Source organism: Prionailurus bengalensis, chromosome A2 (assembly GCF_016509475.1).
Source record: "Prionailurus bengalensis isolate Pbe53 chromosome A2, Fcat_Pben_1.1_paternal_pri, whole genome shotgun sequence".
NCBI lineage: Eukaryota > Metazoa > Chordata > Mammalia > Carnivora > Felidae > Prionailurus > Prionailurus bengalensis.
The window spans coordinates 8,668,096-8,734,801 of NC_057348.1; the positions used below are offsets into that span (position 1 = coordinate 8,668,096).

The 66,706-nt window shown below is 56.2% G+C and overlaps 5 protein-coding genes across 16 annotated transcripts in view; 1 reads left to right on the forward strand and 4 right to left on the reverse strand.

The window, feature by feature from the left end:
* Nucleotides 1–505: 505 nt before the first annotated feature.
* ZNF653 (zinc finger protein 653) lies at nt 506–16,965 on the reverse strand. 2 transcript variants are annotated; one of them, XM_043586620.1, is made up of 9 exons: nt 16,652–16,965; nt 10,526–10,569; nt 8,538–8,753; nt 3,511–4,125; nt 3,199–3,370; nt 2,986–3,097; nt 1,789–1,903; nt 1,164–1,263; nt 506–920 (listed from the first exon to the last, which is right to left on the reverse strand). In XM_043586620.1, the coding sequence occupies exons 1-9, from the start codon at nt 16,948–16,950 to the stop codon at nt 743–745; spliced, it is 1,851 nt and encodes a 616-aa protein (XP_043442555.1). In that variant the 5' UTR covers nt 16,951–16,965; the 3' UTR covers nt 506–742. The 2 variants fall into 2 exon arrangements, with proteins under 2 accessions (XP_043442555.1, XP_043442556.1); XM_043586621.1 differs by lacking the exons at nt 506–920; nt 1,164–1,263 and having other exon boundaries at nt 1,873–2,835.
* A 476-nt stretch (nt 16,966–17,441) lies between these two features.
* Nucleotides 17,442–33,198, reverse strand: ECSIT (ECSIT signaling integrator). Of its 4 annotated transcripts, none has more exons than XM_043586622.1 (9): nt 33,081–33,198; nt 32,732–32,868; nt 26,975–27,094; nt 23,129–23,546; nt 22,518–22,741; nt 18,898–18,955; nt 18,633–18,781; nt 18,327–18,432; nt 17,442–17,783 (listed from the first exon to the last, which is right to left on the reverse strand). In XM_043586622.1, the coding sequence occupies exons 3-9, from the start codon at nt 27,068–27,070 to the stop codon at nt 17,533–17,535; spliced, it is 1,302 nt and encodes a 433-aa protein (XP_043442557.1). In that variant the 5' UTR covers nt 27,071–27,094; nt 32,732–32,868; nt 33,081–33,198; the 3' UTR covers nt 17,442–17,532. The 4 variants fall into 4 exon arrangements, with proteins under 4 accessions (XP_043442557.1, XP_043442559.1, XP_043442558.1 ...); XM_043586624.1 differs by having other exon boundaries at nt 32,728–32,868; XM_043586623.1 differs by having other exon boundaries at nt 33,077–33,151.
* Nucleotides 33,199–43,782: 10,584 nt separating this feature from the next.
* CNN1 (calponin 1) lies at nt 43,783–50,393 on the forward strand. The gene is made up of 7 exons (XM_043586626.1): nt 43,783–43,983; nt 46,039–46,160; nt 48,284–48,350; nt 48,453–48,590; nt 48,771–48,881; nt 49,350–49,496; nt 49,597–50,393. The coding sequence occupies exons 1-7, from the start codon at nt 43,789–43,791 to the stop codon at nt 49,840–49,842; spliced, it is 1,026 nt and encodes a 341-aa protein (XP_043442561.1). The 5' UTR covers nt 43,783–43,788; the 3' UTR covers nt 49,843–50,393.
* Nucleotides 50,394–53,501: 3,108 nt separating this feature from the next.
* On the reverse strand, nt 53,502–58,215 carry ELOF1 (elongation factor 1). Of its 6 annotated transcripts, none has more exons than XM_043586628.1 (5): nt 58,085–58,159; nt 57,382–57,430; nt 54,662–54,795; nt 54,438–54,508; nt 53,502–54,124 (listed from the first exon to the last, which is right to left on the reverse strand). In XM_043586628.1, exons 3-5 carry the CDS (start codon nt 54,775–54,777, stop codon nt 54,060–54,062), a joined length of 252 nt encoding a protein of 83 aa, XP_043442563.1. In that variant the 5' UTR covers nt 54,778–54,795; nt 57,382–57,430; nt 58,085–58,159; the 3' UTR covers nt 53,502–54,059. The 6 variants fall into 6 exon arrangements, with proteins under 6 accessions (XP_043442563.1, XP_043442564.1, XP_043442567.1 ...); XM_043586629.1 differs by having other exon boundaries at nt 58,081–58,098; XM_043586632.1 differs by lacking the exon at nt 57,382–57,430 and having other exon boundaries at nt 53,502–54,129; nt 58,085–58,215.
* Nucleotides 58,216–63,957: 5,742 nt separating this feature from the next.
* Nucleotides 63,958–66,706, reverse strand: part of ACP5 (acid phosphatase 5, tartrate resistant) — a 7,225-nt gene continuing 4,476 nt past the window's right edge. For all 3 annotated transcript variants that reach the window (XM_043586635.1, XM_043586633.1, XM_043586634.1), the window contains exons 2-6: nt 66,203–66,290; nt 65,711–65,971; nt 65,374–65,501; nt 64,882–65,227; nt 63,958–64,494 (exon numbers count right to left, since the gene is read on the reverse strand). In XM_043586635.1, the coding sequence (XP_043442570.1) occupies nt 64,222–64,494; nt 64,882–65,227; nt 65,374–65,501; nt 65,711–65,971 (1,008 nt within the window). In that variant the 5' untranslated portion in view covers nt 66,203–66,290 and the 3' untranslated portion in view covers nt 63,958–64,221. The remainder of the gene's footprint in view (nt 64,495–64,881; nt 65,228–65,373; nt 65,502–65,710; nt 65,972–66,202; nt 66,291–66,706) is intronic.

A 66,706-nucleotide genomic window follows, 5' to 3' on the forward strand; every position in this document is an offset into this window, starting at 1 on the left:
CCTTCGGCCTGGGATTTGCCTCCTCCAGCTCTCTTCAGGGATGGAACCTCTTTGTCATTCTGGACTATGCTCAAATGCCACCATCTCAGGGAGGTCCTCTCTGACCACCGACTTAAACAGCGCCTCCAGAAACTAACATATCACCCTATCTCCTGCACGGCACTTGTCAACAGCTGTAGATGTCTTACATAGGTGTTTACTGAACATCTCCCCAACCGGTCCCTGAGCTCTCGGAGGGTGGGGAATTAGTATTCCATGAGGGATTAGGAGTGGGCATCAAGATCCTGAGTCCCAGGAGATGTCCGGTGGCCTCCCGTTTCCCAACCTCCCACCCTCTGACCCCGTGAGACGGAGTGTTCGGGGTTTCCAGGCCCAGATAGCCGAGGCAGTGCAGAGGCTGTCAGGAAAGGGGCATCACCGCCTGCCTTAGCCTCGCTCAGGAAGGGACCAGGTTGGAGACAGAGGGGCCCAGCTCCCCAAATCATCCAGGCCTAGGGGAAGGGCATCTCCTTTCTCGCTCTTTAATCTCGCTCTGCTCTCTTGACACAGTTCTGGCAGTGCAACCCCAGGCGCCACCTCCAGAGATAGGGCGGGGTTGGAGGGGGCCCAGCCCCAGGGCAGAGCAGGGGCGCCTCCTTCCGGCCCGCGGTCCGGGAGGCCCCCGCGGCTGTCTGGGCCCCATCAAGCCCAGGCGTGGTGTCCGAGTGGACGAATAAATAGGGGCGGTCAGTGGTTGGATGGGTCAGGCTGGCTTGTGGTCCGGGTGGCTTTTGAGCGTGTGGAACTTGACGCTGTCCAGCTTCTCGAAGCGCTTCCCGCAGCGCTCGCACGTGAAGTTGTACTGCACCTCGGCCGTGTGCTTCTTCATGTGCCAGTTGAGCGACGCGCGCTGCCGGCACTGGTAGCCGCAGATCTCGCACCTGCGGGGGGGGGGGGGGGCCGGGGCGAGCGACGCCGGGTCGGGGTCAGACTGGGGCGGAGCCGCCTTTGGAGGCGGGCCCCAAGTTACGAGGACCGAGCCGGCCCCAGAAAGAGGAGGTGCCATCCGGGATGCGAGCGCACGTGGAACTGGGCAAGGCAACCCGAGGGGTAGACCCGCCCTCTGCCGGCCCGGGCCCAGACCCCCTCCCTCCCAGCGCCCTCGCAGGAAGCCCGTCACTCACTGCAGGGGCGTCTCCCCGGTGTGGGTGCGCCGGTGCACCTCCAGGTGGTTCTTCCTCTTGAAGGACTTGCCGCAGGTTTCGCAGGTGAACTCACGGACACCTGGGGGAGAGGCGGGGCTGAGCGCGCCGCCGTTGGGGGCGGGGGCTAAAGGGCGCCGCCCAAACCGGGTAGAGCGTGGTCTCCCGGACGTAGGGGCGCGAGCGACCCAAACCCCACAGCTTCTGAGAGCCAACGCTTGACTATAGAAACGAGGGCGGCTAATACGGAGGGCAGCTTACAGCCCAAGGTGATGCTTAGAATGTGCGGGGTAAGGCCACGGGCAGAGCTGGAAATGTGAACTCGACTCCCTGGGAGGCACCGTGTGCAAACTGCCAAGCCTAAGCGGGTCTGAACTTGACCCCAATATTTGAACTTTGGGGCGACTTCACACACAAATCCAAAGTTCCTGCCGCTCGAAAAATCTGAAACCATGCCCTCCCACTGGACAGAGGCAACACAGCTCCCCACTGAGTCCGCAGCCCACACCGTGGGTGGCAGTCCTGTGCCTGGGGACTCCTGACCCCACCCTAAACCTGAGGCCCAGGACCCCATGCCCCGTGCTGCCAGCCCCACCCCGGGCCTGACCTGAATGGATGATCATGTGCCGCCGCAGGTGGTTGGATAAATAGAACTTCTTGCCGCAGCCAGGGTGTGGACACACTTTGGTCTTCCCTTTCCGGTGCACAAGATTGACATGGTTCTGCAGGCAAGAGGGGTGGAGCGGGGCTGTGGGTGCCAGGGGCCACCTCCAGGGCTCCCCAGGGTGGGGACAGAGAAGGGGAGCTGGGAGGCAGGCTGGGGCCAGCCCCCCTGGAGGAAGATGGGTGCCCCTGCCCTTGGGAGGGACTCCCAGCTCTGAGCAGGGACCCCCGAGCACAACTGGAATCTACCGCCACTTCACTGTGCACCTGCTGCAGCCAGGGCCTGGGCTGGGGCATCAGTCAGCCTTGTCATAACCCTGTGCTGGGGCCCCGCCCTTTGCCCACTTTGTGGATGGGGGATGAGGCTCCAGAGGCTTCCAGTTTGGCGTGGGTCTCACAGGTGGGCAGGGGAAGGGCTGGACTGGATTCCAGGGTGAACTCCCACAGTAGGCTTTGCCATGGAGCTCTGCTGTCTCCACGGCCTGGAGCAGGCAGCCACCTCGCTCTCCCCGCCCCCCACCCCGAGTCATTCATTCCTTTGTTCTTTTATTCTTTAACTCACCCCTGCGGCACCCCTGCAGCTCCAAGTGCCCGGCACCACCGGGCCTGGCACCTGGTGGGTGCTCGATACATGCTTAATGAAAACGAAACTCGGCAAATGCAAAGGGCCACTGGTGCCGCCTCCTGCCACCAGTGGGAACGTGACGAGACCCTGGCTCTGCCCTTGGGACGTCCTGTCCAGGCTCCAGAGGACAAACTACAGGCGTGTCCTGGTGGTGCGGTCATCCGGGGCTCAAAGGCCCCACCCGCCCTGGGGGACTAGGGTGGGCTTCCTGGGGGAGGGGCATCCTGAGCCGAGAAGGTGGCCTGGGTAAAGGCAGGAGGAGTTGAGAGGCTGGTTGAGAAGGCAGGACAAGTCACTGGAGAGCAGGAGGGGAAGGCGGCGAGGTGACGCCTGGTGCCCTGTGGCTGAGGCAGGGTCGGTGAGAAGCTGCTGAGAGACAGCCGCGTGGGAGGCAGGCCAGTGGCACCTGGCGGGGCCAAGCGGCGCCCTCCACGAGCCACACTGCCCGGACGCCAGCACACAGGCGGCGGGAAACAGAGGCGGGCCCAGCTCGGCCAGCTCGGGTGGCGGCCTCACCTGGAAACTGCTGAGGGCCACATAGACCTGGCTGCAGCCCTCGTAGGGGCAGTGGAACATCTCTAGCAGGCCGTCGGCATCCATCACCCGAGTGCGCTTGCTCCGCCGCCTCCTGGAGGGGAAGGGGCCCATGGCATCAGGGCTCCCACGCCAGGCAGGCTGTGGGCCCGTCGGCTGCTCCTCGTCCCAGCCCCCAGCTGCCCGGGCACCCACTTCTCGGGCTCCTTGGGGATCTCATAGATGATGGCCGACATGTCACTGCCGTCCAGCTCCTCCCCATCTGCCTCGGCTTCGGGCTCTGCGCTCTCGGGCGCTGCCGCCGCCAGCTCTGGGGCCACGGGCTCCTCCTTCTCCTCCTCCTTGAGCACATACAGGTCCTCCTTCTCTACGGGGGGAGGTGGACACAGGGCGGGTGTCCGTGGAGGGCCTGCGTGGCGGAGGAGTGGGCTCCGGGGCCACTCCTCCCCACTCCCCCCACCTCCCAGAGACCGCGGCAGCCCCCCTGGACCGGCGCGGCCCCCAGACCTTTCTTGGTCTCGATGCCTGCCACGGCGGCAGGGTCCATGGTGCTGGGCTGGCTGCCCTCGGGCTCCGTCTGGGTGTAGGCTGCTACGCCCTCCATCACGGCACAGGGCACTTCGTCCCCCAGGCCCCCGCCGGGGGCACCGCTGCCTGCTGCCACGTTGAGGTGGATGCCCTCGGCCGTGAGGGCGTCGTAGCCGGGGCCTGCGATGATGATCACCTGCGAGCCGGGCACCATGCCTGGCACGGGACAGCTGGCCACCACCTCGCCCAGCGCCTCCTGGGGCACGTTCTCAAAGAGGGTGCCGGGGCCCGGGCCCACTTGCACGGGCACCGGCACACACACCACCGTCTCCAGGGCTTCGGGCCCACTGCCCGCCGGGTTGGGGCACAGCGGGGCGCCCTGCTCCGCCAGGCTCTCCACGTGGTGGACGTCGAAGGGGATGTGCACGCCCTCCTGAGTGATGAGCCCGCTGCTGCCCGCCGGGCTGGAGGGGGTCACCGCCGCCGCCGCCACGGCCGCTCCCTTGGCCGGCGGGCCCTCGGGGGGCTCCTCCGAGTCAGAACCGGAGCCGGAACTAGAAGGGTCGGAGCTGCTGGCCGCCAGGCCATTGCCCACTGTGGCGACAGAGGAAAGGAGACAGTTACGGTAGCAACAGTGGCAGCAGCGGAGGCGTATGCTGAGTGCTTACGACGGGCTGGGCACGGTCACCCCCTCAGTGCCACAAACATCGGTCACTTCTCAGTCCCCCCCCCCCCCCCCCCCCCCGCTCCCCCACCTCTGCTCCTCAGAGACACTCCCCTCCCTCGGCCTCCAGACCCGAATGCTGGCTTCCTGGCCCCTCCCTGGGGGTTCCTGCCCAGCCTCTTCAGCTCCCGCAGGCCTGGGAGGTTCCGCGCTTCGCTCGCCCCAGGGTTTCAGCCAGCCTGATGGTGTTAAACTGACCTCATCCTGACACCAACTCGTTTTGGGTTCTGACACTTATCTACCTGGAGAGAGTGTCGGATCCCACAGGCTAAGGGCTCAGGTCCCACAAGACTGCTCGCCCCCACTGCAGACGCCGGCTGCAGGCCGAAGGCCATTGTAATTCTGGCCATAAATGGCGGGTTTCTACGACAGCCTCTTCGGGTTCGATAATTTGCTAGAACAATTCATAGAACTCAGGCCAGTGCTTTACTTACTGACTACAGTTTTTTGGTTTTGGGGTGGTTTTTTTTTTTTCTTTTTTTTTTTTTTTTGAGAAAGAGAGTGTGTGCTTGAGCGGGGGAGGGGCAGAGGGCGAGGGAGAGAGAGAATCTTACTTCATGCTCAGTGCAGAACCCGATGCGGGGCTCCCTCCCACTACCGTGAGATCATGACCTGAGCCGAAATCAAGAGTCGGACGCTTAACCGACTGAGCTGCCCAAGTGCCCCAACTGACGACTACACTTTTATCATAAAAGATGCAACACAGCAAACAGTCAGATGGAAGAGAAGCGTAGGGTGAGGTGCAGGGGCTGCTGGGGTGGGAGCTATCATGCTCTCTCTGGACCTGCCACCCTCCTAGAACCTCAAGGTGTTTACCAACCCGCAAGCTCCCTGGATCTTGTTACTTAAGAGTTTTTGTAACCCAGTCTCCAGCCCCAGTCTGCTGCCTGGGAGTCAGGGGTGGGGCTGAGAGTCCCCCCTCTAATCATGTGTTTGGTCTTTCTGGTGACCAGTCCCCATCCTGAAGCTCTCTAGGGGACCCTGCCTGAGTCACCTCATTAGCATAGACTCAGGCGTGATCCAAAGGGGCTCCTTATGAAAAGGGCTCTTCACAAACAATGAAAAATATTCCCATCACTCAGGCAATTCCAAGGGCTGTAGGAGTTCTGTGCCAGGAACCGGGGACCTATTTTCATTATACTGCCGCCACCCATACCCCGATGCCTCCATGTGGACAGCTGCCGCCTGGACCTCCTGTGGGGGCTGGGGGCTCTTCCATCCCGCCGCCTCCTCTGCTGCCCCCCAGTGTAGGTCATGTATTTAGGGACCCTAGGCAGTCTCCTGCCTCAGGGCCTTTGCATTTGCTCTTTGCTCTGCCTGAACACTCTTCTCTCAGACACCTGCGTGGGCTCCCTCTCCCCCACCTCCATCAGACCCTTTAAGAAAATGGTATTTATTCAGGAAGGCCTCTGACCACCTTGTCTTAAATATCACTTTTTTCTCTCCTTTATTTTTCCCCAAAATATCACCTTCCACCGTACTCCAGATTTTATTTTTTTAATAAAAAAAATTTTTTTAACATCTATTTATGTTTGAGAGGGAAAGAGACAGTGCAAACGGGAGAGAAGCAGAGAGAGAGAGGGAGACACAGAATAGGAAGCAGGCTCCAGGCTCCGAGCTGTCAGCACCGAGTCCAATGTGGGGCTCAAACCCACAAGCCGTGAGATCGTGACCTGAGCCGAAGTCGGACGCTTAACCGACTGAGCCACCCAGGAACCTCCACTGTACTCTAGATTTTAATGGTCTATCTTGTTTACTGTCTGCTTCCCCTCTAGATCGTAAGCTCCATAACCACTGGGGTCCCTGTGCACAGGCCCCAGTGCCCAGAAGGCCGCCTAGCACACACTGAGCACATGTTTGTAGAAATGAATGAATCTCAAACCGACACCGTGATGAAGGCCAAGGCGACCGACATCTCACCCAGGTATTTCGTGCTAAAGCCCACACACAGGGAGACTGGGGACAGAAAAAGCCAATTGTTGGGGCATCTGGGTGGCTCAGTCGGTTAAGCGTCCAACTCTTGGTTTCGGCCCAGGTCATGATCTCACGGCTTCATGGGTCGACTTCGAGAGTCACGGGTCACGGCTTCGAGAGTTCGAGTCCCACATCAGGCTCTGTGCTGACAGCACGGACCCTGCTTGGGATTCTCTCGATTTCCCTGTCTCACTGCCCCTCCCCCACTCATGCTGTCTCTGTCTCTCTCAAAATAAATAGACTTAAAAAAAAAAAAAAAAGAGAGAGAGAGCGAGAGAAAGAAAAACTCAATAGCTGACCCTGACGTTCCACACTCCCGCAGAGTCGGGCACACTGTCCGGGGACCACGTGTCCTACACTCCCAGGGGGTCAGACGGAGCACGCAGGCTCTGGAGCCAGACTTCGGGGGTGGGATCTTGGCGCCCACCCCTCCAGCTGTGTGGATGTGGGGGCCTTATGGAACCTGTGTGGGCCTGGGGATAACTCGGCACCTACTCTAGGGGCTGTTTGGGGTATTTAGTGAGTAAATATATGTAAAGGGCCTAGGACAGTACCAGGCTCAGAGTAAGCACCCTATCAATGTTTCTATTATCATTCTTATCATAACGCCCCATCCCTGACTCACGGCCCTGGGATAGCAGGGGTGGGGTAGGGGGATTGGCCCCTCCTTGTAACACCCTGTAATCTACAGGGTGAGCTGAGCTCCCTGGCCCCACCCTAAAGCGAGGGGCAGTCACCTAGTCAGTTGGGGGCTCGGCCAGGGTGTGTGCCTGCATCCCCAACTGCAGTGTCCAGCTGTGAAGGCCAGACTGGACCTCTCCCCACTTGACCATGACCTTGGTCACAGAAGTGGCTGTGCACCCCCTGGCTTCTCCAAGTCCTGCAGGAGGTCCTCTTACTGAGAAGTGGCAGGGCCACCCCAGGCAGGGAGCTGATAAGGGTGCTGCTGAGGGAACAGGGCTGGGACAGGGACACAGCCCCCCTCCCTTCACAGCGCCCCCCTCCCCCGCAGCCATGGCAGGCCCGGCCAAGGATCCCCGCACTCATTCCTGAGAGCCAGATCCACCAGCCACCGGTGTCAGAGTTGGGTGGGGGCGCAAGGGGGCTCCTCTGGGTGCCATCCCCGTCCCGGCGGACCCATCACCAGGGAGGTCGGTCACATTAGTCCCAGGGCCTTGGTGTCCTCAACTGCCAAGTGGGGCTAACGAAGAGCTGTAGGGAGGACTGAGCGTGGTCGGGGGCGGGACCCGGAGTGGGGAGACGATGGCCGAGGGGCCGGCCGCGTGGCGGGGTCTGGCGGACGCACACGGGACAGCCGTTGGCCAGGGTGCCCACCTGGAACACCTCTCGCCCACGGCTTCCCCTTGGCCAGCTGGGATGCCACCTGCTCCGAGATTCCTGCCAGCACGGGCTCAGCCCCGGTGACTGACCTCACCCTCCACCCTGGCAGGGCGCCTGGCGGTGAGCCCCGTGCTCCTGAGCCCGAGGCTGAAGCCGAGCTCGAGGCAGGCGGGCAGCTCCTCACCACCCACCAGGGCCAACTGGGCCTTCGTAACTGAGTCCCTCCCACTCCCACTGTCAGCTCAGGACGTGTGACCCACAGAGCATGGCAAGAGAGGGTGGGACAGTGAGAGACGCGCAGGGCAGTGGGGGGAGAAACAGATGGGGGGGGAAGGGAGTCGGGGAGACAGGGAGAGACTGGGGGGGGCAGGGAAAAGGCAGGAAACAGAAGGGAGAGGAGGAAACAGAAAAGATGGGCAACAGAGGGAGGGGGAACAAGAGAGAGCTCAAGAGCCGAGAATGGGGAGGGAGGAGGAGAACCGGGCAGACAGGCGGCGAGAAGAGGAGGCTGGGAGAGACCGCCCAGGACCGAAAGAGAAAGGGCCACAGACAACAGAGGAGGAGGGAGAGGCCGGGCGAGCACCCAGGCCTGAGGCCCGGCACCCACCCCTCCCTCCAGCCGCTGAGCCAGGTGTCCCGCACCCCAGCCCGGGCCCTGCCTGCCACCGGCCTTGAGCACGGGTGGGCCAAGCCCTCGCAGGTGTCCCCTGGAAGACGGGGGCCGCCTCCCCGCTCCAGAAGGACAGGAAGAGTGCAGACCAGCCTGCCGGGGCCGGGCTCCGTCCCTGAAGCCGGCGCCCGTGCCTTTCTCGTCACTGTGAGGCTTCCGGTGCTGGCCTGAGGCTGACAAGACCCACGAGAGGGCCGGGGGTCCGGGGTGACCCCCCCATAAGGAGCCGTGGAGCCCTCACACCCTGGAGGCCGGCGGGCGCCCCCCCCACCCCCCCCACCCCCGCCCCAGACCCACCTTTGTCGCTGTCGGCGTCTGAATCACTGAGTGGCTTCAGGGGCGAGTGCAGGTCTTGGAAGTAGCGGTGGCCGGCCTCGCACTGCCACACGGCTGTGGTGTACAGGCCGAAGGTGGGGTCCAGCTCGGCCAGGTGCGGCTCGTACGGGCAGCGGTGCTTGTGGTCCTCGTACCAGATCACCACGTTCTTCAGGCAGTTCACGTTGCGTCGCCTCCCTGCGCACGCGTGGCAGGGCCCCGGGGTCAGGGGTGGCGCTTGTCCCTCCGAGGGCCTCGGAACACCCCGGCCTTACGGCACCCGGTGGGGGCGGGGCTGAGACACCTTCCCGAGCCCCGTCCGGGCCCGTCCCCGGGTTCACAGATGGAGAAACGGGCTCCGGGAGGTGCCACACCCTCTGCTGGTAACAGAGGCGGGCCAGGCTGTCCTCACCGAATAAGCGAAATCACATAAACGATGGAGCCTGGCACGTAGTAGGTGCGCAGTAGTTATTAGCTGCCTGTTGTTAACAGAATCATCCTCATCAGCGTCTTTGGCCTGGCCCAGCAGAGCCCCTCTGCCCTGGTCTCCCTGCTCCCACATTTGTCTACTTCGCCCGCGGCGGACAGAAGGCCCCTGCTGCAAGCACTTGGAGTCAGGCCATGCCCCTCCTCTGCCCAGAACCCACCAGGGCTCCCCCTGGCTGGGGGTAAAAGCCAAGTCCTCCCCCCACCCGCCAGGCCCCGAATGTTCTGCCCCATCGCCTCCCGTCCTTCCCCTTGATCACTTTATTCCAGCCTCATGGCCTCCTCCCTGTTCCTGAAACGAGCAGGGTACGGTCCTGCCTCAGGGCCTTTGCACAGACTGTGTCTTCTTCTTCCAGATAACTGCCTTGCCCTCCCCCTCTCAGGTCTTTCCCTCGGTCTGCCACCCCTTCCCCACGGTCCTTCCAGCTGACCTGACTTGCTGCCCTTTCTCTCCAGGTAGCACCTAGATACCGTCTGTGGTTATCTGTTTCCGTGTTTCTGTCTTCCCTAATAGAATGTCAGCTCCCCAAGGGCAGGGACGCTATCTGTGTTGTTCCTCCTGTATCCCCAATGCCTACGTAGGGCCTGGTGCATAGTAGATGCTCAGCAAATGTTTGCTGGATGAGTAAATGCTTCAAGGAGGTGGGCCCAGGGGGAGCTAGACCGTGCGATTCAAATCCTGACTGCCACATCAGAGCTAGGTGGCTCCAGGCAAGCGACTTGGCTTCTCTGACCCTCACCTGCCCTTTCTGGGTCAGGGAGAATAATGGTCCCCATTTCTCAAGGACTACCAGAGAGGAGGGAGTGAAGACGTCGGCAGGGCACAGAACAGGGCTGGACACACTATGAATGCCCAAGAAATGGTACCTGTGATATGTGTAATGGTGCCTGTCCTGCAGCCGATGGGGAGGAAAGTGTCCTCCCCGTCTTCCAAGCTGGGACATGAGGAGGCGGCCCAGAAGGGTCCTTGGGCCTAGGGGGGTTGCCTGGGGCCTCCCACCCAGTGACGACCACGGGCAAATAGGGACACCACCAGCAGCAGCCTCTCCAGTCATCTCCCTTCCCACACTTTGGGATAGGGAGGTCACACACTTAGCTTGGCCCATGCCTCTGACAACTGTAACCGCTTTCCAGTGGTGACTTAGCCTTTTGTGTGGGAGCTGGGGATGGCGGAGGCACCCCCACTGGGCACAGCACACGTTCCAGTCCCCTCTGGGACCTTTCCTGCCCCCACCCCTCCCCCCTCCGCAGGCCTGGCTGTGTCCCTGGGCCCGCAGTGCCCCTACCTCCCTGCCATGGCCCCACTGGGCCTGTCCCCTGCCTTCCCATGAGACCATGGGCTACGTGGGGGCACGGCTGGGTCTGTCCTGTCCCGCACAGCCCCTGGCCCGTGGTGCCTGAGCATGAGTGAGGGAACGCACAACAAAGCCTCTTACTCCCAACACCCATCCCATCCCCCCGGCCCCGGCTGAAGCCCTACTTACTTTTCTTCCGCTTTGGCTTTTTGGGGACCTGCTCCCAAGGCTTCCTGTAAGAGAGAGAGGCAGGGGGAGTAAGCACAGGGCCTGTTCTATTTCCCAGGGGTCTCCACTCTCTCCTCCATGGACACCAGCCCTTAAAGGTGGTCTAGCATCACCACGCATTTCACCACGTGGGAGAATGAGGCTCAGAGGAGTGAGGCTGCCTGCCCAGGGGCCCATGGCCGGGGAGCGGAGAAGTCAGAAAAGGGGTACAGAAAGCATGGCACGCGGAATTCTCAGCTGGCCCCACGACTCCCATGCCCGGGGGCACACGCCCTGCAGAATCCTCTGCCCATGAGCGGGCGGCCTGAGTATATGATGGGATACCACCCCCTGGGGCGAGGTGACTTGGAATGAATCAGGAGGAAGCTTTCCCAGGTGGGCCTGACCTAATCAGGGGAACCTTTAAATGGGCCCCGCTGCAGTCAGAGACTGTAGGCTGAGAATATGGCAGGTCCAGGAGGGGCCAGGACCTGAGAACAGCCTCTGGGAGCTGAGAGCAGTCCCGGTCAACAGCCAGCAAGACCGTGGGGACCTCGGCTGTGCAACCCAGGAGGAAATTAAGTCAACCAACGCTCTGAGGGTGTCTGCAAGCGGCTCTTTCCTTAGCTGAGCGTCTAGATGAAGACGCAGCTGGCTGAAACCCTGATTTGGGCCTTGTGAGACCCTGAGCAGAGGATCCAGCTAAAACATGCTGGGCTCCTGACCCACAGAAATGTGACATCATTTGTGATTTTAAGCAACTAAGTCTGTGGTCGTTTGTCACACAACAATAGAAATTTGCGGAGTCGGCCTCAGAACCTGCACTGCCCCATCCGGGGCCCTGCGGATCCTGCCCGCCCCCCCCAACCCCAGGCAGGCTGAGAGCCCTGGGGAGACTGCCAGACCCAGCCAGGAGGGCTGGTACTGCTAGGGACCCTGCCCCCGACCCTCACTGCCCGCTGTATGTAGGCCCCAGCCCAAGGTGCTGCCCCCTCTATCAGTCCAGCCCCGGGGAGCCAGCTCAGGTCCAGACGCCCTGGCCATCACGCCCACCCGCCTCTGGGGCCTTCCCCACTTTGGCTGGGGCCCAGCACCCTAACTGCTGTGTGCCCCAGTGACCAAGGCGTCAGGGAGCCCTGGGCAAGGCCGGGCCCAAACCCACCCCCCCTGCCCCAAGGCCTCCCACACCAGGAAGGCCGCCAAGACTGCCAGGTGGGATCCTGACCCCCTATAGGCTGCTTGGCCGTGGCCCAGCACTGGGTCTACGTGTGCTGAGGGCGGGTGCTTTGGAGTAATCTCCCCTGGACCCACTAGGGGCCTTCACCCGCCTTCCTGACACCACGCTTCTGGGTCTGCCCACACACTCTGGCTACTTCCTCATCCTCCCTTCTCTACACTGCAGGGGGAGGCCCCGAGACCCTGCGTGACCTTGCCTCCCCGTGCCTCAGTTTCCCCATCTGTAGCATGGGATCGTAACAGTACCTGCCTCGTGGGGCTGGCATGAGGTTACGCGCACTGGAAGAGCCTGGTGTAGCCCCTCGGACTGGGTAACCGCTCAGCATAGCGATGGTCTCACCGTGACCATCAGCGTTATCACAGCGTCTGGCCCTGGAGCGCCAGCCTCCCTGCCACGGCCCAGACCCTGCTCTCACCGCAAATGTCCTGACAGCCAGTCCAAAGTCTCTTGTCAGCTTCCCCACCCGCCCCATCTGACCCCGTCCAGCCTGATGACAATTCTCAGTCCCCACACCCCACGTCTGGTCCGAGGACAGCTCCCCAGGCTTTGCCCTTGTCCCAGCCTCTGCACCCCCCCGCCCCGCCCCATCCCAGATGCCCTCCACCCCCTCCCATGACTCTCCCCTCCCTTCCCCTCCCCTGCCCTCCAAGGGGGCAGGCCGGCCACCCAGATCCTCACCCAAACCCAAGTCCAAATGCCCACGGCCCCCTCCCCGCACTCACAGCCTCGCCGTGACTGGGGTGCTGGGAACGCCACTTAGTGGTGGGGACAGGCTCGGGTGTCAGTCAGATCTGAGTCCGAGTCTCATCTCTGCTGTCGACTAGCTGTGTGACCGCGAGTGGGTCTCGTCCCCTCTGAGCCTCAGTGTCCCCACCTGCGAAGTGGGGAAAACAGAGGTGCCTCTCACACTGAGCCGCTGTGGGGATTCAATGGGGCCAGACTATGTTCCTTCTCCCCCAAACTGCCGTCCCTCCCTTTGCCCGCTCCTCCGTGTTCTACTGCCTACGCGACGCCCTGTAGAGGCCACCTGCGCGTGAGGACAGTTGTGCCCAGTAGCTCTCCTCCGCTCTCCTCTGCCATTTGCTTTCACACTTGACCCCTCATCCCCACCCGTGTCCAAACACACCACCAGTTCCACCCCGGACTTAAATAATCTTGAGCCCCCTCTCTGCCAACTTCTGCCCATTCCCCTGCCCCCCGCTTCGGAGCCGTCTATGTGCGTGCAGTCTTCCTGTCTTCTCCCCCATCTCCCTTGAACCCCTCCGTTCAGGGTTTTCTCCCCCAAGCCACAAACTGCCCCGTTCCAGCCGCCTGCGGATCCTTCCAGGGGCCTCCAGCACGCTGCCCCGCCGGGTCCTCCACGCGCCTCCAGGCCTCTGCTCCTCCCCCGTGACCCTGACTTCTCTAAGCGCAGACAGCGAAAGCGGGGCTCAGACCTGCGTGTCTCCCCACTCGCCCTTGGCAACCTCTGTCACCAGGCCATCACGGCGCTGTGGGTCCCAAATCCGGATCTCCCACCCGGCCCTCTCCTGACCGCACCCCCACCACCAGCCCTCCCTGACACTACGTGCAGGGGTCCCCAGACATCTCACACGGGAGCCGTCCTATGGTCCCGTGACCTGCCCTCTCTCAGTTAACGGCACCTGCAACTTTCCAGGTGCTCGGGTCCAAACCTGGGGCATCTCGCGTCTCCGCACCTATCGGCAAACCCTGTTGGCTCTAATTCTAACCACTTCCCTCCACCACTGCATGGCCCCGCCTGGGCCCGGCCCTGTCAGGACTCACCCGGACCAAGGTGGTCGCCTCGACATAGGAACACAGCCTCAACGTGGGGGTCAGCGGGATTCTTTGGATTGTCTTGTTAACAGTTTAAGATGTAAAAGGAGAAATTCCCACACATACAAAGCTAGAGAGAAGACTGAACCTCCTCGAGCCCCTCACCAGCCAAGGTCCGAGGACCCTCGACGGCAGCCAATTCTCAGCCAACCTCGCATTTCACCCAATCCTCCTGCCCCACAGCCCCTAGGGAGTGCCTCTGTTAAATTTTTTTTTTTTCAACATTTATTTATTTTGGGGACAGAGAGAGACAGAGCATGAACGGGGGAGGGGCAGAGAGAGAGGGAAACACAGAATCGGAAGCAGGCTCCAGGCTCCGAGCCATCAGCCCAGAGCCTGACGCGGGGCTCGAACTTGCAGACCGCAAGATCGTGACCTGGCTGAAGTCGGACGCTTAACCGACTGCGCCACCCAGGCGCCCCGGGAGTGCCTCTGTTAAAACACAAGCCAGGTATGTGACCTCTTTGTCCAAAATTCTGTACTTAACAAAAGCAAAAAATCCTATCAGGCCCCCTACTTCACCGAGAGGAAAAGCCAGAGTTCTCCATGCCGTCCACAAGGCTCTGTCAACTTCCTGTCCTCACTTTCCCCACTTTTCATCTTCTCGTCGCACTCCAGCCACATGGGCCGGCCCGCTGCCCCATGTACACGCCAGGCCGGGTCCTGCCTCAGGGCCTTTGCACTGGCCAATCCTTTTTCCTCATTCTTCCCCCAGGTATCTGCATAGGTCTCCCTGGCTCCTTCATGAATGCCGTCCTCTCACTGTGGCCCAGCCTAACACCCTAGTTAAACCTCCAGCACACACACCGCCCCCCTCCCTGTTTCACTTTTGTTTTTTCCATGGCCCCTATCGATCTCTCACAACCTCCACAATTTAGCAAATTATAGTAATAGAATTTAGTATTTATAGTATAGTAATGTAATTTAGAATTATAAATAATAGTAAACATGTAGTAAGTACAGTGTGCCCTCTGCCCTTTAAATGGCAGCTCCGGGGGCGCCTTGGGTGGCTCAGTCGGTTAGGTGTCTGACTTTGGCTCAGGTCACGATCTCACGGCTCTTGAGTTTGAGCCCTGCGTCGGGCTCTGTGCTGACAGCTCGGAGCCTGGAGGCTGCTTCAGATTTTGGGCCTCCCCCTCTGCCCCTCCCCCGTGCATTCTCTCTCTCTCTCTCTCTCTCTCTCAAATAAACATTAAAAAAACATTTTTAACTGGCAGTTCCATCAGGCAGTGATTTTTTTGTGTGTTGTTCCTTTCTGCACCCTCCGCACCTCTGCAAGTGTCTGGCACATAGTAGATACTGAATAAACATCCCTTAAACGAATGACACCAGCGACTCCACGACTGACCATTGTTTCCCTTTTCCCACTGGTCGCTAGGAAGCTCTGAGGCAAATTCATGGCCTCTTCTCCATTCCCACTTCTTCGTATCTTTGACCTCTGGTCAGGCTTTTAACTTAACATGCCACAAAAGTGCCCTCTGTCGTGTCCCCTGTGACTTAGGCCTCAATCCAATAGCACTGATCCTGGCCCCCCTGTATCCCTCTTTTTCCTTTCTCTTTTCATCCCAGTTCTCATTTCTGCCTTCTGGTCCATGTTTACAGAGTCTTGAACCGAAATCCTTCCAGGGAGAAGGCAGTTACAAATAAGTGAGCAGACAAAGTAACGGGCCCCCTATCTCTGGCCATGTCCATTCCCCACAGGACACCCCTCACTCAGGTTATTGTATCTTTTCGACTACCCACGTGTCCCAGGGCCCGGTCTTTGTCAGGCACTGCCTGGGCTGTCTCTGTGTCCAGGCCCCAGTCCTGCATGACTTACACAAACCAAGCTACTGCAAATAGCACTTTCAGCTTAGGGACCTTCAAGGGCTCCCTCTGGCCAGTGGTCCCCAGCTCCACCTGCACATGTCTCCCTGGAAGCTTTGCAGAAAAAAAATACAAGGTCTGCAACCCCGCTCAGACTAACTGAATCAGAAACTCCAATAATGCAACATGAGCTTGAGTTTTTGAAATGCCCAGCATTTCCTGCTCCACTCTGGGGCATATAAACCAGTCTGCCACCCAGGGAGGGCGTGGATGCAATTCAGAAGGATCTGGTGGATTCTTGGCCATCAGAGTCTTCCCCTAGGGAAACATGCCAATGTATGCAAACAAAAACCAGGGCACTGCAAGGATTCTGTCGCGGCACTGCTTGTGACAGCGAACAAGTATCATTATAACGACTAATACTTGAGGTGCTCACTATGTGCCAACCATGTTCTAAGCCTTTTGTTGTATTTTAACTCATTTAGTCGTCACACCGACCTATAAAGCAGGAAGGGAAAAATTCCATCCACACCGCTCCTTCTCAAGATGGAGATTCCGCAAAGACCTCTGCCCTCTACCTGAGCCGCTAACTTGGGGCTTCCTCTTCACCTGAGTCTCTATGGGTTAAGGTGCTCCCCAGGAGCCAAGACGTTTAGAGAATGAGATCTGGATCGTGAGGAGTCTTGCCATATCTGGGGTGGAAGGTTGTGGGAATGAGGCCACACACAGTCTCAGATGGAGTGCCAGAACCTTATACGGGACAGGGACACCCCCAGGGTGTCCAGTCACAGTCTCAGACTACAACCTAAGGGTTTTAGAGAATGAGGCTTGTGCGATCCCAAGGACCAGCAGGGAAGAAGGGGCATTAAGGCCTCAGGAGGCGGGGCCGCCCCTCCGGGGACTGGGCAGTTAGAACGCTTGGAGGTGGGCTCTGTACTAGGATTGGGCAGCCAGAAATCTAACGGGAGGGGCCAAGCGTAAGGAGGCGGGTCGAGAGGTTGGGCGCATCCCAGGATTGGGCAGTCGGAAAGGCGGGAGGCGGGGCCGCGAGCCAGCAGCGTCCCAGGACCGGCGGTAGGAGACCCCGGCCGGCAGCCCGGACACTGGGCGGGGCTCACAGGTGCCGTGGGCGGGGCCGTGGACAGAGGGGGCGGGACCACGCTCGGCGGGGAATGGGGGCGTCTCCTCCCTCGCTCGCTCCCTCCCTCCCTGGGGCCGGGCCCCCTCACCCGTGGCGGCCGCTACGCTGGCCGCGCTCCAGCGAGATGAGATAGGCTGCGAGCTTGGCGTCGCTCCAGCCGCTGCGGCGCCGCAGGTCCACCCAGGGCCCGTGCGCCTCGCCCAGGTACACACGCCGCACGTCGTACTTCTTCCGGGACTCGAGCCGCCGCCGGGCTCGGTCCGATTCCGTGAGCCGCGGCCGACCCCGCGCCTTGCGGCCCGCCGCGCCCTCCTCGGCCGCCGCCTCCCCGCCTGCGCCCGCCTCAGCCTCCGCCTCCGCCTCGGGCTCCGGCGCCCGCTCCGCCATCCCCCCCTCCCTGGTTACCAACCTCCCCCGTTGTTAGGAGCCCGGCCGGAAGTGGCGCGCATCTTCCGCGCCGACGGGAAATTTCTCATGGACTTTCACTGCCCCACGGCGCCAAAAGGAGAACGGGAGCAGGAACTGCGCATGCGCGCGACAAGCGAGGGCTAGCAACAGCCAGTTATTTTATTCCTTTCTTCTGTTAAACTTTCTAACTTCTCAGAGACCGAGGGAAGGGCTGAGGTTTGAGCCCAGCTTCGGGAAGAAAGACCTAGATGGGCCCGTAGACCCTGGGAGGTAGGGGCTCCTCTCCCCACGACTTATTCCGAATGGATCCTGAGGGTGACAAGGGAAGGGTAGGAGCTGTCAGGTGAAGACAAAGGGAAAGCTTGGGGTCTGGTCTGTCAGTCCCGGATGCCGCAGACCCCTTGAAAAACCAGGCCACCAAACATTAAAGGGGCAGAGACGCCACGCTGTCAGAGAAGAGAGAAGGCCGCCCCGAGCCGGAAAACTTTTATTTGCTGTACATTCAAAGGGCACCTCATGCTATTACACTAGTCCACAGTTTGTGCTGGTGACCAATCAGCCTCAGCTCTGTCCCTGCTGCTGTCGCTGCTGATTGTTTTCCTCTTCTTCCTGGCCCTCTGGTGGGGGCGGGGGCGGCTCCTCCAGTCCTGAGGAGGTCGCCAGGAGCTCCCCGGTGGACCCCGCCAGGCGGAAGACCACGGGGATCTGGGCCAGGCCTGGGTTGGTCTCCTGCAAGCCCTGGATCCACCTGGCCAGCGTGGCCTGGTCGTGGGCACCCGCCACGCATATGGCGAAGACAGGGCCTTCCTCCACTGTTGGGAGAAACAGGCGCTCAGAGTTTGTGCCGTGGGGATTGGAGCAGCGCCCCCGTGCCTGCACCCCTTCCGGGCCACAGGCGGATGTTTCTTGCGCATCCAAGCCTTTGCACAAGATAGCCCCTCTGTCTAGACTGCCAATCCCATGCTTCACCTAAGTGATGCCTCCTGGTTCTTTGACATTCCACCAGGAAGTCCTCCCCACATCCCACCTGAAGCCTGGTGCTCCTCCCCTTAGGCCCCAAGAATATAACTTGACTTGCCTGTTCCCCCACTGGCCAGAGCTGCCTGAGGGCAAGGACTGAGCCTGTCCTGGTCACACTCGGTAGCCAGCACAGAGGTGTTCCATGACCCAGGGCTGACAGGCCTGGAGCCCCTGGGGAGTGAGGTGTGTGTGTGTGTGTGTGTGTGTGTGTGTGTACGTACTTGGGCATCTGCTGGGTCTGCATGTGGCGACTGGGCTAGGTCTCAGCCTGGGTGCCAGCCTTCCACCCCAGAGGCCTCACCTCAGCTGGTGTTTGGTGCCCACCCCAGTTGTACCTTTATGGATGTCAAACTCGTAGTCATCCCAGCCGCTCCTCCCATAGTCCAGGTCCAGCTGCATCGGGTAGTAGAGATTCCATTCCTCTGGAATTTCCTCCGCTTCCTACCCGGGGAAGGGGGTGCAGGCAGTCAGAGGCCCAGGATCTCGCAGCCGGCTGAAGCCTATCCCCCCACACCAGGGGCTATCCCTCCCTCCCCCTTCCCCCCTGCACCTCTGAGATCTCACATGAGCCCTCAGGGTGGTGCCAGCCCACCCCCACCTCACACACACTCATGCCCCCCACTCAAGCTTTGGGCTCTCACCCTCTCCTCCGGGGGCAGCAAGTCCGCTCTGAGGATGTGATAATAGACACATTTGTCTCGGAGCCACAGGGAGAAGGGGCCCTCGACGAAGATAGGCCGGGCTGGGTTGTGGCGGGCCAGGGCAGCCTGCTGATCAGGAGTCTGGATGCCTGGTATGGAGACACGCGTGCCCAGGGAGCCCTGGCTGAGGGGCTCCACCCGAAGGCCCACGGAGCCCACCCAGCAGGCCTGGGGAGAACCCAGCCACCCCAGGCCGGAGCCTTACCTACAATGTGGGACTCAGTGGCATCTGCCGCACCTGTGGAGTCTTTGGCAGAAGGCATCTGCAAGGAGGAGCAGGGGTGAAAGGAAGCTGGTGGGCCCCAGCCCCTACAGGGGAGCTGGGGAGAGAAATGGGGAGCGGGAGGTCCCGGCAAATTCAGGGCTCCTCTCAGCCTCCCACCCGTCGACTCAAGCCCACCCCTTCTTCATTTCTATGCACGTTGGCAAGAGCCGCTGACATTGAAGATGGGCACACAGAGCACAGGAAGCAAATCAGGGTTTGCCTCTGCAGAAAAGTGGGAGGAAAGGAAATCCCTTTCATATCTTTTTGATGTTACGTACTGCCGTGATTCAAAAAACCAGATGAAATTTAATTAAAAAAACAAAAAAACAAAAAACGCATCTTGGGGTGCCTGGGTAACTCAGTCCCACCGACCACCTGACTTGATTTCAGCTCAGGTCATGATTTCATGGTTCTTGAGTTCGAGCCCTGCTTTGGGCTCTTCCCTTCTCTCTCTGCCCCTCCCCCACTCACGTGCACCCGGGCGCGTGCGCACATTCTCTCTCTCAAAAAGTAAACTTAAAAAAAAAAAACCACGCATCTATTCTTTGATTGAAGTGTCTGAGAGCTTACAACTATTGCAACACATATCATCCATCCTTTCAAATTAAAAAGAACAGAGGTGAATCAATAGGTATGGACATAGAACAAGCTCCCAGCCATATTCTTAAATAAAAACAGCAAAAGGCAAGGTGCAGAACACGGTTAGAATGCTGTTTCATTGGAGAAACGGTTTTTTTTTTTTTTTTTTAGGTTTGTTTATTTCTTTGGGGAGAGACTGAGACAGCATGAGTTGGGAGGGGCAGAAAGAGAGGGAGAGAATTCCAAGCACGGCCAGCACAGATCCCTACGTGGGGCTTGAACTCACAACTGTGAGATCACGATCTAAGCCGAAACCAAGAGTCGGAGGCTTAACTGACTGAGCCACTCCAGTGCTCCAGAGAAACACTTTTAAAGCAGAAGTTTTTGGGGGAGGAGCGGGGTGAAGGGGAGGGAGGGAGACACAGTGTATGTTTTGCTCCTGGGCCTTTTTACTGAAAAAAAATAATTAGTCTGATTTTTTAATACGGATTTTTCATTTTAAATTTCACACGTGTTTCTTCTTTCTTTAGCATTTTGATTGTATATTTCTTTGTCTCGCACACTAAAAATCTTGGTTCCTATCAACAGTAGCACCTTTACTTATCCATCAAAATACAGTTTGGATATTACTGCTAACCATAACGCTGTGGGACTTAAGCTTGGGATTTCTCTACAGATTTGTGTGTCCTTAGAATAGATGCCACAGAGGATGGGCAGTTGGATGACTGACTCAGAAGAACTTTTTGTCTCAGTGGTTCTGCCATCAAGGAGATGTTTCGTCCGATCCCTTTTGTTTCTGTTTGTTGCCAGTATGGTGGTTCCCCCTCCTCCCCATTTCTTTGATTTTGTTTTAAATACGCTAAAACAGGGGCGCCTGGGTGGCGCAGTCGGTTAAGCGTCCGACTTCAGCCAGGTCACGATCTCACAGTCCGTGAGTTCGAGCCCCGTGTCAGGCTCTGGGCTGATGGCTCGGAGGCTGGAGCCTGTTTCCGATTCTGTGTCTCCCTCTCTCTCTGCCCCTCCCCCGTTCATGCTCTGTCTCTCTCTGTCCCAAAAATAAATAAACGTTGAAAAAAAAATTTAAATACGCTAAAACATCGGGGTGCCTGGGTGGCTCAGTCAGTTAACCGTCTGACTTCCCCTCAGGCCATGATCTCACGGTTCGTGGGTTCGGCCCCGCATCGGGCTCTGGGCTGACGGCTCGGAGCCCGGAGCCTGCTTCGGATTCTGTGTCTCCCTCGCTCTCTGCCCTTCCCCCGCTCGTGCTTTGTGTCTCTCTCTCAAAAATAAATAAACGTTAAAAAAAAAATACACTAAAACATTTACATAGTTGAAATGTCGATCCATTTTAAACAGATGTCTCTCTTCCACTCCTGTTCTCTCTACCCCATCTCCTCTACCTGCCCAGAGATAATGATTTCTACCCATTTCAGACTTATCTTGGCATTATTTATTTTTGTGAAAATAGGCAAATCGATGTATGAACTTTTATTTCCTCTCTCTTCACATGCTGAAGGGAGTTAACTGGACCACGGAACATACTTCAACCTTTCACTTGTGTTTTGTTTTTTTTTTTTTTTTTACCAACCTGACTGAGGTGTTATGATCTATGTAGACAATTCCCTCTTGATGGAGCTTGGATCGTTCCCATTTGAGATCTAGGCAGTGTTGGTGATCATTTTACCATGTTTTCAACCTTTCTGTACGTGCTTTTCATAATTAGGGGGAGAAAAGAATAAATACAAAGGCTAGATCGGCTTGCAAATGCACAGAATCTCTTTGGAAGGAGACACAGATGTGGTCACCTCCGGGGAAGGAGAGTGGGGACTGGGGACCAGGCCGTGGGAGAACTCTTCATCCTGTGTTCTCGAGTACCGCTTCGCTTCTAAAGCTTTTCTTTTCAAAAGGAAGACGTGAGTTAAAGAATACCTTTCCTCTGGAATATGCTCCAGGCCAAGTCTCTGTCCTTTCTCACCCGGACACCCCATCACCCACTCTCCTATTAACTCGGTCCTCTGCCCGCCCAGCCCCACCCAGCCCCCATTCAACACCCACGTGGCCAAGCACCAGAGGATGCTTTCGAAACAGAAACTCTTCCCAGAACAGAGCTCCCACCCCATCCTTCCTCTTCTCAAAACTTCGATGTGGCCCCCTCTTCACCAACAGGTCCAAACCACGCTCTTTAACCTGGTGCCCTCCTGGTCTCTTCTCCCCAACCCCGACCTCCTGCACTGGCCAAAGGAAGCTCTTTCTACATCTCCAGCAATTCCAGCTGCCCTCTGAACCCCAGCCCAGGCTGCTCTCTCTGCCCAGAATGCTCTCCTTGTCTCTTCTGTCCTGCCTGAGTGCAGCTCACCCTCACGTCCTCCAGGAAGCCCTCCGTGGTCCTTGCCCTTTCTGGGCTCCCAGGGCCCCAGTGCTTCTCCATCTCGGGACCAGCAGCTCTGAGAGAAACTACCTGCTGCCTGGGGTCAGCCTTCAGGACCACAGGATCCCCCCCATGTGGTCTGGCATGAGTGGGGCCCCTAGAACACTCGTGTGTGTGTGTGTGTCTGTGTGTGGACTATTTCATTCAGTCATTCGGCAAACACCTGCCGAGCTCAGCTTTGTGCCGGACCCTGTGCTGAGCCTTAAGAGACCCAGGGGAAACTGAGTCGTGGTGAATGAGCAACCAAGCCAAGCACCCGGTGTGCCTCTGCTAGGGTGGTCAGGAAGGGGATCCTGAGGAAGGGACAGCAGAGCCGAGACCTGAAGAACATGAAGTCCCGGGGACAAGTGTCCCTGGCAGAAAGAAGGGTGAGCACAAAAGTCTGAGAAGAAAACTGGCAGAAAGGAAGCCAGATGCCCAGAATACAGACAGTAGGGGGAGAGGGGCGGGAGAAGAGGTCAGAGGTCAAGCCGCCGGGAGGAGTGAGGGCCACGGGAATCTAGCAAGGGCTCAGCCCGCGGCTGTGGCCGAGGGTGCGAACAGGGGTGGATACCTGGTAAATGGTGACCCTGGCGCTGAGGTTGGGCTCCATGTGCCGCAGGCCCAACTTGGCCAGGTCCACGGGGTCCTGGGGCAGGTCCCGGGGCAGTGGGAAGGGGTTGATATTCTTGAAGCGGGAGAACCACAGCTTCATGCGCACGAACTTGAGCATGGGGTAACTTTTACGTCCAAATATCTGAATCAGTAGGAACTCGGTCTCCTTGTTGGGCATCACCCCTGTGTCGGGCAGAAGCAGGCAGAGCCTCAGGGAGGGGGCAGGAGGGAGAAGGGGAGACAGAGGCACGGGAGACGGAGAGGGCCAGAAGAGCCGGGACCAAGAGGGAATCATGAGGAGGGCCAGATGGAAAGAAGCAGAGACAGGAAGAATTTAGTCAGGGAATTGATGACGGTGAGGGAGAAAAGAATCAGAATTTAAAGGAAAGGTCAGAGGGAGAGATGAAAGAGGAAAGAGACCAGAGACAGAGGAGAGATTGCGGGAGGGGGGAGGGGGTGCGAGCCAGCAAAACAGACCGAGGAAAGGCAAGTTGGAGCCATGGAGCGACGGAGGGGCCCACGTCCCGGGGGGGAAAGCCCGCTGCCTGCCCCTGGGCCTGCTGGCCTCACCATGGTTCTCCATCTGTTCCAGGACAGCAATCCCGCACTCCTGCTGCCGTGGGTAGTGGATGAAGATTCTCTGGAAGACGCTTCGAGGCCGGAAGACCTCCTTGGGAAAGACGTCGAGCAGCAGGTTGTAGACGGCCAGGTCCCGCTCGACGCCGTACTCCCGCATCTTGCGCAGGGCCAGGTAGATGAAGTCGACGTGGCCCCGCTTGTGCACGTTATGCTGCCCGAAGGTCTGCACGGCCCGCACAAAGTTCGCCTTGTCCTGCGCCCCATCTGGTGCCCGCCTAAACAGCTCCTCGTGGGGTGCCAGGGCCCTGGTGGGTCCCCTTGGGGGCTTAGGTGGGGGAGGGACCAGCCAGGAGTCAGAGCTGTGGGTGGCTGCGCTGCAGCGGAGACCCCGCGGGGCCTGGAGGGACACCTGGGGACAGAGAAACCGCTGCTGGAATCTGGCCCCTCCCAGGGCCCCTGGGGGACTGCCGGGCTGGCTCTTTCCTGGGAAAGGCGCCAGCGGGCATCCCTCAGGGCCTCGGAGGCCTGTGTGGTGCTGTGGTAACAAGTCCAAGATCAGGCACCATTACGAAGTGTGAGAAAACAACAGTAAAACCCCCACGGAGGCAGCTCGGCAATATTCGCCGGGATAACAAACACACACCCTCGGATACAGCGATCCTGCGTCTGGTTTTTAAATCCTACAGCTACCCACCAACCTGTGCCCAATGACTTTTGTCTGTCCACCGTAGCAGGGGAAAGCGGCCCCGCCGCGCGTCAGCAAGGAAATGGTTAAGCAAATGGCCATGAACCTGGACGAGGGGCGCCTGCGTCTGTCAGACACACCGAGGAGGGTCTTGTGTGACCCAGAACGAGCCCCAGGGTATGAATTATGAAAGCAAAGCAAGCAATGTTTGAAGTGGTGCGTTCAGTAGGGTCCCATAGGTATAAAGAAGCCTCTCCCACTGACACACAAGGGATCTTCATTAGTTGTGGATTCCGTATTTGGAAATTTGCCTGCTTGCTACATTGATTTGCAATCCCAACGCCGATACTCTCACCACTTTCCCGGTCATTCACAGACACAGGCTGTGCAGTGAGAAATCTGAGTCACCCAAGCCCGTTCATTCCCAGCTGAGATGGAATAAGGTGACGCTCAGCCTTCTGGAGTCAGCCCTTGTATTCTCGACAAGCGTCCTGTTAGAGATTTACTTAGTGCACACTTTCCACATCTTCTGGTCGGTGCTGTTGCGGTTGAAAATGGCCCCCACGCATAGTACTGACGGGCCGTCCAGCGTTCCTACAGGCAAGAAGGCTCTGCTGTTCCTTACAGAGAAAATACCGTGTGGTAGATAAGCTACATTCAGGCTTGAGTTATAGTGCTGTTGGCGGTGAGTTCAACGTTAATGAGCCAACGATATATATTAAATAAGATGTCTTTAGACAGAAACGCACATCCAAAAGATACTGACTCGCCTGTGAAACTGTGAGCAAAGGCTCGCAGGAACCGACCCCACATTTCCCTGGAGGCGACAGTTCAGTATTTACTAGTTCGGTGTATGCGGCCACTTTGTCAAACATAACCCCGGCGGATAATGAGAATCAACTGTATGTATATAATTTTTCTGCTCCTGTGAGATATATCTGGAAGGGAATGAGTGAAGTGGGGAACATCTCTTGCCTCGAGAGAGAGGGGAGCTAAGTGGGGTCATGGTGTAGCCTTAGAACTTTTTTTTTTTTAATTAAAAAAACCTCTTTTTTTTAAATGTTTATTTATTTATGACAGAGAGAGAGACAGAGCATGAGCGGGAGAGGGGCAGAGAGAGAGGGAGACGCAGAATCCGAAGCAGGCTCCAGGCTCTGAGCCATCAGCACAGAGCCCGATGCGGGCCTCGAACTCACAGGCTGCGAGATCATGACCTGAGCTGAAGTCAGACGCTCAACTGACTGAGCCACCCAGGCGCCCCGGAACCTTTTGAATGTTGAACCAAATTGCCCGCTGTAACTAGCCGTATTGTCTATTCAAAAGATAGCTTTCAAAAACTTAAAAGAGAAAAGGCGGATTTTGTGGTCGGCGGGAATCTTGGCTTGCCTGTCCTCTGCTGGGTTATGACCACATCCTGCTTTACTGCTCAGGCCTCGGCTTCCCCTTCTGTTATGATGGTGTTTCTGTTGGGTCAAGAAGATCTTGTTCCCCAGAGTGAAGAATGGAGGCTACTGGGGACAGGCGAGATCCCTCCGCAACGTAAGACAGCAAACTACAGCCTGTGGGGCCAATATGGCCAAAGGCCTGCTTTCGTCACTAAAGGTGGATTAGAATACAGCCACGCGCATTTATTACGTCTAGTCTGGGGCTGTGTTTGTGTTACAGGGGCAGAGCCGGATAGTTCTAACAGAGACCGTGTGGCTTGCAAGGCCAAAAATACTTATTGACTCAGTACAAAAATGTTCGCTAACCCATGTGTGGATGGCAACACCACCAAATTTCTGACTTGAAATGGAATTGAATGTTTAAATTACAATGGTTATTACATACAGCATCTTTAAAAATATATGGCGAGGGGCGCCTGAGGGGTTCAGTCGGTTAAGGGTCTGACTCTTGATTTTGGCTGGGGTCATGATCTCACGATTTGGGAGATCGAGCCCAGAGGCGGGCTCCTTGCTGACGGCATGGCGCCTGCTTGGGAGACTCTCTCTCCCTCGCTGTCTGCCCCTCCCCCGCTCATGCTCTGTCTCTGTCTCAAAAATAAATAAACACATTAAAAAAAAATTTTTTTTTTAAATCAGAAAGGAAGCGGGGCGCCTGGGTGGCTCAGTCAGTTAGGCATCTGACTTCAGCTTGGGTCACACGGTTGGTAGGTTCGAGCCCCGCGTCGGGCTCGGGGCTGACAGCTCAGAGCCTGGAGCCTGCTTCTGTTTCTGTGTCTCCCTCTCTCTCTGACCCTCCCTGGCTCATGCTCTATCCCTCTCTCTCAAAAATAAATAAACATTGAAAGGAACCTCTAGAATGGCCAAAAGAAGGGGAGACAGTACCAATGAGATAAAAGCATAACAAACAGCATAGCACGCGGCCTGGCCCAGAGGAAGTGCTCGGTAAGGGAGGTACAGGCATAGCTCGGAGATATCGAGGGTTTAGTTCCAGACTACAGCAATCAAGCAAGCGTCACAATAATAGGAGTCAAATCAATTTTTTGGCTTCCCGCTGCACACGAAAGTTATGTTTACACTGCACCGTCGCCTATAAAGTGTGCAATACCACTAAGTCTGAAAAAAATGCACGTACCTTAAATAAAAAATACTTTATTGCTAAAAAATGCTAACCAGCGCCTGAGCTTCCGGCAAGTCGCTATCACTGATTCCAGATCAAATAGGATAATGATGAGTAAGTCTGGAATACTGCAAGAATTACCAAAACGGGACACCGAGAACAAAGTGAGCAAACGCTGTCGGACAACGGCACCAACAGGCTTGCTCGACACGGGGTCGCCACAAACCCTCAATTTGTAAAAACAAACAAACAAAGCCCAAAACCGCATTGTTTGTGAAGCACAACAGAACAAGGTCGGCGGCCCCCATCGCTGTGGTAGCCATCTATGCCCGTTGACTGGCTTGGGCCATCTGGTCACCCCGGGAAGGGATGGAAGTTCAAGTTTCTGCCCAAATCTCAACAAGTGGATATAGGGGTTACCCACAGTCACCACCCACATCTACTTAGCTCACAAATCCTTATTCCCAAATTCAACTCCCTTACCCGCATGGGCACCAGCCCTTCTTAAAATGAATTAAGGCGGGGTCAACTGGCCCTCAGAGCAGAGAGGCCGGCCGGGGTGAGCGGACGACTGTTCAGCTGGTGGTTACCTGAGAGAAGGGGGCTCCCGTGACGGTGGCCCCGCAGATGCCTCCGCAGCCCCGAGAGAGGCCCCGGGCCAGCAGGATGGCTTGGGCCCAGCTCATTGCCTCCACTTGTCAGACAACCACCTGGCCGAGACAGAGAAAAGACAGCATCAGCCAACTAATGGAGAGGAGACCCCTTCTGGGCTGTGGCCGTGTTCCAGACTGCATGGCCAGCTCACCAGCCCCACTGGTTTCTTCATTCACCGCATGGACTTACAATGGCTGTTACGATCAAGCGTCCCGATTTTCTTGGGCTAAACCTTTCACGGCCTTGAGGAATCTGTTCCTGCCATGGCCTGCCTCCCTACTGGATCATTCTTTCTTTTTAACAGCTTTATTCACGTATCATGTAGTTCAGCCTTTTCAAGTGTAAAATTCAATGGTTTTTTTTTTTTTTTTTAGTACATTCAGAGTTGTACAACCACCACTGCAATCTAATTGTACACCATTCTTGTCACCCCAAAAAGAAAACCTATACCCAATCGGCGGTCTCTCTTATTTCCCCTCATTACTCAACCCCAGGCAAGCACTCACCTTACTGTTTCTATAATTTGCCTATTCCGGGTAGTTTGTACAATACGACGCGTGCTCTTTTGTGGCTGATTTCTTTCACTTGGCATGTGTTTAAGGCTAACCGTGTCGTAGCATGTAACAGACTTCATTTGTTTTGTCAAAAAATTCCATTATACAGATATAGCCATGTTTTATTTATCTATTCCTCAGTTGGTGGATAGTTGGGGTTGTTTCGACTTTTTGACTATTAGGACTAATGCTGCTATGAACACTTGGGTGGAAGTTTTGTGTGAAAAAGTGTTTACACGTCTCTTGGGTAGGTACACAGAAGTCATTGCTGAGACATATGGTTAATTCTAACATTTTGAGGAACTACCAAACTGCTTTATTTTTTCATTTTAATTTTTTAAGCTGGTTCCACACCCCATGTGGGACTTGAACTCACAACCCCACATCAGGAGGTGCATGCTCTACCAACCGACACAGCCAGGCACACCCGCCAAACGATTTTCTAAAGTGGCTGCGCCATTTTACACTCTTATGAGCAACATGTAAGAGTTCCAATTTCTCCACATCCCTGCCAATTCTTGTTGTCTTTTTGATTACAGACACACTAGTGAATGTGAAGTGATATCTCATGGTTGGATTTGCACTTCCTTAAAAAGCGATGTTGAACATTCTCTCATGCCCTTATTGGCCGATGCGTATCTTCTTTGGGGAAATGTCTATTTAGATCCTTTGTACATTTAAAAAATTGGGTTACTTATCTTTTTATTATTGAGTTGTAAGAGTTCTTTATATATTCTGAATACTAGACCCTTGTGTTTTACAAATACTTTCTCCCATTCATTAGACTACTTTTCACTTTCTTGACGTTACTGTTTGCAGGACAAGTTTTTATTCCAATGATGTCCAATTTATGTTTTTCTTTTATAGCTGTGATCTGGATGTTATATCTAAAAAAAACCACTAAATTAAGGAGTGCCTGGGGGGTTCAGTCGGTTGAGCGTCCGACTTCAGCTCAGGTCATAATCTCGCAGTTCTTGAGTTTGAGTCCCACGTTGGGCTCTGTGCTGACAGCTCAGAGCCTGGAGCTGTTTCAGATTCTGTGTCTCCCTCTCTCTGCCCCTTCCCTGCTCATTCTCTGTCTCTCAAAAATGAATAAACGTTAAAAAAAAAAAAACCCACTAAATTAAAACAAAAAACAAACCAAAAAAACCCACTGCCTAGCCCAAGGTCATGAAGATTTACTCCCATGTTTTCTCTAAGAGTTTAATAGTTTTAGCTCTTACATTTAGTCCTGGGATCCACCTTGAATTAATTTTTCTGTATGGTGTGAAAAAGGGGTTCATTTCATGTGGATATCCAGTTGCCCTAGTACTATTTGTTGAAGAGACTATTCTTTCTGTATTTCTGGGTCTTGGCATTCTTTTTCTTTTTTAAATTAAGTTCTAAAATTTTAAGTCCAGTATAGTTAACATACAGTGTTATATTCATTTCAGCTGTACAATATAGTGATTCTACAATTCTATACATTACTCAGTGCTCATCGTGGTAAGTGTACTTTTTGTCTTGGCATTCTTGCTGAAAATCAATTGACCATAAATGTAAGGGTTTAATTCTGGGCTCCCAATTCTATTGATCTATATTGAGTCTTAAGCCAGCACTACACTGTTTTATTATAGTTTGTAAGTTTTAAAATCAGGAAGTGTAAGTCCTTCAACTTTGTACTTTTTTTTTTTTTTACAAAGTTGTTTTGGCTATTCTGGGTCCCTTGCAATTACATATACATTTTAGAATCAGCTGTCGATGACTGCAAAAAGTCAGAGGGATTCTGATAGGGATTGTATTGAGTCTACAGATCAGTTTAGGGAATATTGGTATCTTAATAATATTAAGTCTTCTGATCCATGAACATGGGATACCTCTCCACTTATTTAGATCATCTTTAATTTCTTTCAACAGTGTTTTATAGTTTTCACTGTATGTGTCTTTTATTTATTTTGTTAAATTTATTCATATTTCATTCTTTATGAAGCTATTACGTATGGGATTATTTTCTTAATTTCATTTCCACACTGTTCAGTGCCAGTATGGCACTATATGTATTTCTATATTGGCATACTATTTTTATATGTTGATCTATCCTACAACGTTGTTGAACTCACTTATTAGTCCCAATAGCTTTTTATTGGATTCTTTTCTATATACAAGATCACATCATCAGCAAGTATAGTTTTATCTCTTCCTTTCCAAACTGGGTATCTTTTACTTCTTTTCCTTTCTCAAGTGCCCTTGCTGGAACCTCCAGTACAATGTTGAATGGAAGTGACAAGAGTGGACATCCTTTTCTTATTCTTGATCTCAGGGGAAAAGCGTCTAGTCTTTTATCATTAAGTATGATGTGAGCTGTCTGTTTTTCATACATGGCCTTTATAAGGTTGAAGAAATTCCCTTCTACACCCAGATGTTGAATGCTTCTATCAGAAAGGATACTGGATTTTGTGAAGTATGTTTTGTTGCGTCTACTGAAATAATCATGTAGTTTTTATCTTTTATTTTATTAATATGGTGTATCTCATTAACTGATTTTCAGATTTTAAACTAATCTTGCTTTTATGGGATAAATTCCACTTGATCATGGTATATAATACTTTTTATATGTTGCTAAAATTTGGTTTGCTTGTTATTTTGTTGAGGATTTTTACATCCATATTCGTAAGAGATGTTGGTCTGTAGTTTTTAGTGTCTGATTTGGTATCAGGATGATGCTGACCTCATAAAATGAGATGGGAAACGTCTGGATCATTCTTATCACCATTTAAACTTTCTCTAACATCTCCCATTTTGACCTGAAGACTCCCTCCAGCCTCTGCTCCGTATCTCTGCTCCCTTTACAGTAAAGTTTCTCCCAAGAGGTGTATACACATTATGCTTCCTCACTCTCTCCAACTTGGCTGCTGCCCCAACCACTCCACTAATACCATTTGTAAAGGCCCCTTTTGCATTTTGCACTTAGGAAAGCCAGTGATTATTTTTAAGGCTTCATTTTGCTCAATTTCTCAGAAACATACATCATGGGTGAGGCCCTCCTCCCACCTTTTTGACATGACCCACTTCCTTCTTTAAAGCTACAATGTCTGCAAACTTGAATGTGTAGATGAATCACTTAGGATCTTGGTAAAATGCAGATTTGGATTCAGCAAGTCTGGCGTAGAGCTAAAGATCCTGTACATCCAACAAGCTTCCAAATGATGCTGATGCTGCTGGTGTGGGGACCACACTTTGAGTACTAAGATTGCAAAGGGTCCCACATTCTGAATTTGTCTGTCTGCTACCCTGAAGTGTTTTTCAACTTGTTCCCCTCTTCTCTGTATTCTTGTAGGCAGCTTTAATGGTTCTCAAACTTTGTTCATATTAGAATCATCTTGGGGGCTTTTAAAAATTCCCATGCCCAGGCCGTACACCAGATATAATAAATCAAAGAATCTAAAGGTAGGCATCAGCATTTTAAAGTACAGCCAATGGGGATGCCTGGGTGGCTCAGTGGGTTGAGCACCCAGCTCTTGACTTTAGCTCAGGTCATGATCCCAGGATCATAGATCAGCCGAGCCGGGCTCCACGCTGAGCACTCAGCATGGAGCCTGTCTGGGGTTCTCTCTCTCTCTCTCTCTCTCTCTCTCTCCCTCCCTCCTTCCCTCCCTCCCTCCCTCTATCCCCAACCCGCTCACGCTCTCTCTCTCTAAAATAAAAAATAAAATAAATAAAACACTCCAGTGACTTTAATATGCTGCTAAGATTGAGACCTTAATCTGAATCTTCACTACTCAAAGTGTGTTCCAGGGATCAGCTATATCAATATCATCATTTGGGAGCTCATTAGAAAAGCAAAATCTCAGGGCGCCGGGGTGGCTCAGTCGGTTGGACGTCCGACTTCGGCTCAGGTCATGATCTCGTGGTCTGTGAGTTCGAGCCCCGCGTCGGGCTCTGTGCTGACAGCTCAGAGCCTGGAGCCTGTTTCAGATTCTGTGTCTCCCTCTCTCTCTGACCTTCCCCCATTCATGCTCTGTCTCTCTCTGTCTCAAAAATGAATAAATGTTAAAAAAAAAAAATTTAAAAAAAAAAAGAAAAGAAAAGCAAAATCTCAGCCCTAACCCAGATCTCCTGAGTCAGAATCCACATTTTAATAAGAGTCCAGGTTTCTCCTATGTGCGTTAAAGTCTGAAAAATGACAATCTATGTTCTGATGGATTCCAAACAGTTATTACCAGTCCTGACCTCCAGCCCCCATACCTAACTGCCATTTTGGCATGTACCCAGCCATCTCCAACTTAATCTGCTCCAAAGTGATATCCCTGCTTAAACGTGTTCCTCTTCACCCTAGCGAATGACACCACCATTCCTAGTCATTCGGGCCACAGACCTAGAAGTCATTTCTGCATCCGCTATGTCCCTCATTGTCCCATTCAGTCCACCAAGTAGTTCTGATGAGTACGTCCAAGTCCGTCCCAAATACATCCATTTCTCTGCATCGGCAAGCCACCACCCCAATCCCACGATCTCTGTCCTTAAGGCCTACCCAACTTCCCCTCCAGTCAGTTCTCCCCGCCATGGCCAGAGGGAGCTGTTTTTAAATGTAAACTAAATTCAGTGTTCTCTGCCTAAAAATCACTAGTGTTATATTACACAGATATTCAGATCTGTAAGTCTGAACCCCGTGGTGGGGTGTAGACAGGGTCGACCTCTCCAAACTCAACTCTCATCACTCTAGCTCTCACAGCTCTAGCTACGCTGTTTGTTAAACAAGCTAAGTTTATTCCAGTCTCAGAGCCTTTGCACTGGCTATTCCCCTGTTTGGAAATTTCTGCTCCTAGATTCGTCCATAGCTGTCTCTGTTCAAACGAGAGGGCTTCCTGGACCACAGCCCCACTCCCAATCCAAGCACCCATCACCCTGATGAATGCACTGTTAACAATTATTAGCATCTGAAATCACCTGTTCCCTGCATTTCTGACTTGTTTAATGTCTGGCTACCCCAGGAGATAGGGGATTTTTGTCTGTCTTCCTCATTGCTGTGTTTCCAGCACCTGGACAGTGCCTGGTACAAAGCAGGTACCTAACAAGTATCAGTTGAATGGGGAGAAGAGCTAAATTGCTACAAAACATCTATGATCTGTAAATCTGAACGCCATGGCGGGGTGTACCTACAGCAGCTCTGAGGCTGCCTGCCAGGATTCTGGGATCCTTGGGATAAACAGACGCGGGTCCCAATTCCAGCCTAGCTGCCAACTTCCGGCGTGACTTCGGGAGAGGCCCTTAACCTCTCTGAGCCTCAGCTGTCTCATCTGCAAAATAAGAGATTAGGGACGTGGGGAGGGTAGTATACAGAGATCGGCTTTTTCCAGCACGTCCCCGCCTCGCACCTCCAAAGGTCACGGTGCCCTGGCCCTGCAGCTGGGTCGCTCTGGGCTGTGCTCCCGTCCTGCCGGCCCAGAACCGGCCACCCCAGGACCCAGCAGTTTGCTCTCGCCTCCCCACGGGCGATCTACATACTCACGCGGCAAGCCGCGGACTCCAAGCCGGCTCGGTCGTGACTCTGGGCGCCGCCATTTTACCCAGAGAGCTTCCAGGTCAGGGGCCACCGGGGAGACAGCAAATCGAGAACACAGGTTTAGAGAGGTCCCGCCCAAAATGGAGGAGCACCAATAGGAAGACAGAAAGAACTTGGTCCCTCCTCACACCGAGCCAGGCCCCACCCCTAACAGGGCAAGCCGCACCCCCATTAAGGCAGGGAAAGGAATGATTGGACCGATCCGGGATGGGAGGCTGGACTTAGGCGGCCTGTGACTCCAGGTGGAGGCCCAGTTTTCCCACCTGAAATGTGGAAATAAAATATTGATGGTAGAAGTGATGTGGATTCCTTCGTTTGTTCGCCTAACCTTTATTGAGCGCTTACCGTGTGCTAGGCGCAGTTTTAGTCGCTGAGGATACTGGGCTGATACATAGCAGTGAAGGAGACAAGTTTTGCTAATTAGCTCCCTGACTCTGGGCTACTGCTTAACTCATCTGTGCCTGGGTCATCTCACCCTGAAATGGGCCAGTTATAATAACCTCATGGGATTTTATATATATATATATATATATATATATATATATGAATTTTATATATGAATTATATATATATGAATTTTATATATTATATATAAATTATATATAATATATTATATATATTATATATGTTTTATATATTTTATATATATATATAATATATATATATAATATATATATTATATATATATATATAAAGCTGCTGGGCATAGGCGGTACCTGGGGCGGAGACTTGGCCACAGGGCAATGACCACCCCAGCCCATTCCTATGGCGCCCCCTCCAGTGCAGCCTTCTGACTTGGTCTCGCACCAAAGGAGCTCCTGGGTGCTCTGCCAGCGCGTGCTCGTCAGCCTCTGGCTGTGATTTGGACTCAAGCAAATGCCTCCAGTGGGACTTCCGGTCGTACGGGGTCGGAACCAGAAGGGAGGGGCGGGGCCAGGAGGGCGGGCACCTAACTTGCCCCTGTCTCCTCCCCAGGTGTGTGTTCATCCTCCTCTCCCTCGCCATCAGCGCTCTCAGCAGGTACAACCTGCTTTCCCCGGAGACAGTCAACATCAACTGCACTCTGTAACAGAGTCAGCAGGCCCAGAGGGACGTTCTCCATTTCACTCTCACCCCCACTCTACACTCCTGTGAGTGTGGGGAACTGGCAGCACAGGGGATGGACACTGCTGTGGGTGACCAGGTGAGGAAGGGACCTCTCCAGGAAGGTTCTCAGATTGAGGTTGGCCCAGCTAAGGGGGTTCATTGTCCAGCCCGCTGTCTCTCTCTGCCCCAGCCCCGGGAAGAGGTTGACCCAGGGCCTTGACCGCTCCACACCAGGCCCCCAGCCGCCCTGTCCACGGCTGTCCAGGGTTCAGTGGGCCCCCTGCTCACCTCACCCCACAGACTGTGGCTGAGGGCTCTGGTTACCTGCCGTAAGATAGATAGGATCCATCTGGGTGGGACCCCAGGGTCACATTCACACAATCCTTGGCACACTTCTGACCCCTGCTCTCTCCGGACCTGGTGGGGATTCTCCGCGAACCGGGATCAGATGTGCCCGTGTTACCATGCAGTTTCTCTCTTTGGCTTCTGCTGCTTCATGTAAAGAACCCTGGACACACCTCTCCCCTCCTCCTTGCCTGCATGGATTGAACATCTGTGGGCTCGGTTACTATAAGCTCCATGAGGACAGGGGGAATCTGTTTGTGACGTGTAGTGTCCCCAGCTGTAGGGACAGGACCTGGAACATGGTAGGTGCTCAACAGATGTTAGTTACCACAATGGATAGATTAATGGATAAATGTGCCTAATGCTCACCCCAGTCTTTAGACCACCAGTCCCTCTGTGACAGCCCCCTGTAGCTCACCTTCCACATGCCTGACTAATTACCCTGCCCCTGCCTTTCGGCATCTTTCCCCAGCCCCAGGGCAGTCTGCCTTACTGAGTTACTTCTCTGCTCAAAGCCCTTTGCTAATTTTGGATGCCTGGGTTTGGGGACACGAGAGGACCTTCGCGGTCTTCTGCATTCCCCTCCCCTTCCCTCAACCTCCGATCCTCTAACCCCCCTGTCCACAGTTGGTTCCTGAGTACAGTCGGCTGCCCCTGAAACTCACGAGTGGCCTCACTGAATGGTGTGGCTTTGGGCTATGTAGCTGGCATCATTGTGATGCCATTCTAAAATTTGAGGGGTGTTGACCTTGGCAATGCTGGTCCTGGGCATCCTCAACATGCTATGGATGTACCACTTCACCCTGTCCAAGGCGGGAGGCAGGGGAGCCCCTCGTGACCCAGAGCCGACAGTGGGAAGCAATTGAAGAGATCTCAAAGATCTTCCCACAACCCTGCTGGAGACTTGGACCCTGGGCCAGAATGGGGGAGGTTGTGCACAGGAGGCTGAGGCTTTTCCCACCCCACCATGAGAAGGCTCAGATTGACTCAACAGGAATCTGTTGAGGGCTTGCCTTTATAACAGGCACTGTTCTAAGCACTGAGGAAGAGCAGTGAGCACAAAAAAATTCCTGGCCTGGGAGAGCTGGCATTCTAACTGGGGACACGGACAAAGACCCTTGCTCCATTGAAGCCTTTTCCAACCACTGGCAGCTTGAAAAAGATGAAGTACAACGTCAGAACTGTTTAGGACATAATTGTGGCTGCCATCTTGTTAATGTTAATCTATTTTGAACTTGGAACGTTGACCCCGTGTAATTAGCCCAAAAGTTTAGCCCCATCTTGCTTGTGTGCTTGCTTGCTTGTGCCCCAATAAAGACATTTTAAAAAGAAATCTTTTATGGCTTGAGCTATGTAACGACTACACGAGTATATATGTGAAAATTCATTGAGCTTTCCGTGAAGATCCATACATTTTGGTTTATGTAATAGCTCAGTTTAAACGTTTTAAAACATGGGGGCACCTGGGTGGCTCGGTGGGTTAAGCATCCAACTTTGGACCAGGTCATGATCTCACAGTTTGTGAGCTCAAGCCCCATATTGGGCTGTCGGCTGTCAGCACAAAGCCCACTTTATTAAAAAAAATTTTTTTTTAAAACATTTATTCATTTTTTGAGAGTGAGAGAGACAGAGCATGAGCGGGGGAGGGGCAGAGAGAGAGGGAGACACAGAATCCCAAGCAGGCTCCAGGCTCTGAGCTGTCAGCGCAGGTCCCTACGCAGGGCTTGAACTCACCAACTGCGAGATCATGACCTGGGCTGAAGTCGGACGCTCAACCGACTGAGCCACCCAGGCGCCCCAGCACAGAGCCCACTTTAGATCCTCTGTTCCCCCCGCCCCTCCCCCATGCTCTCTCATTCCCTCTCTAATGAACATTTTAAAAATATATAAAATAATAAAAATTGAGTAAATTCTGATACATGATACAATATGGATGAACCTTGAGGATATTGTGCTAAATGAAAGGAACCAGTCACAAAAGGACAAATACTATATTATTCCATTTATAGGGGGTCCCTAGAACAGGCAAATTAGAGAGACAGAAAGTAGAATGGTGTTTGCCAGGAGCTGAAGGGAATAGAGAATGGGCAGTTAGCGTTAAATGGCAACAGTTTCCATTTTGGAAGACTGAAAAAAGTTCTGGTGATGGATGCTGGTGACGATTGCGTAACAATGTGAATGTACTTAATAACACAGAAGTGTACACTTAAAAATGGTAAATTTTATGTTGTACATATCTAAAAAAATTTTTAAAGTCTACTTAAAAAAAGACAAATGGGGGCGCCTGGGTGGCTCAGTCGGTTGGGCCTCCGACTTCGGCTCAGGCCATGATCTCACGGTCCGTGGGTTCGAGTCCCGCGTCGGGCGCTGTGCCGACAGCTCGGAGCCTGGAGCCTGCTTCGGATTCTGTGTCTCCCTTTCTCTCTGCCCCTCCCCCGCTCAAGCTCTGTCTCTCTCAAAAATAGATAAACGTTAAAAATAATAATAATAAAAAAAAAGAAGTGATACGAGATGAGGTCAGATTGGAGTAGGGCGCTCCCAGGCCCCCCTGGAAAGCCCCAGTTGAAGGCTATTAACCGAAGAGGATTAGCACATAAAACGGGGTGGGGGGGGTGGGGGGGGCTGGCAGTAACAGAGGCTCCAGGCAAGGGCAGTTATCCACCCCGCAAAAGCCATATCTGCAGTCCCTTGGCCTCCATAAGGCAAGGCACTGCCACGCGGGGACAGGATACGCGCGCGCGCCACCCTCAGGCTGCCTGAAAGCCTGCGCAGCCGCGGCATCAAGACTCCTGTGATTGGCCACGCTGAGAGGAGCGCCAGCCAATCAACTGCCGGTACAGGGGGCTTGTGCACGCCCCCTCCCCAGCACGTTGACAGCCACGTGGGCACTGCTGGGAGAGCGCCGGAGCCCTGCTCTGCGCAGGCGCAGTTTGCTCTGCTCAGCTCGGACGTGGGCGAGGGCGTGCGTGAGTGGCGGTCGTGTCGGCGACCCGGCCGCCGTCTTCGGGGCTCCCAGTGTCCCTTCTCCTCTTGAAGCACTTATGGCTCTTATTTTCTTGTTGATCCTTACAGAAGGAGTGGATTCAAGCACAGGCGTTTTACATAGTTGTGTCTTTTGTGTTTTTGTGTTTGTTTTTACTAACGCAGCGGAACAGTATGTGTGGAGCCCCGACACAGACCCTTTTACGCGCGGTCCACACGACAACCCTGGGAAAGATAGAAGCTTCACAGTGTCGGATCCTGGCAGACAGCACCTTAACCAAGGGATGGAAGTTAAAGTCACCAGCAGTGAGTCACGGTGACATCATAAGCCCCCGATATGCGAAGGGAACATCACCTCTCTGGTATCCTTCCCAGTAATGTGAAAACCTCAATCCAATCACGATAAACCAAGTGGAGAGAGTCTACACAGTTGCCGACCGGTTCTCTTGAGGAGTGCCAAGGGCATGAACGACAAGGGGCTGTCACTGACTGGAGGAGTCTAAGGAGACATGACAATTAAGTGCCATGAGAGATCTTGGATTGGGTCCTGGAACAGAAAAAGGAGGAGTAGAAAACCTGGAGAAATCCAAATCAAGGCTGTAGTTTATTAATAGTATTGTACCAAGGTGAAGTTCTTAGTTTTAATAAGTGTACTTGGTTACATAAGATGTTAACAGTAGGGGCAGCAAGGTGAAGGGTAAATGGGAACAGGCTATGCTATTTTTGAACTTTTCTGTAAGTCTAAAATTATCTAAAAGTTAAAAGTTAAGAAAGAAATCTAGGAAGCAGGTACTATCAATATGCCCATTTCCCAGAGGAGGAAACGGAATCACAGAGAAGTTAAGATATCTCGCCAAGGTCACACAGTCAGGAAGCAACAGGGCATGTTCCAAACCCATGGAATATGGATCCAGAACCCCCTTCTCTCTATTCTTCTTCTTCTTTTTTTTTTTTAAGTGGGCTCCACACCCAGCGTGGTTCCCAGACATGAGGCTTGAACTCACAATCCTGAGATCAAGACCTGAGCTGAGACTGAGACCTGAACTGAGATCAAGAGTGGAACGCTTAAAGACTGAGCCACCCAGGTGCCCCCAGGGTAACTTGTTGTCAAGAAGATACTGCAATAAATGTTCTTTTCACACCTCCACTTGGACTTCTTAGGTATATTCTAAAAATGATTTTCTGGATCAGAAGATGTGTTAAATAGCAGGAGTCTCCAGAGAAACAGAACCAGTTAGAATAGAGAGAAACAAAGAGAACGGGAGAGAGAGAGAGAGAGAGAGGAGGGGGTGTTATTACAAGGAAATGACTCACATGATTATGGAGGCTAATAAGTCCAATATCGCAGTTGGCAAGCTGGAGACCCAGGAGAGCAGACGATGTAGTTCTAGTCCAAGTCTGAAGCTCTGAGAACCCAGAGGGCCAATGAATGTAAGTTCCGGTGTGAGAGCTGGCAAATTTGAGATCCAAGAAGTTCCAGTCTGGAGGGAGAAAAAAGACGGATGTCAGACATTAGGCGTTTTCTTCTTACTGGACAGAAGGTCAGTCTTTTTGTTCTGTTCCGGCTTCTGCCTGGTTGAATGAGGCCCCTCCATATTGGGGAGGGCAGTCTGTTTTCCCGTTCATAATTCAAATATGAATCCCACCCAAACACACCCTCACAGACACACCCAGAAGAACATTTGACCAACCATCTGGGTACCCCATGGCTCAGTCGACTTGATATATAAAATTATAACCACCAGAAAAGGAAAGGACACTTGTCATTTTGAAACCTCTCAACAAACTGCCCACATCCACCCACAACGTTCTTGCGGCCTCCCCGGCACTTGGTGTTGTCGGGTGTTCTGAATTTTGCCCATCTGGTAGTCACCGGTCCCCTTTTGAAAAAAGTCTCCATTGTTCAACCAGATGTTTTTCCTACAAAACATCTTGCAGAGCTCATGCCTGGACCAGGGAGTGGGCAGTTGGAGAATGGCCTACATAACTCCCGCCATGGCCCGAGGCCCAACCCCCTAACCACCCCCAAGCTGGTCTTCTGGGGAAAGTTAGGATGGAAACACAAAGAAGATCCCCAGCTCAACTATCCTTAGTCCAGGAACTTCCTGGAAATTATGCCCTTCCTTTGTGCATGCTTAAACACCAACATTGCAGACAAATGTCTGAGTCCTGGCTCATCAACTTTAATTCCTTTTACCCGGAGAGCCTTTTTTGAGTGCCTGCTGTATGCAGGCAATGTACGGGCACTGGAGACAGAGCGGTGAACAAAGCAAGCAAAGCCCTGCCCGTGGAGTTTTTATGCTCACAGGATGAGATACAAGTTGAGAAAACAGGAGATGATAAGAAAGAGAAAGCGAGGAAAGGAGATAGCGTGGTAGGCCTTTAAATTTTTCATTAAAATATAATTGACATGCAGTGTTATATTAGCATCAGGTATAAGTGGGGGCTTTTAAAATGACTTTGCAAAAAGTTTATTTATTTTGAGAGAGAGAGTGCAAGCAGGGGAGGGGCAGAGAGAGAGAGAGGGGGAGGGAGAATCCCAAGCCGGCTCCCACTGTCAGCGCAGAGCCCAATGCGGGGCTTGATCCCACGAACCGTGAGATCATAATCTGAGCCAAAATCAAGAGTCAGACGCTTAACTGACTGAGCCACTGAGGCACCCCTAAAAATGACTTTTTAAAGTGAAAATTTTTATGGAGGCAGACACAGCAACTGTCAGGTGCAAACGCATGTGAACAATTCCCTCGTGCTCACCCTCTCAAAGTCAGTCTGGGTGATGCTGTTATTTTAGAGCAGGTGGTCAGGGAGGGCCTCTCCAAAGTGGTGACATTTGAGCAGAAGAAGTGAAGGCATCACCATGCAGGCATCTTTTGGAAATGTGACCGCTGGAAGGGACCGCTGGTGCAAGGGTCCTGAGGTGGGAGTGTGTTTGGGTGCTCAACAAATACTGGTTGAGTCTGACTCTTGATTTCGGTTGGGGTCATGATCTCACAGTTCGTGGGTTTGAGCCCCGAGTCGGGCTCTGTGCTGGCAGCACGGAGCCTGCTTGGGATTCTTTGTCTCTCTCCCTCTCCTCCCCCTCCGCCCCCCACCCCCACCCCATGCTCTCTTTCTCTCTCAAATAAATAAGAAATACATGTGGAAGGATCTAGGAGCAGCGGGAGCAGCGTAATCCTAGGAGAGTGGCTTGGTCTCTCTGAACCTTGAGTTTCCTTATCTATAAAATGGGTCTACACATTTCCACGCCAAGAGGGTGGCGGTGAGGACTAAATGGGATTGTGTTTGGCACAGTGCCTAGCATGGAGTGAGCCCTCCAGAAACAGAAGACATTATGAACAACAGCTTCTGCCTGTTTTCAGGAAGGGGAAGCTAGATACGAGGGGGCTGGCATAGTGGGGGCTGCCCAGATAGGCGGGTGCAGGGGGAAGGGGGCAGCGGCTCTCTCCCGGAGACACACAAGTACAGAGTTGTGTGTTCTGACTTTTAGATGGCCGTGAGAGTCAGGACGGTTCTAGGGGACTCCCTAGATTAAGGAAAGGCAGAGTTGTTCTTTCATAACCGTCGCGAGCCCTTCGGGGCGACTCCGTTTCTTACAAGATCCCACCCTTCATTTAGATGGGAAACTGAGGCACAGAGGGGCTGGGACCTGAGAACTCCAGACAGGAGTTGAGAAGGGTTCTACACACTGGACAGCCAGTGATGGGGGAGTCCACTGGGGCGGGGGCCTCGGGACGGGATCAGCCCCCTCCCTCCACCTCAACCCCATCAAGCAGACAAGAGACTCAGGGAAGGACAGAAAGGACAGAGACACGGAGTGAGAGCAACAGTGACCTAGAAAGGTGAAACAGAGACCCAGAGATGGAGAGACAGGGGAACAGACAGAGAGAGACAGTGAGGCTGGCAGATTCGGAGACAAAGACATAAAAAGACTGGGCGAGGCAGAGACGGACCTAGAGACAGAGAAAGAGACACCGACACGGACTAGAATCGGAGGGACAGGGCAGAGCCAGAGAGGGTCGCCCCCTAGGGAGACCCCGGGCTGCCCCGTCTGGGGACGCGCCAAGAGCTCCCCCACTCCGCCCCCGTCGTGCCTGGGCAGTGACTTCAGAGGCCCCGCGGATTCTATAAATGGCCAAACGGCCGAGGGCCGGGGCGGGGCGGAGCCGAGTGAGTCAGCGCTTCGCGTCACCGCCGGCCGGATCCCGCCGGGCCCCGCTCCCGCCCTCGCCCCTCCCGGGCCGCCAGGGGGCGCCAGCCGCCTGCTCCGCCGAGGCGCGCGTTCCCCGCCGTGCGCCGCAGAGACCCGGGGCCCGCCCCGGGCCGCTCAGCGTGGGCAGGATCCCGGAATCCGCGCGTTCGAATCCTGGCTGCGTCGCCCTCGTGCTGTGTAAGGCCAGGCGGGCGGCGTCACCTCTCTGTGCCGCGTACAGACCCCACGTCGGAAGGCTGTTGTGAGGCATGAGTGAACAGACCCAGTGCATTTAGGATTATACCAGGGGCTAATTGTGGGCTCGTTTTATGTATTTTAGCCTATTGGTTTAGACCAGTGGTTCTCAAACAGGAAAGATCTGCCTTCCCTCTCCCGTCTCCCTGCTGGGACATTTGGCAATGTCCGGAGACGTTGCTGTTTGCCAAGACTAAGGGGGTGCTACTGGCATCTGGTAGGTAGAGGCCGGAGATGCCGCCTCAATTACGGTAAGGCCCAGGAGAGACTCTGGCCGGGAAGAATTATCCAGCCCTGTTGTCCACAGTGCCGGGGTTGAGGAACCTTGACTTAGCGCCATGGCATTAGGGGCAGGGGCCTGGGGTCAAATTCTGCTCTGCCACTGCCACTGGGTGACACTCGGAAAGGGATTCCACACCCCATGCCTCAGTTTCCCCATCTGTAAAGTGTGTATAATAACAGCACCTGGGGGCGACTGGGTGGCTCAGTCGGTTGAGTGTCTGACTCTGGATTTTGGCTCAGGTCATGATCTGACTGTTGATGAGATAAAGCCCCGCGTGGGGTTCTGCACTGACGGCGGGGACCTACTCCGAATTCTCTCTCCTTCGCTCTCTGCCCCTCCTCCACTCGTGCACGGGCGAGCGCTCTCCCTCTCTCTCTCTCTCTCAAAATAATAAGGGCGCCTGGGTGGCTCAGTCAGTTAGCGCCTGACTTCGGCTCAGGTCATGATCTCACGGTTTGTGAGTTCAAGCCCCATGTCTGGCTCTGTGCTGACAGCTCAGAGCCTAGAGCCTGCTTCGGATTCTGTCTCCCTCTCTCTCTGCCCCTCCCCTGCTCGCACCCTGTCTATCTCTCTCTCAAAAATAAATAAACATTAAAAAATTTTTTTAAAAATAAAATAAATAAATTCACTTAAAAAAAGTAACAGCATCCCTTTCTAAGGGCGTTGTGAGGCATGAGTTGGTACATGTACAGTCCTTGTAACAGGGCCTGACATAAGAGCCGCTGTCATATCAGCATATCACAGCCGTGCCCTTAGCATATGGCAGATATTGCTGACATCATCCAAGTGTCACTAACGTGGCTTTGCCATAAGTGGCATGATGTGGTCAATGTCATCCTCCTCTGTGGTCCCCGGGGGTGAGATCTGGCCAGATGGGGCTGTTTACGCGGGATCCCTCCAGGCCGGCCTGGCTGGGACAAGGAAACCTGCTAACACAGACGCCCCACGGCCAAGGCAACCTGCAGGTAGACGGGGAGGGTAAAATCCAGGATCTCTGCTCCCCCAGGTCCTTCCGAGGGACCGGAGGGGACGGAAGTGGGGTGCCAGACGCTCAGGGGAAAAACTGGCCTTATCCTGAGTCCTTTCCTGTGCCAGGCACTCCACACCGGGCATGGACTGTCCATTGGTCCATTTCACAGATGTGGCAACAGAGGCTCAGCTACAGACCGTTGGCGTCTGGAGCTAAACCCAGGGTGGTGCTCACTAAGCTACCGTGGGCTGCGGTCTTGCCTCAAGACCGGAGACAGACAAGGAGAGGTGACCTCAGTGACAGACACGGAGAGACTAGGTGACCCTGCCAGAGGTCCAAAGAACAGTGGAGGGTAGGGAAGGATGGGGAAAGCTTGATCTCTTATGACCAAGCCCCCCCCCCCCAATAATAACCCAGGCCGCCCCCCTAGGTGGAAACAATGACACAATCGGCTCCCAATACCAAGGCCCTGACATCACGTGGGGGGGAGAGGGGGGTGGCCGAGGTGGGGGGTGCCCCGCCCCTTGGCAGGCCCCTGCGGCCAATGGGACGGCCTTGGAAGAGGCCCGGGCCGCCTCCGGAGCTTCAAAAACGTGTGAGGAGGGAAGAAGGGGCTGCAGACCGAGCCTTAAGCTGCTGCCTCAGTCCTCAGTGCCTCTGCCCACCACCAGCCAGCATGTCTTCTGCTCACTTCAACCGGGGCCCCGCCTATGGGTTGTCGGCTGAGGTCAAGAACAAGGTAGGCCCCCCCGACCCCGGCCCATACACCCCGGCAGGCCAACGGCGCCATGGGGTTCTGGTCTATCCCATGTGATTTGGGACCAGAGGGGACAAAAGGACAAATATGGGGTACGGCCCGCCTTCCTCCCCATCCTGAGCATCCCAGAGCCCTCAGCGACTGTTGGGGTGGGGCGTGTAAAATGGGGGGCATGAGGCAACCATACAGGTAAACTGAGGAGGTCAGTCCCTGGTGAAGACCCCGCTTGATCAGAGCCTCCTGTTAACCTGTCCCCTGTTCCTTTTATGTTGGGGGGCGGGGGGCTGGGAAAGGACTTGATCTTCCTTGCACCCACCATCTCAAAAAGGAACTGGGGAGTGGTTGAGAGCTGGGATGGTGGGGAAGGGAGGCCCAGAAAGTGTGGGAGATCCTGAAGGGGGGGGGACGGAGACAGCTGGGGAGGTCAGAGAGGGAGCATTAGGGACACGACGGACGTGTCCTCGTTTTGGGCTGGGAGAACATGCACACACCACCTTCATGCTATGGATGGGTAAACTGAGGTTCAGAGAGGAGGGGTAAGTAGCTAGGGTTCTAAATAAGGGAGCTGCAGAGCTAGGATTCTGGCCTCCCCCCCCCACACACACACACCCGAATGGGGGTTCAGCTTCTGCAGGGCAGTGAACTTGAAGTCCCCAACTCACTGGAATGCTCCCGTAAGCGTTGCCAGGGGAGGAGTCCCAGCCCCATTTGACAGAGGGGAACACTGAGGCTCGGGGTGGCTTGTCCCGGTGTACAGCGAGGACGCGGAGAGCTGGAATCGGATCCAGGGTCGGGGGATCCTGGCTGCTGGAGGAGGGGGCTGGTGGGGGGGGCGGGTGCGCGGGCCGGGAGCCATCCCAGCGCCGCCCCCCTCCCCCCCAGCGCCGGCCCCAGAGCCGCGAGAAGCCGCCGCGCCTTATAAGGCGGCCTCGGGGAGCCCGGCCCGCGGGGCCGCGCTATATAAGGGCCGGTTTGCTTTATAAAGCCGGGCTGGTGGGGAGGGGGGCGGCAGGGCCGGGGCCAGGTGAGGGGCCGCCCCCTCCCACCTCCTCCTCCCCCAGGAGAAGGGCCAGCTCCGTCCCCCAGAGTCCGGGAGCCTGTCGGGGCTGGGGCTGAGGGTTCTGGAGAAACGGAGGGGGGCAACGTGGGGAGGGGGGCAGAGGGCGAGGGACGGAGAGGGACGGAGATTCTGGGAGCCCAGAGACTTGAGAGGGACGGATGGGGAGGGTGAGCCACGAGCGAGATAAGACCGAGACAGGGATGGGGAGGCCGAGAGAGGAGCCGGACGAGCCCCACCCCCACCAGAGGCAGGGAACCTGGAGTTGGAGACCAGCCGCGAGGCAGAGATGGCCCCACCAGGAGCCCCACCCCCAGCCAGACGCGGAGGGATGGGGACAGGAAGACAGGGCCAAGGAAAGACAGACAGGGTTGGAGAGAGAGAGAGAGAGGTCACGGGGATGGGGAGAGGGAGAAATACGGCCACACGCACGGGGCCAGGAGTAAGACGGAGACGAGCTCCCGGCCCCTCCACCCGGAGCTGGAGCCCAGGAGATGAGGGCCTGAAGAGACACTGAGGCAGGCATGCAAGACAGGACAGTCCCCTGCAAGGCAGTACTCAGGGCACCTCCTTAGGGCTCCTCCTCCCCTGCCTGGGGGCCCAGGCTTCCAGCAGGGGGGGACGGGCAGGGCCCCCGGGAAGCTAAGCCCCAAGTTTGGCCTGGAGGGGGAACCAAGAGGCCAGGCACCGCCCCGCCCCCAGCTCTGAGTACCCCCGCTCTCCACCCCCCCGCCTTGTCCGTATTCTCTGGTGCCAAACCTCAGAATGTCCGGAATGGCCCCCTGGGCAGGTGCCACCTCAGCCCTGGCCCTCAGCCCACTTCAACCCCCACCCTACCCCCCCATGGACGCTGGGGCAGAATTGCCTTAGTTGGGAAGGGGATGAAGAAGATCAGGCCCAGGGAATATCAGATGGGGTCCGAGGACTGAGTCTGCTCCACGCTGCGTCCTCACCACTTTCTCTGCGCCCCCCACCCCCAGCTGGCCCAGAAGTACGACCACCAGCGGGAGCAGGAGCTTCGAGAATGGATCGAGGGGGTGACAGGGCGCCGCATCGGCAACAACTTCATGGACGGCCTCAAAGATGGCATCATTCTTTGCGAGTGAGTGGAGCAGACTCTGCCTTGGGCTGCCCTCAACCTGGGCGTTCATCCCCGCCCCTCAGCCCCTCAACCAACTAGGGGCTCCAAGCCGGGTCAGGCACTTTATATCCGAGACCTGGGAACAGTGGTGGCAAATAATCATTGTGCCCCTTTAACAGGAAAGAAAACTGAGGCTCAGGTAAAACACATGGCCCCAAGTCCCACACTGTTCCAACAGAAGTGACTCCAGAATCTAGGAAGGCAGGGCGGGCCCATTTATGGCCTCCAAGAGTTCCAAGTTCCAAGAAAGAGAGATCGTGGCCAGAGGGCAACAGGCAATGATGGCTGTCCATCACTGGCTTGACACGAGAGATATACCACAGTCATTTAAGTAGGTCCCCATCTTCTACTCTTCTCAGAACTTAAATCATCGAGAGAAATGAAAGCCCACGCAGCTCCCAAGCTTTGATTCCAGATTCCACAGCAACGTTAATGCTGGCTAGGGCCCTGAGCCCAGTGGGGGTCCTGTCTGCATCTCTGGGTCTGACCCAGGGCAGGGTGACCATGGTGGCCAGAGAATGCCCTTGAGAAGCTTCCCGAAGGTGTAGGCTTCCCAAGATCTAGGTGCTGGAAAAGTGGCAGGGTGGGGAGATCCTGTTCTGTCGTATCCACTCGGGACAAGGAATAGGGGGACACCTTGGGGTCCCAGCTCGGACAGGGTTGCTTGGACATTAAAGAGTGCCAAGCCCACCCCCCACACCTCCCCCCATTCAGTCCTTCATGCCGCGAGAATTTATGGAGCACCTGCTGTGTGCCAGGTCTAGGCACTGGGGATAATGAACAAAACAGACTTGACTTTGAGTTCACGTAGAGCTTTCGTCCTAGTGAGGGCAGATCGATCAAATAATCAATGAGATAATCACATAACATACTTGCCGAGGGTGGGAAGTGCCGTGGAGAAAAGTCTGGTGGGGAAGGACGGGGGGCCGGGGTGGGGAAAAGGGTGGCTGCTTTGTACAGAATGGCCTGGAAGGTCTTTCTGAAGAGGTAACATTTGAGAGGAATCTTGGATGAAGTGAGGGAGGGACCTGGGAGGGCGTCTGAGGGGAGAGTGGGTCAGGCAGGGGGGCAGCCGTGCAAAGGCCCTGAGGTGGGAGTGAGCGAGTGTAGTGTGTTCGAGGAACAACCAGGAGAGATATGAGGAGGTGGAGGGAGTTAGCTGGGCGGAGCAGGGCGGGGGGGGGGGGTGCACACTTTCAGTCATGCTAAGTATTAGGATCTTTATTCTGAAGGGAAACCATGGGACAGCTTTGAGTTGGGAAGTAACTAGAATTATTGTTGAAAAGACCATTCGAGCTACAAGATGAAGGGTCGGGAGGAGACATGGTGGAAGCTGGGAGCCCCAGGGAGGCCCCTGCAAAGAGCCCAGGAGAGAGATGTGGGCGGCTTGGAGCAGGGTGGGAGTGGCAAGGAGCTGTGGGCTTCTAGATGTCTTTGGAAGGCAGAGCCAAAGGACTTGCTGAGTGCTTGGGTGTGTGGATGGGAGAAAAGGATAGGAGGGTCAGAGGCAAGTCTGAGGGCTTTTCCCAAGCACCTGGAAGGCTGTGTTTACTGAGCGTGGGAAGATGGAAGGGGCTGAGTTGGGGGAAGTGGGTGTCAGGAGGCAGGGGTGGGTGCACTGGATTTGAGATAGCATGTAGGGAGCTGGATTGGGGAGTGAGGGGCCCGGCTGCACGGAGACACTGGGGAGCTGTTGGTGTATTGGTGGCATTTGCGGTCAAGAGACTGGAGGAGATCAAGGGGGTGAGTGTGGCCAGGAAGGGAAGTCCGAGGCCCAGGCCGCAGGCTTTCCACAGTGCAGATGCCTGGAGAGGACCAGCAGCCCGAAAGGTGGTTGCCAGGGAGACAAGGTCACAGCAGGGGACTCCTGCAAGCCTGGGATAAGGGGACTTTCTGCTAGAGACCCCAGCCCAGGTCCCGATTTCCCATCTCAGTCCTGCCCGGGTGTGCGGGGTGGATCAGCGGGGCCGCAGCTGAGCTGGTTGCCGTGGGAACCCGCGACATCGCCCACTGGCTGTCACCCTGACCCCTTGTCCCACGGGGCTGGGCGTACCTTCCTCGCTGCCTTCCCCGGCTCCTTGTAGGTTCATCAATAAACTCCAGCCGGGCTCCGTGAAGAAGGTCAATGAGTCGACCCAAAACTGGCACCAGGTGAGCCCAGCCTCTTTTCTGAACTCTTTCAACCCCTGGCCCACACCGCCCCTCGGCCCTCCCCCCCCCTCCCTCCACTGACTGGCGCCTGCTCCCCTCCAGCTGGAAAACATCGGCAACTTCATCAAGGCCATCACCAAGTATGGGGTGAAGCCCCACGACATTTTCGAGGCCAACGACCTGTTTGAGAACACCAACCACACCCAGGTGCAGTCTACCCTCCTGGCCCTGGCCAGCATGGTGAGTGAGGCTGAAGGGTGGGCGTGGGGCGGGTGGGCTGTGGAGGGTGTGGGCTAGGATGCGAGTGGGGGCCACTCGTGCCCCCGGGGCCCAGCATGGGTGGGAGAGGGGAGCAGGTGCTAACTGGGGACGGTGCCTGGAGGCTCCCTTGTCAGTCCCTGCTCCCTTGGCCCTCCCCAGGCCAAGACGAAAGGGAATAAAGTGAATGTAGGGGTGAAGTACGCGGAGAAGCAGGAACGGAGATTTGAGCCAGAGAAGCTACGAGAAGGGAGGAACATCATCGGGCTTCAGGTACTGCCCCTTCTTCACCGGGGGGTCTTGCTGCTGAGCTGGGCGGGGAGGTCAAGGAGGCCAGGAGGGCACCCCGGTCCCGGCAGGCTTTGGGGCACAGGCTGTTTGGCCCTACCTCGGATGTATGCCAGGCACTGTGCTTGGCATCCAGTGGCTCTTAGCGGTGGGTGCTATTGTTACACCCTTTATCCAGATGAGGAAACTGGGGCCTGGAGAAGCCGGCTCACTTACCACGATTGCCCGCGTGATACGTGGCCGCGCTGGGGCTCGAACCCTGGAAGCCAGGCCCCGGGGCTCGGAGCCACCTACAGGCCACGTGACCTGCCTTTTCTGGGCCTCAGTGTCCAGTCCGGAGCCTGACAATGGAAGCAGGTGCCTCGGCAGAGGGCGAGCCAGGGTCCGCCGACACGCTCTGTCTCGTGGCCCCGGGTGAGGCTCTGTGACCTTCGGGCTGATTCTCCTTCCTAGATGGGCACGAACAAGTTTGCCAGCCAGCAGGGCATGACGGCCTACGGCACCCGGCGCCACCTGTACGACCCCAAGCTGGGCACGGACCAGCCCCTGGACCAGGCTACCATCAGCCTGCAGATGGGCAGCAACAAGGGGGCCAGCCAGGTGCGTGGGGGGGGGGGGGGGAGGGGGCCGCGGGCTGGGCCGCTGGGGTGGCCCCTGCCCTGCTGGGTGCCCGCGGTCTGACGGGCTGCGCCCTCTGCAGGCCGGGATGACCGCACCCGGGACCAAGCGACAGATCTTCGAGCCGGGGCTGGGCATGGAGCATTGCGACACGCTCAACGTCAGCCTGCAGATGGGCAGCAACAAGGGGGCCTCGCAGCGGGGCATGACGGTGTACGGGCTGCCGCGCCAGGTCTATGACCCCAAGTACTGCCTGACGCCCGAGTACCCGGAGCTGGGCGAGCCTGCCCACAACCACCACCCGCACAACTACTACAACTCGGCCTAGGGCCCTGGGGCCCCCACCCCCCCGCCCCGCCTTCCCCCCAGGGAGGCTGCCTGCTGCTCTCGGCAGGGGCCGCGCCGCCCCCGTCGACCCCTCTCCCTGCATGGCGTCCCCCCGCCCCCCCCCGCCGCCGGCACCTGCCCACAGGGTTAGCATTTGGTGGGGGAGGGGGGCAAACTGGGGGGCTTGCGGGGGAGGGGAGGGGGCCCTCCTCCCTGGAGCGCCGCGGGACCCAACACCGAGCCGGGTGTTCCCAACAGCACCCAGAGGACGCACTGAGCAAGGCTACCCCGGCTGTCATTCCCTCCCCCCTCACAAGTGGGTCCCCCCAGGACAAGAAGTCCCCCCCCTCCAAGCAAAACCCCCAGAGCCCAGGCTCGGCCTGCCCCCGCCCCATTCCCACAGTGGGAGCAAACTGCATGCCCAGAGACCCAGCGGACACACGCGGTTTGGTTTGCAGCGACAGGCATACGTGGATGTGACAGCGGCGTTTGTAACGTGAGCACTTTCTTTTTCTATTTCACTGGAGCACAATAAACGGCTGTAAAATCATGGACTTGGGGCTGCTCTTTGCTGGAGCCCGCGTGTCTCTTGCACCCGTGCAAACAGCCTTGCTCGGATCGGCTCCGCGTCCCGCATACGTGTCTGCAGAGGCACAACGCTCACACCGTCAGATGTGCACACGGAGCGTGCGGCCACTTGGCGGGCCCTGGGACAGGCACTCACACGCAGAATCCGTGCCCTACTTTGTGTGTGTGGAGCACACACACTCCCCTTGCACAGATGCACACGTGCGGCACACACTCCCACTCAGGACACGTAAACGCACACCCTCACACATAATATCCATGCGCACGTGCTGGGCCCCCGTGTGCCTTTCTGGGAAGTCTGGGGGGGGGGGAGGGGGTGGTGGTGTAAAAGTGCCCAAGCGCCGGGACAGGCTAGATGGGGTGTGAATCACACAGTTCTGCTTCTCACACGCTGACTGACTCGGGGCAAGTCACTTGCCCTCCCTAGGCCTGTTTTCCCAACACGAAAATGAGGTCAGAGAGCCTCCTGGGGACATGGGGAAGCTGAAGTGACACCCCCGGACGGGGGAAGGCATTTGGTACTGACCAATGAACGTGGTCAAGCCAGGTTCCGGAGGTCCCCGTGGGCAGGCGGGACCCTTCAGCCCCGGATTGTGGGGAGGTGGGAGGGGACAAGGCAGTGGGGCAGGATGGGCACTTTGGGGGCGCGGGGCAAGGGCCCTTTGTAGACTGGCATGGGGCAGGGGAGTAGCCGTCTGCCAGGCGCGGCCGCCCTGTGCGCCCAGCTCGCTCTCTGCCCTCTTCTGAGGGCTGACTCCCGAGCCTGGCCTGCCAGCCCAGGGCCCTCGGAGTCTGTGGACAGCCCCCACCTCTCCACGTTTCAGAGGGACCCCTGTCCTCCCAGTGATGTGAGCGCCAGCGGTCCTGCCTGGAAGGCACCACCTGTCAGAGTTCCAAGGGGAGGGTGCGGCCGTGTGGGGGTGGGGGTGGCAGGTGGTTACAGAACGGTGGTGTCCCCTTCCTTACGCACAGCAGGGGATGAAGCTGGAACACGGGGACTGCGGAGACACACCAGAAGACCCGCATGCACGGACGCACACAGCCCCTGGGGCCTCGTAAAAGGGATTCCAGGCGCTCTTGGCCTGGCTAGTACAAGTCCTGCTCCCCCAGGGCCAGCACAGGGGGAGCTATGCCGAGGAGGATCCATGCCTGGCCCAGGGCCCTGCCTCCTCGAGAAAACAGCACCATATTAGCACTTGGCCTGTGTGACTGGGGTGGGCGGGCCCTGGAAGCCAGAGGAATGAGCCCCCTTTCTGCTGGACCCCAGAGGGCACACCCCGCCCAGGCACCTGTCCACCGCTCCGCCCGTGCCCACTGGCTCCTGCCTGGGACCTTGGAGGGGGGAGGCGAGAGCACCACAGGAAGGACAGGGCAGGGTGGGCTTCCAGGTGGGAGTGGGGGAACATGCCAGACCCAGTGGCCGGGCCTGGTGGCTAGCTCAGCATCCCCCCTCGGCTGTCCCACACCCCTTAGTGCCCTGAGTGGGTCCCAGAGTCACTTAAACCGTGCCAGGCACTGTGCTAGGCCCCTCCAGTCTCAGCATGGCCCTGGAACGTTCTAGCGTCCTTTCTGCTGTCCCAACGAGGAATGCAAAGCACAGGCCACCTGCTGCCCAGGCTCAAAGCCGGGTGCGGGTGCTGATGGGCCCCAAGCTGCCAGAGCGTCAGGACCTCCACACCTGTAAGACCATCTGAGGGCACCGTCCATCAGCAAGGTTCAGATGCATTTTTTCCAAAACCAAGCAATTCACTCAATTCTGACACGACCTGGAGACAGACAGCATTGGATCTCCCAGGATAAGGGTTCAGTCTTAGGAGGCTGTCCCTCCCCTTTAGGGCCAATTCCAAGTCCAGGTTATGACCTGTGCTTCTGACCGACCAGTGATAATCAGGGATTCCCACGACCACCTCTTCCGATTTCGTTAATTTACTAGAGTGGTTCACAGAACTCAGAGAAGCATTGCGTTTTACTAGATTACCGGTTTATTAGAAAAGAATATAAATCAGGAGGCGCTCGATGGAGCCGGTGTATGGGTCCAAGTCGGGAGAAGGGGCACCCCACTCCCCCAGCACTTCTGTGGGTTCACCGACCCCCCAAGCTTGTCAAATCTTGTTGAAGTTGTTATACAGCTTAATCTGTAGCCCCCCTTTCCCTTCCTCAGAGGTTGTGGGTGTTACTGAGTGAGGGTCCCACTCAGTGATCGCGGACCTTCTGGTGACCAGCCCCATCCTGAGGCTGATCTGGGGCCCCACAGCGATCGGCATGAACGTAGGTGTGATCAAAACGGGCTCTGTTGACAAAAGATGCTGCCAGTCAGGAAATTCCAAGGGGTTGAGGAGCTGTGCCAGGAACTAGAGATAGGGACCAAAATGTATTACACCGCACCAGCATCGGCCCCACCTCGTCTTCAGAGACCCCCTCACCACCCTCGGAAAAAGGTCCCTTTCCCGGACCCTTACTCCTCCACAATGCTGTCACCCCTGCAGCCCTGGAAGCAGAGACCTGTTCTCTCGGCCTGGACCCTGGACTCTTAGGCAGTCAGACCCTGGGCTGTGACGCCAGGCCTCCCAGGTTCAAGGCCCAACTCTGCAGCTTTCTGGCTGTGGGACGTTGGGCCGGTGACTTGCCATCTCTGGCCCAATTCCTCACCTGTGAGCCGGGGGCACCTACCTCACAGGCACCTTTCAGGGGGTGGGGTGGGGTGGGGGGGCAGGGCAGGCAAGCCTGAGAGCAGCTTCTGGCACAGGGTGGCCCTTGAGTATCACTTCTTCTTTCGGACCGCCCCCCAGGAAGCCTTCTCTGGTCACCCCGGGCTCCATTGGCCCCATTTTCTGTTGTGCCTGTAAATGCCTGGCCAGGTGTCTGTGGGTTCATCCGTGTGCCTTGGGCCCAGCACTGCCATGGTTTCACCCCGAATGCCTGTTGCATGGACAAAATGGACAGTTTGAAGGACTGACCAAACCCCATTTCCAATGGCCCGCCAGGCCACCTCTGAGTGCTTCAGTCTCCCCCTCTCCCTCACTGAACCCCTGGGCCTGACCCAGAACCCAGGAAATCACAAAGAAGCAGGAGTTTGCATCAGCTGCTTTATTTAGGGGCTCGTGACCGACGGCGATCCCCAGCCCAGCCCCTTCCTCCTCTACAAAAGCAACTAAACAGGAAAAGGGGCTGTTCTGCCAGGTCCCAGCCACGGGGCCTGTGGGACTGTGGCTTTGAATCCCAGGCCACAGGCCTTGGGAGGCAGGGGAGGGGCGGGGGGCAGTCCAGTTCACACGGTGCTGGTGAGATGGGTGAGGAGGCTGGAGAGTCCCTTGGCAGCCTCTGCTGGGCTTGTCCTTGCCCAGAACATCAGGACGCGGGCCCCGAGGAGGAGCAAGCAAGTTAAAGGCTTTCAGAGCCAAGGGAAGCACTTCAGGCCCCCGGGGGGGCCCAACAACCCCGCCTCAACTCCAGTCCGTGCCCACAGGCACGCTGCCACGGCCACACTCACACCCACACCCACTCCATACACGCAGAGGGCTGTGAAGGCCCTGGACCCACACCACGGACCCTGGAATGTCTCTGGATTGGCACCCAGCGGGGCAGGTCCACGGCAGGCAGGGTTGCCGCGGGAGTGGGTCCTCTGCATCGCTACTGGTTGGCTGCCTCGCAGGCATCTATCCAATCGCTGTACACGTCCACCGGTTCTGACAGATCTGGGCCGCTGAGGTCAAGGGCAACTGGTGGCATCGGGCCCCTTCCCTGTACGCACCCCTCTCACTGGTGTCAGCCGGATCCCCGCCCCGCACCCTACGCAAGTCAGCAGGTGGCGCCTTGTCCCCGCCCCGGGGAGGTCACGGCCCACAAAAGCGTAAGCAGGAGGGCCAGAGGAGCAAAGAACTGGATCCAGTCCCCTCGCCCCTGGCCAGGTGCCCTAGAGCAGCCCACCCGGGGCAGGGGAGCCCTGACTGCCCCCACCCCTCCCCACCCACCCCACTTCCCCGCAAGAGCCTGGTTTCCCAAGGATACATGTGATGGGCGTCTGGAACTCCTCGAGGCACACGGTACACGAGATGACTCCGGTGTTGCGGGCCCGGTCCCTGGAACAGGAGGAGGGGCTGGTGAGTAAAGGAGGCCGCGTCTATGGGTGACGATCGCCCTAAGTGGGAGGGCCTGGGGCAGAAAGGATGGTGGGAGCAGGGAAGCTGCCTCCCGACTCTGGGAGGAGAGGGGAGGCCCCGTCCCCCACTCACATTTTCACGTCACAAGACTTCTCGTGGTTGCAGAAGGGGCAGGTGAACTGGGTCTCTAAGGTGCCTGTCATCTTCTTCTTGGGGGGTGGCTTCCGTTTGGACTTTCTGCGCCCCATGTCTGTAGGAGGGCAAACCTGCGGTGGCGGTGGGGGACAGGAGTCAGCAACCCAGGGGACCCCCAGAGCCCTCCAGCTCGATGCTCTAGGGGGCAGGCTGGGAAGAAGGCTCCGCCTCTGAGGGATGAGGCTCCCAGTCCCCAGGTAGGCGGCGGATCCAGGCACACTCTGGGCGGGGGATGGGAGCAGGCTCTGGCAACAGGTGGCCCGAGTTCTAATCGTGGCCCTCCACTTGCTGGGTGGCCCCGGGCAGGTGACTTAAGCTCTCTGTGCCTCAGTGTTCTGTCAGTAAAACAGAGATGAAGCTGCTACCCACACAGGGGTCTGTGCGGCTGCCATGACAAACGGTACACGGAGTGCCGAGCACGGGACCCGGCCCACCCATCCTCAGCACCCAGGCAGGACGCCACTGTTCCTGGTGAGGATGACGCAAGAGGCTCTGACGGACCAGCTGCGCGGGGATGGGCACAGCCTAAGTGCCCAGAAGCCAGCGCTTTTAGGAGCAGCTACTCCTCTCGTCAAAGGGACACACAAGGGACACCTAGGAGGAATGACACTCAGGGGATAGGAGAGATCCTCCAGAGAAGCCCCCTGGGCTAACTCTCCACACACAAGGGGCTGGTGAGCAGAGATGGGGGGACAAGCATTTCCGGTCCTTGCCACATACCACGACCGAAGACAGGTGTCTGAGGGCCCCGGCCAGCGTTGGGGGACCACATGGGGCAGGGGGTGGCGAGGGGCAGGCTAAACAGGGAGTGGGGGCAGGGGGGAAGGGTCTGGATGGATCCTGGGTGGGAGGGCGGGCAGTGGGGAGACAAAGGATGAAATCACTGCCTTTCTAGGGCATCGAGGAGTACAGGCCGGAGGTGTGGATACAGATGAAGTCAGAACCACGCCAGGGCTGTTCAGGGTGGAGGGATGGCAGGGGGTGAGAGAGTCTCAGCGTGTGGCCAGAGAAGGAGGGACCGGGATGACTCCTAAGGTGGTGGGGGATGGACAGGGTGGGTAGGGGGAGAAGGTGGCATCATCCTCTGATGCCTAACGCACAGGAAGAACGAGATGCTGGGGGAAGATGATGGGCTCAAGCGGCAGAGGCACATCTAGAGACAGGTGTCTTGGAGACAGGGGCCTCCCACGCCAGGCACTGAGCTCAGGGTTCTAGGATCACCGTCCCCAGGCACTCTCCCCTCTCCCTGTCCCCCCTACACTCCACCTGTGTGGCTCTTCCTCCGTGACACAGGAATAAAGACCAGAACTCTAGAAGAGCTGCCTGCATTCCCGGTCTTCATTTCCTCCCATTCTCCCTCTACCCGCCCCCCCCCTCACCATACTGCTCCCCCCAGGGGGCAGTTCCCCGCCTCCTCAGGGCACTGGACGCACTGGTCCGTCCTCCCACCCTTCCCATGCGGCTCTCAGGACCCTGCACTCTGCCCCGGCCTCACTGGTGGGGCCTTGCAATTTCTGCTGATGCTTTCCCCCGGCCCCGGCCCGGACTTCCATGATACACGAGCCCACGAGCTCAATCTTTGGGCTCCTCTCCATTTGCTCTCACCTCCGTAGAGACCTCGCCCAGCCTCAGGGCTTCAAATGCCTCCTCTACACTGAGGCTTCCCGATCTGCCACCCTCAACGTTTCCTCTCCGCTGCAGACTGGCTCGTCTACCTGCCTCGGCTACACCCTCCCCGGATGCTAACCCACTTTTTCAACATAACCCGTCCAAAACCCAAGCTGCTGACACCTCAACAGGCCCCTTCCGTCTTCCCCAGCTCAGCAGATAGCAAACCCATCTTGGCACAAGCCTTGGACTCCCCCTCGGATTCCTTCCACTCCCTCTCACATCCCTTATCGGATCTCGATCCTGCGGCTTTACCTCTAAAAGACATCCAGAACCTGCCCGCTTCTCTTCTCGCCAGAGCCAAAACCGTAGTCCGAGTCCCCAGTCCTGGTCATTTTCAAAACAGCCTCCCTATGGCTCTCCCTGCACCTCCTACCCTGTCCACCTCCCTCCAAATGTACATTCCACGATGGCAGGGACTTGTGTCTTTTCTTTGTATCCCCAGAGCCTACAACTGCTGGTGGCACAGAGCTGGCGCTCGACAAATGTTTACCCAGTGAACGAATGAACCGATGCCAGGCCCTCCGCGAACCACGGCAATGCTGCACTCAAGGCAGGCAAAGTGTCTGCTTTTGTAGCCGACGGCAGACCCTTAACAACTTAATAAGAGAGATCATTTCCGTTACCAGTAAGTGCTACGAGATGAATCGATCAGGGCTAAGAGAATACTTCCGGAATGGGGCAACTTCACCCAGGAGCGGGGTGGGAAGGACCCTCTGGGTAAAAGTCATTTAAACGGAGGCCTGAATGATGAGAGAAGGCGACAGTGCAAAACAGTCCAGACTGATAGAACAGCAACTGCAAAGGCTCAGAGGCAGAAGCAGCTCCCCCCCTCCCGCCCCCCGAAAGAGCAAGAAGATTGGTACAGCTGAAGCTCAGGGAGCAATGGGGAGAAAGGGTCTGAGATGGGCCCGCAGGGGAAAGCAGCCAGACCCCCCCCCCCCCCCCCCCCCCCGCAAACGTAGCCAGTTCTATAGCCCCTGCCTCACCTGCTCCGGGCAGTGTTCTGTTTTCCCGAAGCCTGGCCCTGGGTACCACCTGTTAATAGAATCACTTGAGGGATGCTCAAAAACGCAGATTTCTGAACCTCATTTCAGATCTGCCCCTAGTGGAATGCAGTGTTGGGGGCCGGGGGTGGGGGGGGGCGGGACACGATTTACCCACTGCTGAATCCCCATACCAGGCACGGTGCCTGGTATGCATTAAGCGCTCAGTAACTACTTGTTGAACGAACAGATAAGGCTCCCGAACCAGAAGGTATGGATGAGCTCCACAATCTCATTTTATCCGGCGTCTACGGCACCCCCAATCGCACACCAGAAAGGGGGTCTAGCCTGTACACAAAGCTCCAGGGGCCCTGCCTGCCCTATGGCGACCTAAGTCCAAGCGCGCCAAAGGGGCCTAGAAAAGGGACCGGCTCCCAACCTTCAAAAGGCGGAGGGTCAGCGGTCCCTCCAGGCTCACCGAGGCTTCGGCGTCGCCTCCCGCCCTCCGCCGGTGGGAGCCAGGCCTCCGAGCGGCCGCGCTTAGAGGGCTGGGGTCCGGGGAAGTCAAGCTCCCCGGCCGGCCACCCCCCCAACCCCGGGGTCCTCGACGCCTCCTCCAGGATCCCGTGAGCACCCCCCCCCCCCCAGTAGAAGATCGCCTAACCCGGCCTGGCCCCAACGCCCGCCCCGGCGAACAGTCACCTACACTCGCCTCCCCTCGTTGCGACCGCCTCGTTCACCCGGGAGACAGTAGCTTCCGGCTCCAGCCGGAAGCGGAACCCCCTCTCCTCCTCTAACCTGCGGCCGGGAACGCCCCGCGGGGAGGCCCCGCCTTCTCCCGCATCTTTTCGGTGCACATGCGTACTCGCACACCCTACCGGGCGGCGGGGTCGCAGTGCGCCTGCGCGAGGGCGCTGGCGCCGTGGCCTGAGGCGGTTCGCGCCGCCGCTTCTGAGGAGTTGTCGCGGTGCCGGCGGTTCAGCGACGGTGGGCTGGGCCGGACCGGCGTTGGAAAGGCATCCTCGCTCTAGGCCGCAGCGTCTGCACGTGTCGTGTCTCCCAGTTCAAGCCTCAGCCCCTCGCAGCCCGCCCGGATCTCCCCAGCTGCGGACACGTTCAAAAGATTTCCGTGCTAAGGAATTGCAAATAGCAGTACGGCTGAATCGTGGGGATGGGGGAGATTGTAGGACGCTCTTCTCAAACGTTAGTAAGAGCCTGCGGATCTGATTAAAATTCAGGTCTGATCCATTAGGTCAGGGGTGTGGTCTCAAAGGCTGCATTTCTAACTAGCTCCCCGGTGACGTCCGTGCCGCTGGTCCGCGGACCGCACCGAGCGCCGAAGTTATAATAGAAGAGATTGCACAGGCAAACAAGGGCCAGATCACGTGGTCTCGTGGGCACCTTAAGGACTCTGTTGGAGTCGGGCGAGGAGAGAATAAGGCTTTACAGTTCCCACAGTTTAGGGGAGAGGCTGGACATAAACATAAAAGGCTCAATTACTACACCCTTCAGCTCAGCAGAGGAGAACGTATGGATCTCAGAGCATATGATGATGGAGGGGGCTGCCCAGCTAGTCTGAGGGGTTAGCGAAGGCTTCTCCGGGAGGCTGCCGCTCGGGTTGAAATCGAAGGCTGAGCGGGAGTTACACAGAAATTCTGATGGAGGGAAGGAGAGAAGGGAACAGACACTCCCCTGTCTTGGAGCCCCCGGGGGCTCCCTCTCCCTCTGATGAGGAAGGCGCAGGGAGAAGTCCAGGGTTGTGTTCTAGCCATGATTTTGGAGACGAGCAAAAGGAGGGATGGAACAGGCCAGTGGAAGAGGAGTCTGGCGGTCAGGTGAAGGATCTGGAAGTGATGTTGAGAGTCATTCACCTAGGGAGGTTATTTGAAGCCTTGGGGCCAGAGGAAGTCGCCTGGTGTCAGGGTGAGGGGCAAAGTATAGCAAAAGAAGAGGGCTAAGAAGGAGACCAGGGGCACCCCAACCTTAGATGCTAAGAGGAGGAGTCAGCAAGTGACTGGGTAGGCCAGTGAGGTAGGGGGAGAGAGAGGTGGGTGATCTTTCCCAGAGCCTTGAGAAGAAGGTATTTCGAGACAGGGTGGTCAGCCGTGTCACCTGTGGTTGAGAGTTTGACTAAGACGTGGAAAGAGAATTGACTGTTGACCTTGCAAGTGTTTGGTCCCTGGTGACCCTGATAAGAGCCGTTTCCTGACATTGGTCAGGAAAGTAATTTGGAAGATGTATTTTAGGTCGAGCTATCTTCAGGGTGTCCCCTAGGGGGCAGTGTTACCCTTGGAACTGACTCTACCGGACTCTTTTTTTTTTTTTTTTCATTGCTCCTACAAACTTGTGCACACAGGAGGGATCGATTTGCTATTTACACTTAATAGTCAAAACACGTACAGGTAACTTTGGTTTTAGTAGTCACACAATTCGTAGTGCAACTCGGCCATAGTATTTATGGACTATCCCATATCTGCTCATGATTGTGGGGTTTGTTTCTTTCTCATTCTCTGTTTCTATTTCTCTCTCTCACTCTCTCCTACCGTCTTTCCTTCCCAGCTCTATTGAGATATGATTGGCAGGCAATAAATCGCATGTAAACTATGAAATTTCATGTTTTGACATACGTGTACACGCATGAAACCATCACCACAATTAAGATAGAGAATGTTTTGGGGCGCCTGGGTGGCTCAGTCGGTTAAGCGTTCGCCTTCGGCTCAGGCCATGATCTTGCGGGTTCGTGAGTTCAAGCCCGGCTTCCGGCTCTGTGCTGACAGCTCAGAGCCTGGAGCCTGCTTCCGATTCTGTGTCCCCCTCTCTCACTTCCCCTTCCCCGCTCATGCTCCGTCTCTCTCTCTCTCTCTCTCTCTCTCTCAAAAGTAAATAAACAGTAAAAAAAAAAGATAACGGATGTTTCCATCACCCCCCAAAACTTTCTTCGTGTCTCTTTGTAGTCCATTCCTTCCCCTGTGCCCAGCCCCTGGCATCAACTGACCTGTTTTCAGTTCCTTTATGTAGTTTTCAGAAAGTCATATGAACAGAATCATACATTCTGTAGTCTTTTGAGTTTCGCTTGCTTTTGCTCAGCTGACTCAGCTGGAGACTTGTCCATGTCATGTCTATCAGCAGTCTGTCCCATTTTATCACTGAGTCGTAGTCCATCGTGTGGATGGACCACAATTTGTTTCTCCTTGCACCTATGGATGGACGTGTGGGTTGTTGCCACTCCGGGGCAATTATGAACAGAGCTACCCTGACCCATCTTATTCAGATGTGGATGTTCACGTTCGACTCCTGTGGTGTTTTATTTCTGTATTCAAACATGTGGTCCCTCTGGGTTTTATTTTTGTGTGTGTGGTCTGAAGGAGGATCAGGGCTCTGTCCTCTGGGGAAATCGACAAGGCAAATAACACCTTCCCCGCGAAACTGCAGCACCACCTTCCACCTGCCTTGCGGTCTCGTGTGTTCTCGAACTCGTTTCCGGATTTCCTGTGGACGTTTGCTCCGAGCTGGCGTCACGTTGCTCTGATGACCGTGCGTTTTCGCAAGGCAGGTCTCTCGCCTTCTTATTTGTGGTTCTTGGCCTGCGAGGGTGTTGAGGGGGTGGCCTGACCTCCAGGACGAGCTGCTGGCTGCAAGAGGATGCCGCTGCCGGTCCCGGCACCTGGGGTGAGGAGCGGAGTCGGGGAGATGATAACATCCATGATGGGCGAATCCCCGCCGGTTGCTTGGGAAGAGTGAGAGGATATGAAAGCCTGTGGCTGGCCTTGAGAATCTCTGGCCTCCAGTTCCTTGAAGTTTAGAAGGCATCTTTCTAACAATGGCTGCGTGCTAGCTGGCCTCGTCCCCCGGGCTGGATGGAACCCCTCTGAGCCCGAGTGTCCTCCCTGCTTTCTTCTTTTTGCTGTTCCTTGGGTCCCCAGCTGCCTGGTGCTTGTGCTTGGTACATGGCAACAGCACTTGGTCGTTGTGGAGAAGGGAGCCTGGGTGACAAGCCCGCTTCCTGTCACTCGTTCCCTGTGTCAGCTTGGGTGGGTCACTTCTCCTTTCCACGTGCTGGGCCCTGTGAACAGGGACATTGGGCTAATTCCACGCTCCAGGCCCTGTGAACAGGGACGCTGGGCTGACTTCTGATTCAGATCCCTGCCCTGCCCGGAGCCTCTGAGTCAGTGGGAACAGGCAGGGTGGCTGTGAACCGCCTTGACTCTTGCGGTTCAGATCAAGGGTCTGCCACTTCTTGGGCATAACCTTGGGCACGTTACTTAATCTGTCGAGTTTCTGTAATGTCCTCAGAGAAGCAAGGATGATTCTGGCCCTTGCCTCATGAGTGAGGATTAGAAGCGATGGTGTTTTGGGGAGTAGAGCTCGGCTGGTAGTAGTAATCCCAGGAAGGAACTCAGGGCTGGCATTTTGGTAAGATAGCTTTGCTTAATTTTAACAGTTAACACATGCTCCCCGGGGTTGTATCTGCAACCGATTCAACAATATCAGCTTCTATAAAGTAGCGAATGGAAGGTGTCACACTCCCTGAGTTCCTCTCCCTAAAACTGACCTCAGTTACATTTTATCCGGGTTGCGATTTCATTTCACTCAGCTCAGGCTGACCGTTGGAGCCAAACAAGTGGGTCCCTGCCCTGTAGCGGCTGAAGTGACAGTTGAGGGAGGGGCCAAGGGAGCACTGGGACCTGCCCTGGGCTGGGTGGCCCTGGCTGGCTGTGGGTGGGTGTTACTCAACTCCCTCCCAGAGGGGAACTGGGCTTGTCTGCAGCTGTCAGCATCCACTGGAAGAAACAGGCCCTCATGCAGCTCTGCTTCTGGAAGTTTTCTTGCGTGCATACTTGCACAGATGTACAAAAAGCAGGGGGCCAGGGGCACCCACTGCAGTTGGTTGGTAAGAGGGAAAGACTGGAATGGATTTCAGCAGGCCCGGCAAGGAGCCAGTGACATCAGGTGGAAGCTCCATGGCTGTCATATAGAGGGACTCCTGGGGCACCTGGGGGGCTCAGTCAGTAGAGCATGTGACTCTTTATCTCAGGGTTATAAGTTCAAGCCCCATGTTAGATGTAGAGATTATTTAAAAATAAAACCTCGGGGCACCTGCGTGGCTCGGTCAGTTAAGCGTCCAACCTCGGCTCAGGTCATGATCTCGCGGTTCGTGAGTTTGAGCCCCGCGTCAGGCTCTGCGCTGACAGCTCGGAGCCTGGAGCCTGCTTCGGATTCTGTGTCTCCCTCTCTCTCTGCCCCTTCCCCACTCGTGCTCTATCTCTCAAAAATTAAAAAACATTAAAAAAAATTTTTTTTAAAAGAAGGGCAGTCTTTGGGGAATGTATCTGATGTATCCTACCAATCTGTCTGTACACATAGGAAATGAATGCATAGGGTCATTTATTGCAGCGGTGTTTGAGGATAGCAAAGTTATTGGAAGCAATTCAGGTGGCCCTCGGTCGACGGCTGGTTCGGAGACAGTGGGTAGGCATACGGCAGGACCTCTGTAGCTGTGGAAAGAGCCAGCAGTTCCCCTGAGATCTGATGGGCAGATCTCCAGGTACAACAGACAGAAACAGCAGTGCGAAGTGAACCCATGGGCTATGTGAAATGCTTCAGTCTCGATTGTGGGGGTGGGTTTGTGGCTATGTGCCTTTGTCCACAGTTGACAGATTGCACATTCGCAATGTGTCAATCACACGTCCATAGAGCTGGTTTGAAAACAACAAAAAAAGCCGGGTGCAGATCAGTGGGCGAGGGGAGAACAAAACTTCACGTTTGCTTTTTATTTGAGTAGAGGAATCCTGGAAGGCAACAAAGCATTTATAAGAAAGTTGTTTCCTTCTGGAGAGGGGGACCGAAGTACAGGGAGGGAGGGAGATGTTTCACTTTTCCATAAACTTTAGATTTTTGATGTATGTGACTGCATTACCAGTTCCATATCGGAGTGAACAAAAAGGAATCTTCTGTCAAGAACAGCCGAGTTGTGGTTAGCAGAAAGAGCGTGCGCAGAACTGTGTGTATCGTGTTGTTTCGTGTAAAAGAAAAAAAGGGGATGTTTTTATTACAGAGGCATCCATTTTGGCAGGAAAGAAACAGTGATGGGGGGGGGCGCCTGGGGAGGTGGGCACAGAGAGGAAGCCTTGATTCGTCTGCTAACCCTTTTGGTTTGGTCTGTTTGTTTATTTATTTACTTATTTGGAGAGAGAGAGAGAGTGAGCAAGCAGGGGAAGGGAAAGAGAATTCTAAGCAGGTTCCGCGCTGCCAGTGCTGAGCCTGATGCGGGGCTCGAACCCACGAACCGTGAGATCGTGACCTGAGCCGAAATCAAAAGTCTGGATGCTCAACCGACTGAGCCACCCGGGCGCCCCCTTTCGGTTCGGTCTGTACTTCAAATTGCCTCCACGCGTGAGGCCCGCTGAGCGACGAAGGGGCAGCACGGCCCCGACACTCTCAGACCCACGGGTGATGTAACACGCCAGCGAGGGGAGGGGAGAGACACCCGTGGCACGCGTGCAGCCTCTGCAACTATTTTTTTTATTGAATATTCGGCAGTGACAGGTGCTTGGTTCAGGAGAAAGCTTTCCCTCCCTGCCCCCGCCCCCCCCCCCCCCCCACCGCCTGGAACTCAGGTTGGACAAGCTCGGCCACGGGGCACGGCACGCCGGCTGGTCCACGTGCCCACGTTGCTTTCACAGACGCGGGCATCCTTGCCACAAGGGCCACCTGGCGCCACCGCTCCTCGTCTGTGGTTCTCCTTCTGCTCCGCCGCAGCTCCACGGGCCCGTGAGGAAGCCTGCCCACGGGCACGCGGCCCAGCGGGGCCCAGCCACCCGCCGGCAGGGAGGCCCCCCTGCCTCAGGCCCTAGAGTGGCGCACGCGTGGGTGCTCGGGCCTGGCTCGCCTCGGCAGTCTGGTCTTGAAGAGGGACTTGCCCGAGGCTTCGATGTAAGTGACGCTCATCTCTTTGGGGCTGATCTCCACATAGGCAAAGCCCCCCAGCGAGTCCTCGGCCCCATAGTGGAAGCGCAGGTAGCCGTTGGGGACCTTGCGCATATGCTTCCTCGAGGGGTCCATGAAGTTTCCGGCCCCGCTCAGCACGTAGCCCACGCCGTTCTCGTCCTGGAGGTACTGTGCACGGAGGGCGCAGGGTCAGGGTCAGCGGCCCCAGCCCCTCGATGAGGCTGACCGCGGGCTTTGTGCCCCCCCGTCTCGAATCCAGGGTCGGGTCTGTCCCCGACCACAGCGTCACCTCGGGCGAGGAGCAGAAACCCTCTGGGCCTCAGTTTCCTCCCCTGTAGCAATGGACTGATCCTGCTTCACAGCTAGAGAAGCGAATGAGCAACTAGCAGCTGGTATGACGGCTTTCGGGAAACTTTGGGCTCTTTTCCTGGTTAAACAGCGTACAGCTTGAGGGACATTCGGGAGACCGCCGGGCGGCAGGCCGATCCCGGTGCGCCGTGTGGCCCACAGGCTGGGCTGGGGGCCCCTTCCTCACCTCCCCCGCAGACCCCTCACCTGCAGGTTGTGGTCATGGCCGCACAGGTAGGCGGTGACCTTGTATGTAGCCAGCAGCGGCATCAGCTGCTTGACCAGGCAGCGGGTGGGCCCGTGCTCGGCGATGGACCACACGGGGTAGTGGCCGGCCACCAGCACGTAGTCCTCCTTGGCCGCCGCCAGCTGCTTCTTGAGCCAGGACAGCTGCGTGCGGGCCAGCGCCACGTCGCGGGGCCTCTCGGGCTGCTGGCTGAGGAAGTCGTCCGAGTTGCCGCACAGCGTCACCGTGTCCAGCATGAAGATGGCCACAGACACATTGGACCGTGGGACTTTGAAGCGCAGCCGGTAGTAAGGGCTGGGGAAGTTCCTGCGGAGGAGACAGAGGCACAGGGCGCCACCTCTTGAGCAGACGAGGCCCGGGTTCGAGCCCTGGGGTGGGCTCTCGGCTCTCGGTCCCCCTGGGCGAGGCGGGGGGCAGGGGGGGGGGTGCGGCACGGCTGGGGGCCGGCTCACCAGCGCTGAGAGATCCTGGAGTAGGCGATCTGCGCGGAGATGTTCCCCAGGTGGTCGTGGTTGCCAGCCAGCACGTACCAGGGCACGTTGCGGAGGGAAGAGGCCGAGAACACATCCTCGAAGGTCTCCTGTGGCACACAGAAGGGACGCCCCACCCCCGCCCCCAGGGTCAAGCAGCTACCCCGAGGCTCCCACCAAGTGAGGGGCCGAGGCCAAGGGAGACACGGAGCGCCCCAGGTGCGCGCAAGCGTCAGCTTCCCTCTGCCCTCCCCAGAGTCCCAAAGGCCCAGAGGCTTTTCCATGTATGGCCCCCCACCCCCACTCCGGGGTCACACACCCGAAACCTCTTGTCGTTGGCGTCCTGCACGCCAGTGAAGTAGAAATTGTCCCCCAGGGACAGGATGAAGTCTGTGCCTAGGATCTGCACGGTCCTGGCAATCTCCTTGGCATTGGCCATTTCCCGGGCTGTGTAGAACGGGGCATTGGGGACTCCTCCCCAGTCACCCACAGCCACAAAGCGCAGGACTGGGTTGGCCCCGTCAGCCAGGGGGAGCACCAGTGAGGCTTGCAAGATGAGCAGTATAGTCTGTGTGTCCATCTGGGAGGGGAGAGACGGAGCCTGAGGGCCGGGGGCTGAGGCCTGGGCAGCAGGCCCGGGAGACCCCTGCAGGGCTGGCCCCGGGGAAAGCCTTGGGTGGGGCCCTAGTTCCCAGGGCCTCAGGGCAGCAGGGCTGGGAGGGTCAGAGGGTAGGCGGGGCCCGGCCTGGGCCGGGGAAGGGTGGCCGTGCGGGCCCATGCCGGCCTCCCTCGTCCCACACCCCGCACTCACCCTGGGGGAGGCACAAGCCAGTCAGCCGGGGGCTCAGAGAGGCAGGTGAGCTCCTGGGCAGAACTGGCGGTCACTGAGCCTTTATTCCCTGGGGCGGACGGAAATGGATCATTAGTGAGGATGATGCAGTTTCTCCGCAGACTGTTCCAGAAGCCCTCCCCTTGGGTCATGTGAGCTTTGGAGTTCCCCAGTGCTGGACACGGGATTCGGGGTCGGGGGCTGGCCCACGTGCAGCCGCGCCTGCCCTCACGGCCTCTAAGCGTGCCCACACGAGCTCGCTTGTGTCGTGGGCCCCGGGGCACCTGGTGAGGTGCGTGAGCTGGGTCTGGGGCTGAATGTGTGCGCCCCAGCCCGACACCTCCTGTGCGTCCATGTGCTCCGGGGACGCGCTTGCTGCCTGTGCACGGGTGTGTCTGAGCTGTTTGCTGTGTGTAGCCAAGCGTGCCTGCCTGGGTCACATGTCTGCTGTGTGCCTGGGAGTCCTTTGTCCCTGTAGATGTGCGC

What these genes read in the sequence shown, in the direction of transcription:
- ELOF1 (XM_043586627.1), bottom strand. Translation starts at nt 54,777, where the DNA reads ATGGGGCGCAGAAAGTCCAAACGGAAGCCACCCCCCAAGAAGAAGATG. An exon ending in AAGTCTTGTGACGTGAAAAT is followed by an intron (nt 54,509 to 54,661) that starts GTGAGTGGGGGA and finishes CTCCTGTTCCAG; the next exon opens with GGACCGGGCCCGCAACACCG. An exon ending in GTTCCAGACGCCCATCACAT is followed by an intron (nt 54,125 to 54,437) that starts GTATCCTTGGGA and finishes TCAGCGGCCCAG; the next exon opens with ATCTGTCAGAACCGGTGGAC.
- ZNF653 (XM_043586620.1), bottom strand. Translation starts at nt 16,950, where the DNA reads ATGGCGGAGCGGGCGCCGGAGCCCGAGGCGGAGGCGGAGGCTGAGGCG. An exon ending in AGACGCCGACAGCGACAAAG is followed by an intron (nt 4,126 to 8,537) that starts GTGGGTCTGGGG and finishes CTGTCGCCACAG; the next exon opens with TGGGCAATGGCCTGGCGGCC. An exon ending in AGGCATCGAGACCAAGAAAG is followed by an intron (nt 3,371 to 3,510) that starts GTCTGGGGGCCG and finishes CTCCCCCCGTAG; the next exon opens with AGAAGGAGGACCTGTATGTG.
- ECSIT (XM_043586622.1), bottom strand. Translation starts at nt 27,070, where the DNA reads ATGAGCTGGGCCCAAGCCATCCTGCTGGCCCGGGGCCTCTCTCGGGGC. An exon ending in GGAACAGATGGAGAACCATG is followed by an intron (nt 22,742 to 23,128) that starts GTGAGGCCAGCA and finishes TGCCCGACACAG; the next exon opens with GGGTGATGCCCAACAAGGAG. An exon ending in CGAGTTTGACATCCATAAAG is followed by an intron (nt 17,784 to 18,326) that starts GTACAACTGGGG and finishes TTCTCCCAACAG; the next exon opens with TGGAGGAAGGCCCTGTCTTC.
- CNN1 (XM_043586626.1), top strand. Translation starts at nt 43,789, where the DNA reads ATGGGACGGCCTTGGAAGAGGCCCGGGCCGCCTCCGGAGCTTCAAAAA. An exon ending in CGGCTGAGGTCAAGAACAAG is followed by an intron (nt 43,984 to 46,038) that starts GTAGGCCCCCCC and finishes CCCCACCCCCAG; the next exon opens with CTGGCCCAGAAGTACGACCA. An exon ending in GATGGCATCATTCTTTGCGA is followed by an intron (nt 46,161 to 48,283) that starts GTGAGTGGAGCA and finishes GGCTCCTTGTAG; the next exon opens with GTTCATCAATAAACTCCAGC.